The following is a 68,494-nucleotide window of genomic DNA, read 5'->3' as shown; positions in this document are numbered from 1 at the left end:
TTTTCTGTTTTGCTCTTCTTCAGTTCCTCCTTTTCCTCTGCAATGCCATGTGTTTCTCCAAGGCATGGGACTCTTACTGCAGAGTGTGAGTGGGGTGCAAATGTGCAGATGTGTGCACATGTCAGTGTGTAGCAGTCTCTACAGGAGACACAATTCCAGATGCACAAGCTCTAAGGCTCTAAGGTCAGCGCTGCAGATGTCCATCCTGGTTATCTATGCAAAACCCCTCTGGTACCAGCAGCCCAGGAGAGTGTGTTTGCATATATGTGGAAGAGAAGGCTGCTGGAGAGCCTGCAAATATCCAGCATTTCCTTGTACGCTCAGTAAACAGAGTGTTTAAAAGGATGACGGATCATTTTCAAACAGACAGACACACGGTGTGGACTCGATAAGAAAATACAAGAGAGGATGATACAGAGGGAGGGGGACAGTAGGAATTCAAAGATCGGGGTACGAAACGAGGAAGCAAAAGATCCATCGTCTAAGGGATGGTTGTATTTCCAGTGTCCCTCCGTGCTGATTCACAGGCTGCAGACTGACTGTCGTGACCCCGGAGCCTCGGGCGAAACGATGCGATGTGTCAGAGTAACCAGTCGACTGGCTGCACCAAGCTGTGCCACACAAAGAGGGAATATTACAGAGGATTTCAGACCCGTCGTTCCTCCACTGTTCGATCTGTGCACCAGAAACATGCCAGGGAGGACATACTGTCTGCACCTGCACATACTGTACACACACACACACACACACACACACACACACACATACACACACACACACACACACACACACACACACACACACACACACACACACACACACACACTGCACCACAAAATAAGAGCACTTTGTTCATTCTTGTCACACACAGCTTACATACATTCACTGCACACGAGCCCGACTCCATCACACATACATGATGAGAAGGCAGGCGTCAGTACACCCACACACTCACACAGACGAGCACACGCAGCGAGTGCACCCTCATCACACCCCCGCATCGCACAGCACTCCTCGGTTTCCTCTGGCACTGAGAGCTAAGATTAGAACAAGCGAACTAAAAATACATTACGGCGGCACGGGAGGGGGTGTAGTGGGGGGCTGGCTGAGGGGAGGGCGGTGGGAGGAGGAGAGCGAGAGAGAGAGAGAGAGAGAGAGTGCTGAGCAGGCAAGGATGGAGGGAGGAGAGAGACTTGATTAAAAGGAGAGGAGAGAGAGCAGGGAAAAGGGAGAGCGGAGGGGCGTTGGCTTGTCTGCATGATGAGGAATGAAACAGAGTCGTTACTCACTGCAGCAGTGGCTCTACGTTAGGCCATGAGAGGTGTTGTCTGTTCTGAAGGCGCTACAGCAGACAGGGACATACACTGTATACTGTCATCACTAAAGCTGCTGGGTTTAAAGTAGACGTCACAGGTTGGTCTGCATGTGGAGGTAAAGTCAGACAACATACCACTTTATAACAGCACACAGAACAATTGGAACAAAACAATGACACAGCAATAAACATGTGACCACTGAGGACCCCAGGTTTGGGATATCTGTGGGATGGGACTCACTCAGCCCTGCTTCTCCTCTGCTCTTTTACTCTAAGAGTCTAAACACAGAGCTTTTAACTTGCACATCTTCTTCTTTAAGCAGAGTTTTCTTTCTTAGTCATTTCTGGAAGTTTCAGCGACCCAGCATCAACACTGAAGACAAGCCTAAATTATTCACTGCATAAGCAGGAAAATAGCTGAGTGTGTGTGTGTGTGTGTGTGTGTGTGTGTGTGTTGAGAAGAAAGTGATGAGGAAAAGTCAGATGCAGCAGTCTGTATCAAATGTAGCATGACAGGCTTTCCTTTTACAGTCTGACAAAGATGGAGGCCAAACAATATTCAGTCACAATTGGAATTGAATGATGTGTCTGATGTTCCATCAGATGGTCCCTGTAGGTGGCAAAGTTTGGAGCAAAGCTCAGTCAGAACCAGACTCTGCTTGTTATGTCAGCCACCTAAGAAATGAGCCTTACATTACCTTAAAGTCCCAGTTGAAGCAGCTGCTGTGCTCCACAGTACAATGTGTACTGTGTGCTCACTTTATTAATCATATTTTCTTATGTCAATAGAAGCAACAGTGGAACCGATTGCAGCATCAGAAAATCAATCTTAGAATAATTACAGTATTAATAATTAAAGATAAAGCAAGACAAATGAATGTTGCCGACTACAACTAAAACGTTCCAACTATGAAAGAAAGGAGGCTCAAAGTATTTTCAAGACAATAAATATGATAACTGATGCTCACTCTTGGGTGGACTTCAGCCGTTGGTGGTGTGAGTGCAGCACATCAGACACTCACTCTTCTCTGGTTGTGTTTGTCTGCCACCCGCTGGTCCGATCAGGCCACTGCGCTCTGCTCACAGCACCTGTCCCCTGTGTGCCCTCTGCTCCTGTTACACACACCGGCTGTGATGCTCTTATCATTCTAGTGTTACTGTATTCAAACCTCGACCCCCCCTCTCTCTCAGGTGGACTGGGAAAGTAATGGCGGCTTGGTGAAGAAGCTGCCATCGATCCGTGAGGATGAGGAGGGAGACGAGGAGCAGAACTCGGTGTCCAGAACTCCTCGCTCCCCGCTGCGCCTCAGCAGGGGGCTCAGCTCGCCCCTGCGCTCCCCCCTCCTGCCACCCAGGCCGTTCCGCAATCCCTCCGAGCATTCCCGCCCCACCACCCTGCAGATACCGGTGGTCAGCTTCAGCAGCGCACCAGCTGAACTCAGCCCCAGGTAACACACACACACACACACACACACACACACACACACACACACTGCTGACTGTAATGATAATCAAAAATGTGAAGGAAACCAGTTCGACCACAGCCTCTCAGTCAGATGCTGCGGTGTAGGCTACCATGGTAACCGGTAGGATGTAAAGCACAGGGGGCCTGCTGCTGTTGAAGGTGTATAGATTTTCCTGCTGTAGGATGATGTGAGTGTGTCCATGTGAGATTAATGACACGCTGTCTACTGCACAGTGGTGTGTGAACAAAAGCTGCCCATAGAGGGCTTTTTATGTTTGAATGACAATACTGCTCAGCACAGATGCACACTTCACTTCACTTCACTTCACTTCACTTCACTTTACACCTCTTTTAGTTGTTTCTCCTGACTCTCATTCCTCCCCTGCACACTCTCTCTCCTTCCTCTCTGCATAGATTTGTGGACGGCATTGAAACAGAGAGCAACTCCACCTCATCACAGAAGTTTGAGTTCAGTCCCAGCCTGTCACCTGCAGCCTCACCTTCCCCATATCCAGGTAACACACACACACACACACACACACACACACACACACAGATAATAAGTTGTTCTGGAGGATTAATGTTCACACATTCGTTCTTGTTGTGTTCAGGGATCCGGGAGCATTCTGAGATCAAGCAGAGTGTGTCCAAACTGACCGAGGAGGTGAGAAGTTTGCACCTGAAGGCTCAGATTATTGTCTGTCTGTTAGTAAGCAGAATATGTCAGAAAGTACTAAACAGATTTCATCCACAGGCAGCAACATGTCAGAGTAAAGCACAAGTGTAAATAATAAGATTAACGATGGCTGAATTCTGTTTAGCTGCTTCAGTTTCACAATAAAGCCATTGCTAATGTTATTGGTAAGACCTGTGTGTGTCCCACAGTGTGAAGTTAAAGTGTCCCTGGTGAAAGTTAGCACTGGACTGAGAGAAAACAGGTTGATTTGTAATGTTTACAGCACCACCGTTCATCAAGCGTGTTTCATTCAGCTCATGAAGTAAATTTAGCTCATAAACTGTGAGGAAAGTAAGTAGAACTGTTTCTTGGTTCAGTAATTCACTGAAGTCCCATTACTGCCTGAAATACTGTTGCTCATACAAACGTATCCACTCTTCTGCAAATGTAGTGCTGCACATCAAATATGTATCTAGTAATATCCAGAGATATTTTATCATGACATTTCTTTCATATTAACCACATCGCTCTCCTATAATTGGCAGACACGTTTTTTCTGCAGAATGGGTACTTTACTTTTAATACTTATTAGTAGTCTTTTTTCTGACTTCTTCGTACTGGAAGTAGAATTTTTAATGCCAGACTTTTACTTGTAATGAAGTATTTTTACGGTGTTGCACCATTGATTGCTTTTACTGAGGTCAAAGACTGTAGTAGTTCCTTGACCACTGACAGAGTGTGATGGCTTTTCACCTACAGATGGCACCACAGCAGTATGAAACAATTCAAATATTAATAACTTGGTCGTGAAAAGTCAGACTCTCTTGAAAATTTAAGCATTTAAGTTTACATCCTTTACAAAGCCCCAGCACTCCTGCACAGGATTGAGGTCTTCAAAACCATGGACACCGTCAGCATGGCGGCATGGCAGTCTATCATTACTGTATGCTCTGCTCTAGATCCACTTCCAGATGCAAATTAAATTAAATTCTAATATTGAAATAGCAGATGTAGATGGACTGTGCTGCCTTAGCAGAGGTGCAGCTCTCTGAGTGTGTAGCATGTATTATATAGCTGTCTGTTAACAGTATTTATGCTGAGTGTGTGAACAATCATGCTTTACACACTTCATCTTTGTCAGTACCTCCTGCCTGTCCTAATGTCCTCCTGAGCAGGAACAGACTCGATAGAGCATTTGCATCGTTTGACCCTCATCTGGTTTTGGTGTGTGTGTGTGTGTGTGTGTGTGTGTGTGTGTGTGTGTTCCCTGTACAGATGAACAGTCTCTCTAAACATGTCCTCAAACTCAGCCAGGAGCTGCAGGAAATGACACATCTGCTTAAGCCGCTCCTCCTAACAGCCCCTCAGCCAATCCTGATGACCATGATGCCAAATTTAACCCCGCCTCCTAGCAGCGCCAGCCAGCTATCAACAAGCACCTGTCTCATGGTGCCGCCCCCCGTCACACCTTGTCCCCTCCAGAGACCTTACACCCACTCTCTGTTGGACAGTGGAGACACAGAGGGTGTGGATTTGCCAGGATGCCTTCTCCCAACTCCCCATTCACCCAAAAGGCCTAATTCATCTTCATCAGCATCGCCACAGCTCGCGTCCAAACCTCCAGGGGGCAACATCAAGGATCCCATCCACCCCAACCTTCCCTCACCCGAGGGGGGACTACCTGAGGGATCCCCCGGCCTCCGAAGCCTGCACGCCTCCTCCAGTAACGGGATATTTTTGCCCTCACTGCAGGACCGGCCTCCCCTGGCCTCTCACAGCCCTTCACCTTCTCTCTCTTTCTCCATGTCTCTCTCCTCCTCGCCATCCCTTTCCACCTGCCAAGGCCCCCACCTGTCCCGACCTGGCAGCTGTGGCTTTGTCCCCCCGCCGCCCTCCCAGGACACCCCTCCTCCCCCATCCGCACACTGCTCCGCTCCCCCGTCGCTCACATCTTCCCCTGGAGACCTTCGGCTGAGGCCATCCTCTTCTGGCCCTCCAGTGTCCCCCGCCGTCTCCCTGCACCCTTCCGCCCTTTCTCTGCCCTCGTCTCTGGACTTTGTTAGTGCAAGGAGAGGTCAGGGAGCTACCCAGACTGCACCTTGGTGTAACTCACAGCTCCGCCACAGAGAGGCCGCTCCCGTCACTTATCCCCAGGAGCTGGAGATGCAAGAGTGGGAGCGACAGGTGGAGGAGAGGAGGTCCTCCACAGAGCATATCAGCTTCATTGATGAAGAGGAGCCGGGGTTATGAGGGTTAGGGTTAGGGTTAGGGTTAGGGTTAGAGTAGAGTGGCAGAGAACAGCAGGGGGACAGGAACAGAGGTACAATGGAGGTCAGAGGAGGGAAAGTGACGGCTGGAGGACAGAATTAAAACCAACAAGAAACAGGCAGCTGGTCCATTTCACACAGGAGGCGATTTGTCAGGCAGGAAATGCTAGAAGGACAGACAGGTAAACAGAAACACAGCTGGGAGGCTGACACGTAATGCCAGCTGTCAGCAAATCAGGACGAAGGAGTATTTTCCTACACTGATGGTACAACAGCACAAACTGTCTTACAGGATCAACGCTTCAGTAGCATCAGTGGATCCCTGCAGCTACTTGGACACACAGGAAAAGAGCACATCTTTTTAACCGGCTCCATTGATCTCTGGAGCCTAATTCAGCTCTTTCCAGCTAACTGATCACACAATATGGCTTTTTAAAACTCTGTATGGATGTAACCTCCCCTTCAACGGGCAGGTACACACACACACACACATATCTCAGCAGATCGTCACCACACTGCGACTGGGAATGTAAACTCTCGATGCAGTCTCAGCCACACCAGGTCACCTCATTGTGAGGCCAGTCTGCTTCGTCAGTGGGATTTTTTTTTTTTCAGAGATGCCATTGTCGGCCTCTGGGCTGGTGGAGGTAAACACGCAGCTGACACCGAATCATCTCCTTAGAGTCGTACACAGCCATTGAATTGGTTTTAATTCCTGCCAGAACTGTCCACCTTTTCTTTCCCTGTAAAACAAGTCTAACGTACACAGTCCAGTCAGCAAGTGAGTGTGCAGAGGAGCAGAAAGCTTCTATCTGAGTGTGGACCTAAAGGTTTGGGTTGTGTGCCAAAGACAAAATCAAGATTTATGGAAACAGTGGGGGGGAACACTAATATCATAAAGACCACCCAGCTCTATTTGTCAATCACCACCATGACTGTTCATAACCAGCCTATCAGATTGTATAGCAAACTCCCACATCCTCCCGAGCTTTAGCCATCCAGCCATTCGTGCCTTCTCCAAATAAAGACCCAGACTTCTCTGAAATCCATCACCTGCTCATTAGAGGAAGCGTTTGGATCAAAATTTACACGGAAAGCCATCAGTGACACCTCCTGAGAGCACGTGCAGCTCTCTCTTAAATGTTACTTATTTATTTTTGTTGATGAAAGCATTGAGGACATATTGCGTGTCCAGGATATGGAACAGAACCAGGCTGGGGAGGACGGTTTAACATCTATCTACATAACTGGATACAGTCCAGACTGAGTCAGAGCTCCTCAGTTCTTATGTAGCACTCACACTTTAAGCATATCTCGAACACACACAGTTTTCATCATCTCCAGCCCTTTGCAAACCACTGAGCTTTATATGCTGGTACAAGACAACAGGCTCATCCCTGAAACTACAATACCCAGGCTGCATCACTATGGAGGTCTCAGGACTTCTGTATGTTTTTTGCTTCAGTGAGGTGCTTTGTGCACCACGTTACTTGTAATATAGACAGTCAGATTTCTGGTTTCTATTTTCTGTAACAGGAGCGGGGAAGGGACGTCTTGCACTCTTTCCACTCTGAAACAAAAAAGAGTCAGTGAGCAGGACTCCCATTGATGTCTGTGGAGTTCTGATCCTGTGGGTTGCTCTGGGGTGGGGGGGTCTTGGGTACACAATGGGGTTTTAAATCAAATGCATGTCACAGCTTTTTTTGCATGAGGAATGTGCCTGCTTTTGAGCTGTGGAGGGCGGGGGGGGGGGGCTTATGGGAGCAGAAAAGCTGCCTGCTCCGTTGGGTTTCAGATGTGTTTTACTAAAGACTGCTGTTACATAGAACTTTACTAGGATTACATACTGTACAACAATAAAGAAGTGTTGTTTTGTAAAGTCTCAGACTCCTGTGCTACTCTTGGCCCCAGTCTGTGCCTCTGATATATTAGAATTACAATTGAATCACAGGGGTAAGCATCCTTTCTCTGAAAGACCAGGACATGTTTGAAAACCCCTGCCAACGTTACTGCCGCAGTTTTTAGGGTGAAACATCAACATGGACAGTTTTAACTACGAGGACCATCCAAGGAGAAATAAGACGCAACACAGAAGAAGTCCTTCTTCAGGTCTGCATATATTTGCACTGGTAACATTCATTCTATCAGAGTTCAGTAAGGTTTGAAATGTGAGGGAACAACACTGTAGAAATATCCTGATGGGAGAAGAAATGATGAAACACAATAGTAGCTCTTGATTCTGCTGCTGTGGACGCTCTTGTGCCTTACCCTCCAGGGGCCGGTCTCAGTCGCCCTCGTCCTTCATCCCTTACATCTACTCTGTGCTCGCTCGCTTCTCAAAACACATCAGAGGAAAGAGAACAAGGAGCTTCCATTTATCTCTTTTGACAAACACACTCACAGAAGGGGCAACTGCAGAGGATGCAGAAACAGTAACAGGCATGAAGTCTTATTCAGTAAAGGTGTGAGGATACATGCATCCTCTCATCTCTGGTGTTGTGTGTGCTCATGCCTGTTCATTACTGGGTACTCTGGATCTACATTTCCCATTGGGATTATAAGGATATTGGACAGAGATGACAGGCTCCAGTGCACACAGAACCACAGCGGTGAAGAAAAAAGAACCAGGGGAGTTACATGTCTTTTCCTTATTTCCTTTTCCTACAGACCATGTTCACAGTCACATACATGCTTGGATCACAGTGCAGTGGATTCACCTGACTGTGCCAAGAAACACGCTTCAGAGAGAATGAATGAAAACAAACAGAGAGTCAGGGCAAAATAAGAATCCAAAAATATATATTTATGTTTATATTTATATATATTTATATATTTACGAGGTATGTATCCACAAAAAAAGAAAACACCCAAAATTTCAAAATAGGCAGTCTGTGTTTTTCCAAATGCGTCCTTGCTTGCGATGCCTTAAGCAAATATTCATATTAATAGTAATATTAATTAAAAATTAAAAAAATAAAACTGGGAAGCTTTGCTGTCCAACAGCCCTGCTCTTGTGTCAAATATGGTAGTCCGGTTCTCTGAGACCAGAATCTCCACCAGTGGGAGTCCAAAAGCACCAAGGTGGTGCTGGTGTCAGACTGCTGCACTCCAAAAAAGAAAAACAGATTGCAAACCTCAAATCACAAAGTCCCAAGAGAAAACCTTTCACTTCATTGGTGGGAAAAAAAAAAAATACAAACAAGAGAACGCCGCCTAACTGTCGATTTCCCAACGACCGCCGTCTCAGAGTCTCCAAGACTAGACTGTTGAGGCTGGGTTGAGGTGGTGGGTGGGAGGTGAGGGGAAGCCAGCCACAGGTACAAGAAAGGTGTCTTTGTGCAACAAAACAAGCCTCGAGATTAATGAAAACAAGAAACTAAAGAACCGATGGCAGGCGTCCTCCCGACGATTGTTAGGTAGGCTGGCAGTAGGGGAATCTCTCTCCTCTGTAGTCATGCTAGGTACTGCTGCATTGCCGTCTTCGCCCTGGGAGAGAGACAGAAATGCTCAGAAATGGAATAAGTGTCTGATGAGAGTGCCCTTTGTTTTCTGATTTTGTTGTGTTTGGCCCACCTGTCACTGAGGTTGGGGTCAGAGGCCTGGCTGAGTTTGTGCAGGATGTCCACAAATCCCATCTCCCTCAGCTTGTCCTGACGCTCTTGAGAACCTGATAACACATTATAGCAGAGAGAAGATATCCACTCATTCCCAGATCTGCAAACATCAGCTTTGGTCTAATGGGAATGAATATATTCAGGTGTTCAGAGGTCCAAAAAGGGAATGAAAGGCTTCGTCATTTAAGCATTTAGTAAACCTTAAACTAAGTGTTTTGTAGACAACATTTTGCGTCTAAAACATGCAGCTCAGTATCACCCACAGAATATCACCCAGGGAAAGACTCTTGTTTTGAAAGACCAAACTTCAGCTTTCCTCACATCCCTCTCCCCCCTGCCTTGACCCGGCCTCTCTTTATTCCTCCTTCCACTTTTGTGGTGTGCCCCTTACCGTCCTCCTCGTTCCAGATAAGGTTGGAGATGCAGAAGGTGGCAGCGATCTGCAGTTTTACATTCGAATGCCCCTGAGGGAAGAACAAAAGTCAGAAAAGTTACAAGTGAGGAAAAGCAGAGAACCAACACAGGGTGTCTTACTACGAAAAAACAAAACACAACCAACAGTGTCGTCTTCAGTTGGTACAACATACAGTCTGCTGCCAGTGTGGTCCCAGCAGTGCAGGGGGAGCAGCAGAGGGTCATTATGCGTGCTGCACCAACATTTGATGTGATCCACAGAGAACAAGGATGAGCTACAGTAGATGGTGTTATATACGGTACCATGTAGTATTTAATTTTCTGCAGCATGTCGTCATTGGTCGTGATGAGCTCCTTGGCTGTGTTGCCGTCAGCGATGTTGGCTAAGATGCACAGTGTCTGACAAATAAGAAAAGTGAGTTACATGAGTGCAGTTACCTGAACATTTTGTTCTTCTAAATCTAAGATGCCAAATGATCCTCTCTGAAGTGCTTCCAGCTCCACCACAACACCACTGAACATGCCTAATTGAACAAAGACTGACCCCAGGCGAACAGCCTGTAATCATATCTGCAGAATGTTAAAACTACTCTGCAGTGCAGGTTTTTTATGCAGCTGTGGGATGAACTCTGCATGAAAAGCCTTTGTAAGCATGATGCACAGGGGGTGCTCACCTGCTCTTTGACCTCTATACTGTGCTCTGCTTCCAGGATGAGGGTCACTGCCTGCATGATCTGCTTCCCATGAGAACTCATGATCTGGTCAATGTGCTGACGACATGAGAGTCAAGAGTGGACAGTAAGCAGGACAGAATCAGTATGCGTGCTGTATTTAGAATTTCTGGCAAATTTATGCAAATTCAGCAGATCAGTAAGATAAGTAAGAAAGCACGGAGTGGTCAAGGTGGTGGCAAGGTCACATGTCATAAAAGCCCCCATGGGAGACATCTCTCAGTTCATATGATAAATAAATAAACATATCAAAGTCTGAGTCTCACTATTAGTCACCAATACTCCTGGAACAGTCAACTCTGTTCATTCACGACTATAAATTCATGATTTCTCCAAAAGATTGTCCAAACACTATTGACACAAGACAACTCCCATGTAACAGTACGTTAAAAATGCTTTAAGTCTTTAATCATGCTTGTGTGTGTGTGTGTGTGTGTGTGTCTCACTGGGCGTGTTGACAGCAGATTGCGCAGCAGGCCGAGGGTCTTCATCAGCACGTTGGTGTCGGGGTCTGATAGCAGGCGGAACAACTGTTCTGTACCCAAACACCGAACAATCTCCACCTTTACCTTCTGATCAGCCTGGAACGCCATGTTCTGAGCACACAAACACATTTTGTACTGAAATGAGTTCAGAATTAAGAAGAATCAATGGATCTACGTTATCATTTTCTATCACACGGGTTTGTTAAATATTCAATCCTGATGGGTCAAATAAGGTATTGTACCGCCTGCTATTTCTGTATAACACACTGTTGCTATGGACACAGTTCTGATAGCAGAAGCAATAAAATCATTGTAACATGAATTACTTTAAAATATTGATTTCTTTGGTATGAAGCTGTGCAATAAGTAGCGAGCCGGTCATTATCACAAAACAATCGCTCCTTCGTGTCGAGGTCCTGCATCACCCTGTCCCCTCTTTCTGCAACCACTTATATAAAACTTTAAACACAACTGATCTCAGGTGTTTCACAGTGCAAAGAAAAAAACAAGAGGAAGAGAAAGAGTTTCTTTGGAATCAAACATTTACACTCCTGGAAAGCACACATTCAATACACTTGCCAGGTTTTTGATGGTTGCAAGAAGCCTACAGGTATAAAATCCTTTTCTTACCATCAGGGCCCAGATCCCATTGACCCTCAGTGCAGGGCTGTCACTCTGGGTCAGACTGCATAGTAATTCAATGACCCCTGACTCCAGGATGGGCTGCAGATCAACACAAACAAATGGTCTCAATATTACAATAATAAAATCTATCCTTTGTTATGTTACTGAGCAATGTTGTGCGTATGTGTACCTCTTTGCTGGGAGAGAACTCCAGCAGGAGATTGCATAGTGTAGAGGAAGCCATCACCAGGACTTCATCTGGGGCGTTCTGCAACAGCTACATCCAACAGCAACACCACGCGTTAGTCAGTATGTTTATCTATTGTCACATTCACACGCATGCACACGTCCAGCCTCAGAGCAGCTTCACTGCATGCAGCCAGGAAAACGTCCTTACTAGATTTGTTTCCTTCAAACCCCACTGACCTTCATGAGGGGTTTCCACACCGCGTGGTCATGGAAGCTGGTCCTCAGCTGCTGCACCGAGCGTGAAAGACTGTGAAGACACCTGGAAGGAACAGACACACATACACAAAATGTAACATGTTAACAGTTTGGTGTGACACACACATCATCCATTTTATCCCTGAAGCCTAAAGAGTAAACAGGCGAATGGATACCATAGGGCTAACTGTGTATAGAGAATAAGAATCAGCTTTATTGGCCAAGCATGTGAACACATACAAGGAATTTGACTCCAAGAAACAGGTACATTGTTAAAAAACATCCTGTTAACTAATGTCTTCTGATGTAGCTTAGACATTCAGAGGGAGGGGGGACAGCACAGCACAGTCTGAACACACAGTCTGTCATTTCTGACACTCTGTCACTCAATTAAAACAAAGTACTATGTGAAGTAGCGTGGGATCATGGGAGTTGTTCTCCTCACCACCACTGTGTGACGTGACGCAGGCAGAAGTCATGGTCATGGGTTTATGTATTAAAGTTTAATTCACGCTACATCTAGCTTCATTCTATTGAAATAGCCAAAAGCAATGCTAGCCGACATAGCGTTAACTTGTTCATTTGCTTTAGAAGAGACTTAATGTGGTGAATTCATTCGTGGGCTAGCCCAGCGCAGTCATCCATGGTCAAAAGAATCACACTAACAATAACTTTATGAGTGAGTTGAACATTGTTGTAACATTATAATGTCACTGTGCACGTTAGCTTGGTGGCTGCCGTGGGCCCCGTGTCGTAGAATCACATCGTACTACATCAGATTGATGTCAGATCAATACATCAGGTCTTTACTGGATCACTGTGTTGCACATTTAATAAAACAGGGCTGTTGTGGTGCAGAAAAAGCTGTATTACTGTATTGTATAATTTACTGACAGTGTGTGATTTACATTAGGGGCAAAAAGGATATGACATCACTGACAGGCGACCAAATGAAACGTACCTTCAATTTGAATAAAAATACAGATTCCTCTGGGTTTGACCATTGTCGGAAACATTTAGAATAAATGTAAATACACTACTCAACTAAAGTATAATTATATTTATTCTGAAGCTGGGGAGGCAGTTTCCTGGAGAAGATGCTAACATTACAGTTAGCAGGAGGCTAAAGCAGAAGTCTAACCTTCTCTCAGACCACTTGAACCTTCATACCTGACAGCTGCCAAACGGACTTTAATGCTGGATTCTGATAGACCGCTGACTATCCTGTCCATCATGTTCTCCGTCTCTGTGATCTGAAAATAAACGGGGCGGGTAGATTAGAATATACTGCAAACATGTATGTACGTGCATCATCATTTATGCAAATAAAACACAGCCATGAAACGGTCACCTTTTTGCGGATGTCTTCGTCGTTGGAGCCTAGTGAGGCGTAAAGTTTGAAAGCAGCTTGTCTCAGTTCGTGAGCATGCTTCAAGTCATGGTCCAGCTGCAAATGAGAGTGGGCAGAAAGGGAAGTGGTGCATAATGTCAACAGGTGACAGAACTTTAGAAAATGTTTTAATAAGAATCAAAGTTTAAGGCATGTTTTCACTTTCATCATGGCCATCACTTATTAGTTGCTGGGAAACAAGAGCCTTTATGATGCCTTTATTATGATAGCATCACCAGACTAACCAATGTGCTGTCTGGACATCTGAGGAAAATATCTACTCCAGTAAAAACGAGCCTTTAAACTGCCTTATAAAGAATATACAGTATAATTGTGATTATCAGTTTTGGCGTCACTGTTGATGGTCCAGACTGAAATATCTCACCAACTATTAGATGGATTGCAATGAAGGTTTGTGCAGACATTCATATTCCCCAAAGAACTACTGTATTTGGTGATCCCCTGACCTTTGTGGCTCTGACTGACATACGAGTCATTTCTATCAGCCTCACCTGCTCAGCACTAGCACTTAGCTCAAAGCACAGCCTCACAGTGCTGCTAGTATGGTAGACTCTTAGGACTCACAGGACTAACACAGACATTAAACAGCTTTCCTTTTAACCTGGCTAAAACAATGTCACATGACAAGGGCCTGCTCAGGCTCGCTGACCCACCCTCTTGATGTCAGTGATGGCAGACACAGAGCTGGGGTATTTGAAATAGTCGGCCAGCATGGCCACCAGGTGGTCAGTGGTGCTCGCGATCCTCTGCAGTTCCACGTCGGGCTCCATCAGGTAGGCCAGCGTCTCTGCACCCTCCACCCTCTCCTCGAGCAAATGCTCTTTACTGCACATGCGCACAAGGCACGGCAGGGTCTGGGTGGAAAACAAGAAGTCACATGCACATTAAACAGAGAAAAGCCAATTACATGACATAATAATGATAATGAACAGAGGAGCAGTTGCAGGGGCCTCAGAAAAGCCTGACCTTTAGAACTATGCAGTCGTCATCTGTCCTAATGGCACCTGCTCGACACATATACGTTAGACTGGGACAGAAGGACAAAAGGGTCACATTCAAAGAGACAATAGACAAGACATATAGTCATATTTTAAATAACTATGGTTTTCTGTGACTCACCATTTGGCCGCTGTTAGCTGCATGTCAATGGGTTGATCCCTTTGCATCATTCTGACAAATACCTGAGAGAGCAGCTCACCATCCACCAGAACTGACAACAAAACGTAGACAAACTGGGTTGAAAAGTGAAGCTCATGTGAAGAGAGAGAAGAGAAGAGAAGAGACTCACCATTCACTAGTGTCATGGAGACCTGAGTGTTCTCATAGGCCAGGACTGAGAAACACCTTAACGCCTGCATCCGAACCTGGAGACACACAGCGGTACAGAAAAACTTAGTAGTGTGTGTGATCCAGTCGGGTAAGTACGTAAACATTCACAGAGAGACAGCAATATACCTTATAGGAGGGTGAGATAAGTAGAGGGGCAATATTCTGGATGGCGCCATGGTTGAAAAGAACCGTCTGGTGCTCCGGGGTCTGGACACAACAAACATCCAATCAACAGTGAATCTACACCTTCAAGTGTGATGGACGCCACTGTGTTTGTGTGTCAACAAATACCAATAAATACCTTACAACAGTGGGAGAAGATCTGTGTGATGTACTCCTGGGTTCTCTGTGAGCGGCTCAGTAGAGACATGAGGTGGGGAATCACAGTGGGGTCCTTAAAAAAAACAAAACAAAACATATACAAATATATCTTAAAAATAGGAATAACACTTGCTATTACAGTCAACTCCACTAAGCTGACACTATCTGAAGCATCAATATCAGCGCTAAAGCAGCTTGTGAACACCTGCACTCTACATGAGCTTGTTTCAAAGGCAACAACAAACATTTGCACTTTATGCATTTAAATTGGTGGCTGTGGCTCAGAGGCAGGGTGAAGATCAGCAATCCAATCCCCGGCTCGTCCAGTCCGCGTGCCAAAGTGTCCTTGAACCCCAACGTGCTCCTGAAGCAGCTTCAGTGTGTGAAAGAACAGTCTCCTCCAACTTAGATTCCTCCTGAATGAATGATGTGTGAATGGGTGAATGAGGATGTGATGTAAAAGAGCTTTGAGCGGTCGAAATGACGAGAAAGACGCTCCACTGCTGCAGCGTCCATCATAGGTTCTCCATAGTTTTGTCAGATATAAATATGCAGGATAAATGTATATTTATCTGCAGTGTTGTGTTTAGGACATGCTACTATATTAATGAATGAATTTATTTCATGTTCACATGAATGCAATTATTACAGTTATGGGTATATTACTAAAATTATAGATGACTAATTTTACAATCATATTGGTGCTCATGTATACAGAAGACAGAACACACACAAGACAACCTACAGTATAGAGCAGCTGCACAGGGGTGACTGGACTGATGAAGACCGTTCTGAGGCATCGAAGACAAGCTTCAATGAAGATCAGGTCTGGACACAGGAGACCTGCAAGCACAAGCACAGGTGCTGTATAGGTCTGTGTGCAAGTCATTGAAGAAGTTGTCCTCTGCGGAAAGCATTTGCATGCATGAGTATGTGTGCGTGGATCAACCTTGAAGAAGGGCGGGGATGATGTGACAGTCCACCAGGGACTTGATGTTGTTCTCGGTGCCCATGGCGAGGCTGCCCAGCACCACGGCACACTCTGTCCGTAGCTCCAGACTGGACGAGCTCTGCTGCAGCAGGTATAGTAACCTGAAACCAATGAACACACACACTGAAGCCAGTTCACTGCGGTGGGGGATGCTAAGGAACCTGTGAGGGGCACGGTGGATGACGCTAGTAAGATAATCTCTTGTGCTCTAACATTTGGCCACCTATTGAACAAAAGCACATTATGTACTACCAGAGGCATTTCTGTATCTTGAGTGCACTTTAAATTGGGATGTAGTGGAAGGGGGAAGGTGTGCAGAGACTTACCTGGGCACAGCTCCCAGGACGATCAGATTGGCCTTCTGCTTGTTGTTTCCTATAACAGCATTCTTCATGTCACTGAGGCCAGACATACACACAAGATGAGGACCCTTCTTGGCAATGAGCCCATTCATTTGTATTGACTGCATTTTGTTTAACATGCAGTGTTTTCTTCTGCTCTGCAAGTGGCCCAGATGATATCAAATAGCAGGTAAGTGAGGCTTGTGGAAAAGTACAGCTGTAGCAGACAGTCAAGTCTGTCAGATGCTCAGCTAGTGGAGCGCTACAAGCCGTAACCAGAGCTAGTTTCTTTAGAAGTTAAAAATAACGATGAAACAGTCGCTGTAGCTGAGACAGAGAGTGAGAGTTAGAGTGAGAGCAGGAGAGAGTTATGAAGTCACACTGAAGAGTGAAATGCATTTTGAAATAGACTGTTGCATGAAAGCCTGTGCATGTAAACACAGAGGTCACGCTCACTCAGGAACACCACCAGCCAGCAGTTATGTTTTCTACAGAATAAAGGTTATTTATGATAAATAAAAGAAGTGCTTTTATTTGCAAATGTAATCATTAACCTGTGAATTCAGTGTTGACATAATGGAAGAGTGTGGACTTAATTCAACCAATGCATTTCAGCACAGAACCTTTATCAGGGTTTATAAAGAGAAGAGGTCCACGCTCTTTCATTAAACTGGCTGGGGGAACAGCGGCAATCCCCGCTCTGCAAAATGCTGTTAGCCACCTAACTAAGGATGGCTGGCGTTTACTGAAACAGAATGAATTCACACTCTGTAGGTCTTTTCTTTTGCACTAGGAAAGACAAGATGAATATATATATATATATATATATATGAAGCGCCGCTGGACTTACATGACTCCCTGCAGCACTTTCTGTGGGTCTGGGTCAAACAGTCTGTCAACATAATGGCGACTAGTGGCAGTAACTTCCTGCATGAGGACAAATATAACAGAGAGATTAGTAACAAAATTCACTGGTATTCATTTTCCATCCAGCTACTTGCTTGACAGACTGCATCTTTCTGAGGTCCTCTCTCTCTCTCTCCGACACACAAACATAAACACTAGCAAATAAAATTTTAGCATGACCATTTTACCATTGTATCTAACAACAAACTAAAGTCAACAAAAGCAGACCATGTGCCTGTATGACGAGGTTGGCTTCATGCTGAAAAACAGCAAGCTGTTAAAGAACTTGAATTATTTGAAAGAACAACAATTACTCACAATTTTAGATAATAGATTTTTTGGGTTATTTAACCAAAATAAAAGCTTTTCAATTGCTTGCAAACACCGACAGACACAGGCATGCACACGGGCACATACAGCAGCATCCATGGCAGGGCCCTTTCAGAGCTGTCCTGGCACCCCGGGGCTTCATGTCACACTAGAAAACTTTGTTTATATCATTGACGGCTTTAACTAGAACTTTCCACATGACCCCAGAGGATCAAACCCGAGCCAGCGGACAACACGCTGCTCAGCACATCCTCCTCCGCCTTTACGTGACATTTAACAGCTTCACTCTCCGTACAAATCACTCAGAATACAAATATAAACTGTGAGACATACTGAAGCTGTGTCCTTTCTGCATGTACCTGTCGTGGGGGGTCAACTTTAACCAAGACACACCTAATAGCCTCTGTCACCCCGTTTACTAGAATAGATTGCCCTGCCATAGTAATTGCTAGACTCTCTACTGCCAACAGAGCTGATTTCACCCAGTCGAAAACTCCTCCAGAGGAGGACTTAACGCTGTGTTAGCTTCGCTAGCTTGACCGTGTGCTTGTGTTTAGCCAACGGTTCTTGGAGCACATAACCTAGCTAGCTTAACAACGCTAACTTTGCTATTGTAATTAGCAAGCCGCAGTGGTCAGATAATATCGGGTGGTTGGAATAAAAAGCTCATCCCTACAACTAATTTTCCATTGTACATTATACTGTATTTTAAAGGCGTTTGCATATTTTCAAAGCGAACAGTGCTGACAGTAGTCTCGCTCTTAGCAGTTAGCTGCTAACTCACTCCGACTGACACTGACAGGCACACCGTTTGATTTGGTTTCATTAGCGCGCCGACGGGGCGAACGGGCGCATCAATCGCACGCGTCCCTCGATATGTTCGGAGCGTTCCCGCCCGTCCGGGTGAGGTCAGAGTACAAAACGCTCCCACCATCAGCTACGTAGGCGGACCGTTACAGCGCTACATGTTGCAAAGCCTTTAAGTTAGCTTGCAGGCTAACAGGAGACGTAAACCTTCACAGCCCGACGGCTCCTAGCTGCTTCATATGACTGGTCGACTAACGGCAGCCGCTCGCTGTCGGGGTGTGCGTGCTGGAGATGTGACGGTGCTACTTGAAACCGTGAGAGTGACACTTACAGACAGCACACTGATGCGGAGAGGGGCCTCCAACAAGCACGCCATCTCTCTTCCCCCGATCGAGCGCCCCAATCGGCGCAGCACTTTGCAGACACTCCGCCCCCCAGAGCAGCTGTGAGCGGCTTTAAAAAGTAACTGCGGCTAAATCACGCAGCTCCTCGCTAGCGTTGGGTTGAAAAATAGATAGTGATATCCCGTTTTGCGCTCGGCTGTGGGCATTAGCGGCAGCTCTAGGAGGGAAACTAACACAGCTAACTTGGCGAGCTGTCTGTCAGACGGTGGATTTGTCAATGAAGTAAATGTTGTTTATAACTGTGACGTAGTGATGTCTCCTTGAACCAGATTCGTCACACTTACTTCCTCACTCTCACATGAGTCACGGACACAAAATAAACACAGAAATGAAGACGATGTCACGGGTACCAATTCTAACTATATGTTTTCTGAGCAACGCACGAACACAAAATGCTGAATTATGTCCATGTTTGGTGGAATCTGCTGCTAAAAATCCAAAATGGTGTCCACAAGTCGGCGGCGTTCTGCGCATGCGCACTTAGTCCCGGACCCGAGGTGGGAAAATTCACCCTGTCTTTGCTAACCTGCAACGTAAACATGGTTTTCAGAGAAAGTTTGTGACTTGACGCAGCAGTGAAGGGGACATACACACTCCAGTTATCCGTTCATCACCGTAAGTACTCAGGTTGGTCTTCCTGTTGTGTTAGTTACTCAGAAATAAGGCTCGCTGTCCGGTCGTTAGGATACATTAGATTGTCTACGTACCTTGGCTAGCTGTCACACGTGCTGTTTAGTGGCTAATTATAGCAGCATTTCTAGTTTCCAAGTGTAAATATCCTATAGTGTAAATATTTATTTCATCACAGCCATATATTTATATATATATTTATTTTGCTATTGCTATTTTTTCTTTTACTATTGCTTCTTTTCACTCTCCCTGTTCTATTGTTGCTGCTGTAACATGAGAATTTCCCCCTATGGGGGATCAAATAAAGAAAAGTTTAAGTCTAAAGTCTAAGTCTAAGTCTAGACTTAGACTCTAGGTGTGTTGTAACCGGATATAATGACACAGAATAACAAAGGTAGCAACATTCATTGTGCCTGCAAGTTTCAAAGCTTTAAAACCTCCACAGACATCAGACTAACTGTGCTTCATGTTTAAAGTGTTAAAAGTAGTCCAATACAGTCCCTCCAGGTTGGCTTTCATTTCACTGCCACAGCCACAAGGTGTGTCCTCTCTGTCTGCACCTGTCCTCACCTGTAGCAGTAATTACAGTCCCTTTCTTCCTCAGGAGTTGATCAAAAGTCAGCTGGACTTGTTGAAGGGACTTGAAGACGTTAACGTCTTCAAGTCCCTTCAACAAGTCCAGTTGACTTTTGCTCAACTCCTAAGCAATAACTCTGACCTGGATGACTGACTTGCTCAAACTTAACATTGTGTTGTCCCACCTATTCACTTAAAACCATGATGGTGAAAGGAGTGGCATCGTCAGTGTTTTATTTGTGTCCCTACAGATCACCAAAAGGTTATTTGCAAAGGATCAGCGTCAGTGTGTGGACGCCGACGGCTCCTAATTAGGCACAAAACACAGGCCAGTTCTCACTCTGATTTTCTCTCTGGGGTTCCTCAGCTGACCGCTCTGTGCAGCATGAAGATCGCAGTCGAGGGCTGTTGCCACGGGGAGCTGGACAAGATCTACGAGACAATCGGCTATCTGGAGAAGAAGGAGGAGGTAAAAGTGGACCTGCTGCTTTGCTGCGGAGACTTCCAAGCTGTACGAAATGAAGGAGACATGAAGTGCATGGCGGTACCAGCCAAGTACAGACTGATGCAGACCTTCTACAAGTCAGTTCTTTGTTGTTGCTGCTGTTGTTATTTCAAGTGCAACAAGTGAATGAGAGCATCTAAACCTTTAATGTTACTGTCTTTGTTGTAGATACTATTCTGGGGAGAAGAAGGCTCCGGTCCTGACCATCTTCATCGGAGGAAACCACGAGGCCTCCAACCACCTGCAGGAGCTGCCGTATGGAGGCTGGGTAGCACCCAACATTTATTATCTGGGTAGGGACGTGCAGACGGTGGATGTGATTATTCAGTCTACGCCTCCATTGCTTCATTCCCAGACCTGACTTGACCATATTTCTCTAGGGTATGCTGGTGTTGTTCGCTACAAAGGGATCAGAATTGGTGGCTTATCTGGTATCTTCAAATCCCACGACTACAGAAAGGGTGATCTTTTTTTTCTTTGACTGTCTCAGTGGTTAAAGTGAAAGTGCACTACGCAGTTTATTTACAAGAAATGTGTGTTCATCAAGGTCACCATGAATTCCCGCCATACAATCCTGATACGCTGCGAAGTGTATACCACATCCGAAATATTGAGGTGTTCAAACTAAAACAGGTAAATACTGTCAGTTATACTTGTTCTCTTGCAAACAGCTCTGTCTGACTGTCTGTCTGACTGTCTGTCTGACTGTCTGTCTGACTGTCTGACTGTCTGTCTAAACAATGTATATTGATTCATATTCATGAATGTTTATTTCCACCTAGATTCAGATGCCCATGGACATTTTCATGAGCCATGACTGGCCGCGCGGTATCTATTACTATGGAAGTACGGGGGAGTTGTTGCGAAAGAAGAAGTTTCTGCGTCAGGAAGTTGAGTCCAACACACTGGGAAGTCCTGCTGCTGAGGAGCTCCTGGCTCACCTCCAGCCCAGCTACTGGTTCTCTGCACACCTTCATGTAAAGTTCGCTGCCGTTATGCAGCATCCGGTGAGAGTGTACTGCTGTTGATGTCCGTCAGCGCTGACACATTTCAGATACATTTGAATAATTCCAGTTACCGAGCTGATGCACCATTGCATTACACCAAGTGAGTGAATTCTCTTGTCTTTAGGCTAAAGGTAATGCTGCTCCACGTGTAACCAAATTCCTCTCCCTGGACAAATGTCTACCCTACAGGGAATTCTTGCAGGTGAGGGGAAAGTTTTGTTGTTGGATATTCAAAGGTCACTGTCACAGGAGGGCTGATTTTGTGTCTGTGTCTGTGTGTGTTGCAGATTGTGGATGTTCCAGAGAGACCAGGTTCATCTGAGGGTCTCGAGTATGATCCAGAGTGGCTGGCTATCCTGAAGGCCACCAACAGTCTGCAAAGGGTCACTCCTCACCCCTGGAACCCCCCAGAGAATAATGGCTTGCACGAACGGTACACAGATATTTAGACATAAAATAAGAGGCAGAGCAAACGCTGTCAGTGGAAAGGTGACCATCCAAGTAGAAGTGTTCATGTTTAAAAAGTCTGCTGACAACCAAAGTACATCACAGTCAGGCAGCATGTCATAATCCCAGCTGAACCTATTTGTTTTTAGAAATTAGGCAGGTTAAAGCTTGGCAAAATGAAACGGCTTGAACAAGAGCAGCGTGTTTTCCTCTGGGCCTCTGCTCTCACTGGGCCAAAGGCTTAAATACTTTAGCTTTGCAGTTTGTTTAAACATAAAGGCACAGCTGTTGGGCTTTGAGGTTTGGTTCATGAGGTCTTGTATAACATGGATTATCTGTAACCGTCAGGTGGGACTTCAGAGCTTCAGAAGCAGCTATGATGGAGATGGTAGAGGATCTCAGCGGTGAACTTGGCATTCCAGACAACTTTAGCCAGACTGTGCCACCCTATGACCCCAACAAGCCCCAGCCGCACGCCGCCCCCAGCTGTAACACCAACCCACAGACGACCGAGCTCTGTGCCACGCTAGGTCTCACAGACATATACGCCCAGGCAGGCCAGGGAGCTGGTGAGTCGGCCAGAGTTCAGGGCAGTACTGGAGGGGAGGAGGATGATGAAGATGGGCATAGTGAAGGAAGTGCGGACGAGCCCAGCGAGTACCCGACCGACACGTCAGGACTGTCGAGTTCATACAACCCTGATGAGATCACGATAGAGGACGAGTGGGAGGAGGAGGAGGAGGGGGGAAAGGAGGAGGTTCAAGGCAGGGCTGAGGTAGATAAGCTCTCTGCTGTTCCCGTAGGTGAAATCCACACCCCCAGCCGCATGGTTCTGCCCGAACCCAAATCTGATTTGTCACCCGGTCACCTGTCCCACCTAATGAACCTGCCACCTCCCTCCCACTCCACTCCAGCAGCAGCCCGCTGTCAGTCTGCAGCGGAGAGGGGAGGACACGGCGAGGGCGATGATGAGGACGCTGCCGCTGTACGGATCCTAAAACGTACCAGCGATGAGACTGGCTGTCCTGGCAGTGGAGGCACAACTCCCAGAATCAAACGCAGAAACCAGCTCATCTATGCCAAAGTGGAGGATGATGAGGGTGAGGATTAGAGGTCAGGGTGGGATAATAAGGCAAGAGGTGTGGACTCATTCGTCACAGACTACAAATCTCCATCGGTTTGTAATATGTGGTGTTGAGTTATGCATCGATCTGTCTGCCTTTTATGCAGATACTGACACGAGCTGTACAAAGCAGACGCTTTAGTAAAACACCCTAAAAACACGTACACGACATAGAAGCATTCAGGTTCTGGAGGAAGCTAGTTCTAGCCATGGAAATGTGGTCTCTTTTTGTTAAAATCTGATTTTAGGAAGCATTTTAGGAAGTAGAGTTTTGAGTTTTGTGTAAAGTTTTTTTTTTTTTTATACATGTACTTTTAAGAATGGTCACAAGCAAAGAGGCTGGAAAATTTAAAGATCCTTTTTTTCTTTAAAGAATCAAAGACATCATTGTACAGCCACTTGGCAAACTCCAAAGGAATGAATAAAATGTGGCTGTTAATGTCTTTTGTTTCACTTATCTGAGGCACAAGGCAAGTGCGACAAAAGCAATCGGCGTTCTGCACTCAGAGAGCCATTCACAGCTTTATTGAACACTTTACATATTCAAGGTGCAGATGAAAAATCTTGTTTTAATCACATTTGTCATCCTCATTGCACAGAACACTGAACCTAGTTGTGATCACTGAAGAATGAAGAGGTGAATGTTGTATATAATGTGTATAGAAGGAGCCGTTAGTGTCCTGGGGGAGGAACACGTCAGTTTAGCCTTTCTGCAGCACTAATGGCAAACAGCACTGTACTTCACTCTTTCTTTGATAATTACCATTTCCCCATAGTTTCAGCAAAATGCCTAATATGCATGATAGTGATTCTGAAAGTAAAACAAAACACAAGATTTTTCCTGGACACCAACGTTTGTTTAAACCAACAACATTTTTTAAATGATCCGGTCCAGGTTCACGTGTGTGCTCTGCTGAAATCAGACAATAATAGATAACATACAGTGTATTCAACAAGATCTCTTTACATCCATACAAAGCCAATACAGTATATAGCCTAATGACAGGGTGCTGATGCTATTGGTTTATAGTACAAGCCAATGTCAGGGAAGGGGATTTCTTGCTCTTTGCCTACGAAACACACAGTTGAAGAAAGCCCCAAACGTGACTCACAGAACAAGAAAACTGGGAATAGGCACTTTTTTTGTGTTTTCATCAATTCCTTCATTTTCTTCAGCCAAACCTTGTAGAGCAACCAGGCACACAACTCTGTTTTTAGATCATCATATTAAGTGAAATGAGTCAGTAAAACCATTTAAGATCGCTATGGTTTCGTGTTCGAGGGGCACGTTAAACACAAGAGGGGCAGATTTCTCTACAGGGCGTGGAACACATTCTTATATTTCTTATCGTCCTGCCAATCATTTCATCTGGACTACTCCAATTAGGCCCATCACTCACTGTGGTACCTGAACACAAGTGTTATTATGCCGTCTATTCAAAACAGGGACCTAGTAGGTCTTGTATTTGATGCAATACTATTTTTTTGGCGGAACATGTTCTCTGCTACAGACATGTAATTAGTTAGTGCTAACAGTGTCCTGCTCACTCAAAGCAATATTAAAGTCATGTGAGTCCATGTCAGGTCTGTAATGCTGCTGTATGTGTGTGCTATACAGCCCACAGTGATAAACAGTTTTCCTTAGGAGCACTCAAGCAAGCAACCCAAAATGTTCAAAGAACACTGCAATTCAGCAACCTTTCATAAAACAAGCAAGTCTGCATCGATAAGAAACACAATGTAAAACCATCACCTGGTGAAGACGATGTTTGTAGAAGTTTGCCTCATGTCATGTGAGTGGAAGCAGCGTCACTACCAGCAGGCAGGAGGCGTCAAAACACTGGACAATAAATACACACAAACTTAATGGTGGGGAAACTGTGCCATGGGCCTCATCTAGTGTGGGTCTGGGCAGTGCCAGAGACACAGGGGAAGGCCAGGCAGGACACGGGGGGGGGATTACAAACACTGGGATCATTCCAGTGGTACAATATGAGGCATTATTCACACCGGGATGCGACTGATTCAGGACTAGGAGGCAGCAAAGCAAGCAGGCAGCAGCAAGTAGAAGAAAGCAGTCACAAACTAACCATGTGGCTTCTTTAGTTTATGTCCTGACCGTTCTTTTCTCCGTCCCCTTCTCGGTCACTTGCCAGCGCGTGCTGCTCATTTTGTGCATGTTTACGCAATCAGGGCTGTGGCTGAAGTGATGCAAGGCAGAATGAAAACGAAAGAAAATTCACAATTAGTGCTAAATACTACAACAGGCTTGACACTGTCTTCCACGTTCTTTATCTTCCTCCTCTTGGTGTCAGTCTTCACTTGACGTCCCCATGTGATTTACAGATGCAGAACCTCAGCTGTTGGTCAAGAGACACAGGTGTCAGGCGTAGTGTCCTTCTCCTCCACCTCTGCTTGCTCTTCCTTTCCTCTTATTCTCTCCTTTGAATTTTGTCTCTGAATTTCTGTCTGCTTGGACAAGAGGATGAATGGAGGGTAAGGGGGCTGTAGGACACTGGGTCTCCCCACATCAGGCCCACCCCTGTAAGTTGGTTGAAGCAGACAGGATGGCTGAAGGGCTGTGGTGGTATGAAGGGTGGGGGTACTGGTGGGAGTCGGGGAGGTCTAGTTCCCACCGCAGCAGGCTCGGCTGGAGTGGGCGTCTGGGTCCTGAAGGTTGACTCCCCGGTGTCGCGCTGCATGTGTCGGGTTCTGGGTGTCTGTTTTTGGCATTTTCTTAGCTGCATTAAGACAAAGTGAAATATTTTAACACTGTCTACCACATACAGTATACCCACCGAGAAGCATTCTCACTATCTTGTTTTATTCAGGAGAGAACAACAGAGATGTTTTTGACATTTTTTTGAAATCCCTGAATTGTCAACTGCATTTAGACCCTCAGAAAATAAGTCCACATAGTGGATGAGCAATCATGGGATACATGTGCTTCATTTTTTTCTTCATCAATGTACGTTATTTCCTTTCAGGAAGAAATACTGGAAAATGTATTTCATATTTCAATAGCTAGGCATCCTTTCAAAGATTTTCATTAAAGTCTGTGACCAAGTGTTTGGCATAGGCTGCTTAGTAACAGGCACACTGGACCGGACAGTGGTTCCTAAGGCCTAAATCTCTCCTCCTGAAATAAAAGTGTCTCTTTATGCTCAGCGGCTTACCGATGGCCAGGAAGAGCTCATTGACGTTCATGGCTGTCTTGGCAGAGGTCTCCATAAAGAGCAAGCCGGTGTCTTCAGCATATGTCTGGGCTTCCTGTCTCACACAGCACACAAACAAGTACGACGTCAGTAGTAATCAGAAAGACTACAATCACTAAAAAAGCTGAATGAAAAGGAGTTGAAGTGTTTCTATCTACATGCAGCAGGCACTCAGTAGAGCACATTACACAAATCTCTGAGCTGTCAAGCGCAGCCTCCACAACAGCAGTTTGTTTTCTAGCCCAGATTTTCTCACTAAATTGTTCTTGAATGCAAGATTGTCGGGCGACAGCTGACTCAGCAGGACCTTTCCACCAGTATCTGAATGAAACCAAACATTATGCACGGCAAAATGTGTCCTAGATACGGATGCCTCAACTATTTGATCAGCAGACCCTTGTGCTGTTCTCAGGGCTGGTTAGTCACGGATTACATGTAATCATTATTACAAAACCAGTAACCAAGCCATTAACTCGCATACGGGGTTCCTCAGCCAGGTCTCTGGGGGAAAGAGAACAGTGTTAAATCAAGATGGAGGGTTCATACAGCAGCGGTGCCTCCATTCCTGACAACATCACACTGGCACAAAAGAAGAGCTCCTACGGGAGATTTGATCAACTGTTGAAAGTCGAATATGCAAAATGAATTTGACTTGCATTGAAAATATTTTCAGCTGTTTGAAGACTAAAAAGAATATTTGTGACTGCGTCCATTTTTTTTTTTTTAGTATAGTCAAATATGTTTGATTTTGAGGTAATCCAAAAATATTCAGATTAGATTACATCTTTTTGTAATCCATTGAATTCACTGATTACAAAAGTTGACATGTACTTTGTATTCAGAGTAAACTGACCCTGCCCTGTCTATTTCTAGCCTTTTTTAACTACTGTGCACAGAAGCATCGGCCTGATTCCCACAGTTAGCCATATGTGTACAGGTGCTGTTCATGGTCCACTACAATGTAATGAAAAGAACTGCAAGGAAGAAGAGTGTGTCTGTTACATTGCATTGGTGAAGCCCTTCAGCACCACAAACCACAGCAGCCATACACAGGACTGTGGCTGCTTGTGCCAGTGATATTTATCCATTCATAGCCACAGCAGTGACTACCATCCAGCTACAGGGACGAGGTACGTTCTGATTTCGTCTGGCTACGGCCCACAAACAGGAGCTGGTCAGGAGTGTGTTACCTCATACTCTACTAGTCTCCTCTCTGCCAGGTCAGCTTTGTTCCCAGCCAGGGCAATAACAATGTTAGGACTGGCCTGCCTCTGCAGCTCCTTCACCCAAGCCTTGGCTCTCTCAAACGTCTCCTGCACAAACACAGCACTGAGGTCAGATAAGCCACCGACACATGGAAATACCAGGCAAACGGACAGGTGATTAATGAATAGCGTGCGTGAATAGCACATCAACATAGGAGTATTTTCATCAGTGAAAAGGTAAAGCACAGAGCTAGGCAGTATACCTCTACAACATTAGTACATCAGATTGTTTTTATCATTTGATATGGTGATCCGTAGGTTCAGACCTTCAAGGGCATGCTACAGTTACTTTATCTGAAGGAAAGGAGCCATGAATCTGTGACAAACACTTCAGCCATAATTATTACCCAGAATAATATTTAGGACACAAATGTGTAACAGATGAGTAAATCTGCTCATACTGTACCGGCTTGGTGATGTCAAAGACCACGATAGCGGCCTGAGCACCACGGTAGTACATAGGAGCCAGGCTATGGTATCGCTCTTGTCCTGCGGTGTCCCAGATCTCAAACTTCACTGTGGTGTCGTCCAGGCACACCGACTGAGCCAGGAACGCAGCTGAACATGAGGGGAAAGTCATGGGTTACAAGGTGGGTACACACACACACACACACACACACACACACACACACACACACACACACAGTGCACACAGCTCCCAGTCTTCACCTCCGATGGTTGTCTCCTGGAACTCATCGAATTGTCCCTTGACAAAACGCAGCACCAGGCTGGACTTGCCCACAGCCATGTCACCCAGGAGCACCAGCTTGAACTGGCAGATCTTGGTCTGAGGCAGAGTGCCGTTGGAGCGGCCTCCACTCCCTCTGGAGCTCATACTGGCCAGCGTAGGAGATGGTGGGGGGGCCGGGCCTCCTCCCTGGACCAGGGGAACTTGCGCTGCCTTCTAACCAGAGTGTAGTTTAGTCTCACCGGCGGTGTCTTGACCTCCCTGCACTCCTTCTTGTGTCTGCATGAAGAAGTGAAAGGTTTGGCTTTGGTGCAGGATTACATCACGTCTTATCTCATATGCACTGTACGCCTTAGTGGTTAGATAGGTGGGGGTGGGTGATGGTCTGACATGTCTGAGGGATACCAAGACACAGGTTTGCATTGCTTTACGTTCACCAGGCCTGGTTGTCTACTTACTTCCCCCCACATTTACTTCTCTGTCTGTCTCAAGGCAGCAAAGGCCTCTTCCACTGCACCTTATTGTTCTACAGGGAAGGGTGGAGATTTCCTTGGCATGAAACCAACCACAAGTTTGCACTACGGCTGCATTTCTCTCCCAGCCTGAAGCCTCTCTGCTCTGTGTTCAGTGAATCCATGTTTCAGAGTAATGTCCGCTGCCAGCTGTGGTCCATGATCCCTGCAGGGAAACTTGAGCCTACCGGGGATGCAGCACTGTCTGCCCCCCCCCCCTCATAGACACACACACACACAACAAAGCTCAACATCCGTCACTGCTGCTAAGTGGTCATTGTAAAAAAGCCTGAGTGAACCCTGAGCTTCGCTCAGTGAGGTGTCCGGACGGAGGGCTCCCACAGTAGATGAGATCACATCTCCAGCCCTCATCCTGCGCTGTGTGCTAACGGGACATCGCTCAGGTCGGACGAGACGGAACTGAATCAAAGCTCTATATTTCGACGCCCAGCCGAACATACCCGTCCTACCCGAACAACACCCGGCTACTGAGAGGAGAACAGAAAGCATTTACCGTGTATACTGTGGTTTCAGCAGCGCGGGTACCGCAGGCTTAACTGTTGACAATCAGCTGGTTAAAGAAAATGTGAACGCTTCCTGTAAAGTGGCGCATGCGCACTGAGTGCCGCATTGTCACTCGCGTGAAGAAGAACCGCATTCCCCACCGGCCCCCTCACAGACCGAGACACCTCCACACACCTCCGCCAGCCAGCCAGCCTCACATAGACCCTGCACCGTTCACCAGCTAGCGTCGGGTTTTTTTAGCCGATTTGTATGAACAAGTGTGAGCAGTCACGGTAATACAGCCTCAGCCACACACAGCACCGCCGCAATTGAATATTACTGTAATGTATACAAGATGTGAAGGACGGTTGTGTGTAATCGAAATAAATACTAAGACAAAAGTTACCATCGTTTTATTTCGGCTGTTTTATTACAACAAGTATGAGTGATAAGTAATGGCTATGATTAAGGTCCAGCCTTGCACCTTACCTCCGCAGTGGGATATTACCCTTAATTTATAAATAATCTGAATGGGGTTTTGAACGGCGGCAGGACACCATGACGACAGCGGCCTCCGCGCCGCACGGGGGCGGGGGAAGGCAAAGCACAGAGAGGAAGGTACCCGGAAGTTTTTACCACATGGCGGATGTTTGAATTATATTTTGACCAGAGGACTTTCGCATCACCAATACTTTCCCATTAACACTCATTTAATACACTGTAGAGTGTGTGTTGGAGCAGCGACACCCTGGGGACATTATGCCAACGACGAACAGGAAGAAGCAGAAGCAGCGGAAGGACACTGCGGTGCGTCCCAATTATTCAGCATACCAAGTATATATCAGTTTACAAAATGCAAAGTGAGCAAACAGAAGAAAAATCTAAATCAAATCAATATTCGGTGAGACGACCCTTTGCCTTCAAACAGCATCAGTTCTTCTAGAGACCCTGGCACAAAGTCAGTAATTCTGTAGGATCATAGTCTGGTGTATGATTAACCCTTTATACCAAACAGGTGCTCATAACGCTGCTACCAAGGTGAGGTTGGTGAAGACAGTTTCATGTCACAGGTCATCATGTTCAGACTGAGCACAGCAACAAGACACCAGGTGGTTCTAGTGCATCAGCAAGGTCTCTGCCAGGCAAAGATTTCAGAGCAGACGGGGTCTCAAGATGTTCAAGCTCTTCAGAAGAAGCACAAAGAAACAGGCACCACTGAGGATGGTAGACGCAGCGGTCCGATTAGTGCAGCAGATCAAAGACACACTCTGCTTACTTCCCTTAGAAATCAGAAGATGTCCAGCAGTCCATCAGCTCAGAACCAGCAGGAACCAGTAGGACCCTGGTACACCATCTACTGTCCAGAGAAGTCTGGACACAAGTGGTCTTCATGGAAGAACTGTGGCCAAAAAGCCAAACCTCCGACAAGGAAACATGGCCAAGTGGCTCAACTATGCATGAAAACAGGAACTGGGGTGCAGAAGAGTGGCAGCAGGTGCTCTGGACTGATGAGGTAAAATTTAAAATATGTGGCTGCAGCAGAAGGCGGCTTGTTCACCGAAGGGCTGGAGAGCAGAGCAATAATGAGTGTCTGCAGGCAACAGTGGAGCTGGTGGAGGTTCCTTGTAGTGAAGAACAAGGAGTCCTGGAAGTGATGGTGTGGCCCCCACAGAGCCCTGATCTCAACATCATCCAGTCTGTCTGTCTTTACATGAAGAGACAGAAGGATCTGAGGCAGCCGACATCCTCAGAAGATCTGTGGTTAGTTCTCCAAGATGTTTGGAACAACCTGCCTGCTGAGTTCCTTCAGAAACTGTGTGCTAGTGTTCTGAATTCAAAGAGTGGTCACACCAAATGTTGATTTGATGTAGATTTTTCTTCTGTTCGCTCAGTTTGCAGTTTGTAAATTGATAAAAATAAACAATTGTATCATTTTGAAAGCATTCTTCCTTTATAGCATTTCCTCACACCTGCCTAACACCTTGGCACAGTACAGTCTGTTTTTAGAGGACTTCATTTTACAGCCTAATATTGCTGCTTTTATTGGACCAAATATAGTATAGACGATGGATGGGTTTCTTCCATCAGTGGCTAAAAATCAAACTGGTCAGGGGCATTAGCATTTATGATGGTTCTTTTTTTTGGTTACTTGTTCCAGGTACAGGGAACCAACGACAGCAGCGTGGTGAGCAAAGTGTCTGCTGCAGCGCAGGGCTACTTCCCCGATGTCTTCCTCCAACACTTTGTGTGCAAAGTGGCCAGGAGAGCCCCGCTAATCAACAGGTCTGCACATCTTCTTCTTCCCATACTCTGCTGTGCATGATGTGCATTATTGATCGCATAAAGTACATGTGCAGGAGTTGGCCTTGGTTGGCAGCGGTGGTTTAATATATGGACATCATTAATGCTCTGGCAGATACACAATACTGGGGATATAAGGTGGGATGGGATTACTCTGATGTGCAAGGAAAAAGTCAAAGTGTGTTAAACGACGATCAATAAAGCAGGACTGAAATGAGGTCAATAATTACACAGGAGCATGTCAAAATACTTACATGTACTGCAAAGTAATAATAAGGACGAGAGCAATGAAATCAGTGAAGTGAATTCCTGGCATTGGAGGCTAGACCTGGGCTGGAGCGAGAATTACAGTAAAATATCAGAATAGTGACGCATGTCTGTCACAGTTTCTTAGAGCTCAAAGTTACATCCTCAGCTTGTAGACAGTAGTATATGGAACACAGTGTGTAATAACAATAGTGATGTGTTGTACGAATGAAAGTCTATGTGTGTGTATATATATATAAGTGTATTTAAATGTTCTAGGGGCTACTATGTGCGCTGGAGAGCTGTGGACCGCTGTGTCAGGAGGTTCCTACACATTACTGAGAACTGCCCCAGGAGACAGGCAAGTTAACAGCACGTTGTCCAACACTACGTTGTGTAGAGAGTTAGTACTATGAAGGTTTGTTTATTGTGAATACCATGGTTTGTCTTCCTTTCTCACTCCCTCTGTCATCGTCATTCTCCTTTTTGTAGATTCTGTCACTGGGCGCAGGGTTCGACTCTTTGTATTTTCGCCTACATGCAGATGAAGCACTTGACAGGGCGGTTGTTTTTGAGGTTGATTTTCCTGATGTCACCCGGCGCAAGGCTGCCCTGATCGACTCTGATTTAACACTGAGGGGGATGTTAGACCCTCATTTACCTTCTGTCACAGGTTTGTCGTTTCTTCACACACAGCACACTTCACTGTGTTCACTGAGATTCAAAGACACTTTCTTTTCTACTCACGGGTCTATAAAAAGTCATAGTGTTAAACTTGTGCGTGCCTGTGTGTCTTCAGGCCCTGTATGTGTGTCCAGTGGTCAGTACCAGCTGCTCGGGGTGGATGTCAGAGAGGAGTCCCAGGTGGAGGAGGCTCTGGGTGCGGCTGGGCTGGACTGGACTGCCCCTACCCTGATCCTCTCTGAGGTGGCGCTCACCTACATGGAAACGCAGTGGTAAGAACAGCAAACAGGTCCAAATCACCCTTTTAGTTTCTAAATAATATACGCTCATCCTCCTCTAAAATAACTACATGATCACAATATCTAGCTAAATAATCAGGATTCTGATCTTGGCTGTAATTGTGTAGCGTTGATGCTATTGTGTCTGCAGTGCTGATGTGTTGTGTGTCTTCCAGGTCAGACGCTGTCATTGGTTGGGCAGCAAAACTGCTGCCACAGTCGCTCTTCGTTATGTATGAGCAGATACGCCCTCATGATCCCTTCGGTCGGATCATGCGAAATCATTTCCTGAAGCTAAACTCAACCCTGCACGCCCTTGAACAGTACCCAGACACTGGTGCACAGAGACACCGGTTCCTGGACAAGGCCAGTGTTCACAGTGTTCCTCTCGTTATTGTTTGTATTCTTTATTTCCACAGTCAGAAATATCTGATGTGTTATGAGTGTGCTGTGTGTCTGTGAAGTATGCACACATGTCTGCTGTACTGTTTCCATAAATGTGTGTGTGTGTTTGTGTTCAGGGCTGGGAGCAGTGTGTGTGTCTGGATATGAACGACTTCTACCTCGGCCTGCTCCCTGAGGAGGAGCGATGCAGAGTGGAGAGCCTGGAGCCGTTTGATGAACATGAGGTTAGATGTTCAGATGCATTCAGGGTTGTAATGGTCCCTCTGCTGTTCCCTTAATGAAACTATGCTTCCTAGTAACACTATTGACCAGAGCGCCTCTATATCTTCTGTCTTCTCTCAGGAGTGGCACCAGAAGTGTTCTCATTACTTCATCCTCTCTGCATCCCGAAGCTCTTTGATGGCACAGGCTTTACTCACACACGCTCAAGGTAGCTTCATCGCTTCATCTTCCTCCCATAGACAATCTGATGTGTACTCCTGATCAGTCTCCACTTTGATGAATGCAAGGATAAAAAAACTAAAAGCTCAAGTTGTCCTTACTTGGATATATTACCTGGATGTACAGTGGAAGTTTGTTACAACACAAATCAGGTGTAAGCACGTATACCAAACACTTCAAGTAACATCAGATGTACTCAGTGTGTCACACAGGATCACACCACCAGAGAGGAGGCAAGACCGTGTGTGTGTGTGTGTGTGTGTGTGTGTGTGTGTGTGTGTGTGTGTGTGTGTGTGTGTGTGTGTGTGTGTGTGTGTGTGTGTGTGTGTGTGTGTGTGTGTGTGTGTGTGTGTGTGTGTGTGTGTGTGTGTGTGTGTGTGTGTGTGTGTGTGTGTGTGTGTGTGTGTGTGTGTGTGTGTGTGTGTGTGTGTGATGCTCGGTCATAACCATCCATTATTATTAGGAGAGAACATCAACAAGGTGGACATCTAGTCATCACCTCCAGACAGCCAGAGCCTCTCGCATAAGAATGGCAAGTGTGAAAAGCAGTGAGGTCCTCTCAGTTCAGCTAGCTCTCTGTCATGTCTCTGCATTTCTCCCTCCGGTCAACATCACCAACAAAGTAATGTCATCTGTCAACACCCAGTCACATTAGTTGATTCCTTAGTTCCTTAGTCACATGCACACTGAGAGAGGCACCTCGCTCCCTCGAAAAACAACATCCAAACGCCAAAAACAGGCAAACCTAACAGAGCACTGTGAAATGATACAAGCAACAAGGCAAAAATAATCCATTAGTCACCGTCAATCATCAATGAACTCATTTTTCCATTTGAAAAGTTAGATAAAAACAACATTAACCCACTGTGAGAACATCGGTGGTGTCTGTATCTCGGTGGGACAGTCAAAGTCAATCTGCTGCAGATATCTTGTGCTTGTAGTTTTTTAAAGCTGAATACAGTCACTCAGAACACATTAAGCTCATAACAGATGTAACCTTAGAGTCCATGAATGTCCCTTGGTGTAGATCTGAAGGTGGTTTTGTCAGATGACAGATAATGACGGATGGGTTTGGATCTACTGCATGAGAGTGTTTCACATGTATGTATTTATCGCTGAGTTTGTGTTGTGTACTGTGTTTGGCAGCACTGTATGCAGATCCTTGTTACAGTGTATTGTTTTAATGAACATCACTGAACACTGGTACCGTTTTAGACAAAGTTTGATAAATCACATTAGGTTTTGTGACACTAGTTGTTTTTTCCTCAGTAGCTCCAGTGCCTTCCATTCGCCCGTCGTGGAGCTCCACGGCCCTGAGTGTGCAGACCGTACCAGTTTGTATGGAGGGGCTGGGGATGGCCACCACCCTGGTGAGCCCAGGGCAGGTCCTGCTAACAGGGGGCTCCAGCAGAGGAGGCAGGGGGGCAGTGATGAGGATCCTCCTCAGGGCCCAGGAAGGCTGGAGATCTGTCACAGTGGAACCATCAGCAGACTTTGGTGAGGGGGCACGCTGTTTCTGATCTTATTTTCTGTTACAGCTAATAACAGTTTGGTTCATCTGCAAAAAGCTTGTTTCATCTGGGATCAGAAAGTTTAGGGCATTTTCACACCTGTAGTCTTTCTGCACTGGTCCAAACCAGGGACCAGTTTGTTACATACATGCAAACTTGTGCAATTTAAAAGAGTAAAAGGAGAGATGATTGGTGTTGTACTGTTCTAGAGAAATAGATTAACATTCCACTTAACATTTTCACCATGGAGGGACGAGCATGTGGGTCGATCTCAGCCCTGTCATCGTTTACCTGCCTCGCTTTAGGTTTGAAAATGACAAATGGCTGCGGCTGTAAAATAATGTGTTGCTGCACTGGAGTCAGGCATGAGGCGCACATCAGTTCAGCAATGAGAGGAAGCTTAGCTGGCTATGGGAACTGGTTTAATCGATCGAGGTCAGTTCAACAAAGGAACCGTAGCAGAGTGTGTTTGTAGCCTTTTCAACAAGGTCTCAGTCTGGTTGTTTTGACCAGCACCTGAATGCGGCTGCACCAAGGTGGGAAAGGCTCCAGGGTTCAACCAAACTAAAGAAGCAGGCATGAAAGCAGCCTCGCATTCAGGATGCAGGATGCTTTTCCTCCGGTGTGAGCAGCAGCTTGTGGTGTTGTCTTCTCCCAGGTGTTCGACTCTACCACACCGTCAGCTCTCTTCCTGGAGGAAGCGCCATTGTATACGGAGGGCGCTCCTCTCCGCTCAACCCAGTCAGACCCCTTTCCAGAGTGATCCTGGCCCCCGCCGGGCCCCCTGGTCCTCTCCGCTCAGACAACCGAGACGCAGCGAAGCTTTGTGTCGAGCAGGTGGTCTGTACAGGTGATCCTCCACCACTGAGATGGAGGCACACTGCCACCGTGCTCCGTCACAGAGGTGATCTTCTTTTCTTTTTGTCTCTCTCTCATTCACTCTCATCCTTACTACTTCTACATTAAAGATTCTCATTTCTTCTTTAGGCAAAGACTTTCTGTTTGTGTTTGGGGGAAAGAATGAATCGGAGGTGGTTCTGGGTGGCGGATACTTTCTGTGTGTCGAGCAGCAGCACTGGACTGAGGTCTGTGTAGTCTCTGTATTCTCCTGTATTATCTTTAGAAACACTCGTACAGCCATTTTCAGATCGTTTGTTACCTTAACTTTGTTTTCTTGTGCTTTGAATTCCCTCCTAGGTTTGAACTAAATTCAGGAGTGCATGAGACCTGGTGTGTTTGTGTGTTATTTATAGGTGCCAGTAGAGGGAGCAGCACCGGAGGCCCGTCACTCCCACTCAGCGTGCTCGCATCAGGGAGGTGTGGTGGTGTTTGGAGGACTGGACAGAAGGGGGGTGCCACTGGGGGACACAGCAGTGTTAAGGCCAACTGACAGAGGCTTCACCTGGGAAAGAATAGAGGTGCAGCCCCCTCCTGTCCCCAGGTGTGTTGGAGCATAGACCACCTCATCACCTCATCAAACTCTAAGACCACTTGGTGACCTTTGAACTCCACTAAATGGGACCTGACACGGTTTGCTTCCTTTCAGGTACTCTCACTGTGCCCATGTGATTGGTGAAAAGCTGGTTGTGGTGGGTGGAGTTTGGCTGCTTTCTGACGGTGTACCAGGCATTGTCGTGATCAACCTCACCACACACAGCAGCGTGGAGTTCAGTCTGGACACGGTCAGTCAGCATTCATTGGACCGCACAGCCATCAAAAATAACCAGATAAATTCAGTGCCCCTCGCTGCGTTGACACGTCCACTCCAGGCTGCACGGCCTGGCTTTGTCATTTTGCTGATGTATTCAACAAGATACTGAATGATGAATGGGTGTGTGCTGTGCCGTCTGCAGGCCTCGGTGCCCTGGCCTCTGATGCTCCACTCGTTCTGCTCTGAGCTGACAGACCCGGAGGAACCACAGCTGCTGCTGATAGGTGGGGGAGGAAACTGTTTCTCCTTTGGGACTCACTTCAACCTTCAGCCTGTCACCGTGGACCTCAGACCTGTGCTGGGATGAAGTGGCTTTAGGTGTTTCTATAGAACTGTTAAGCAGCGTAATTCAAAGACTTAAAACTGAGGAGGTTAAGCAACACAAACTCCAGTTGACATCTCAGACAGGATGAAACGGGTAAATAAGATTTATCTGGGACAGTTTGACTGGCTAACTTCTGGCCTGTTGAGAGCTAAGTGTTATTGGGTCCCGAGGTGTGGATGTCCAAGTATGCACGAAAGGTTCGGAATTGGCCATTAAACAAATCATGTAAGAAGAATTCAAAGAGATGTCTTCAGTCTGCTTAATGGACAGGTTTTATTGGTGAGACCTCAGTTCAAAATCACAAAGCAGTGAGTGAAAAGTGTAGTCAAGTACAGACATGGTAGGTGACTTTTGGTTGGAGATGAACTCATTCAGTGAAGCGCCTGAAGGACTGGACTGTAGCACTGGCAGCACCCCAGTCACCAGGCTTACGGTACTCCCCCTTCTCCAGGAAGTACTGGCGTCCGCGGTAGTTGGGATGCTCGTAGAAAACCCACCAGCCGTCAAAGACCTTACAGGAGTTGACCTCCCTCCAGCGGAACTTCTCCAGGAGTGAAGGACAGTCCTCGGTGGCCTCTAAGGCTTGGCCCCCGAAGTCTGCCTTCTCATACAGCTGCATCTTGTACAGGGTCCCACTGGTCTGGGAGATGGCAGGGGTATGGGAGTAGATGACAGGGGGTTAAAATGGAAGATAGGTGAAGGGTGGCGGTGGTAGTTAGTGCAGGGGTTTGGGAAAGAAGAGGGAGGGGATGTGGGGTAGAAGAAAAGGGGAAGGGGGGATATGTAGGGAGATGAGACTGGCATCTAACAAGAACGGGAAGATATTGTAGCGCTCCATGTACGATCAGGCTCTCAGTGATATGAGCGTCGGGGGGGGGGACCAGCCTTTGTACAGCTGATACTCGGTGTATCCGACATATTCTACCACACCAGCCAGTTCACTAACTAGCTCAGCTCCATAAGTCATGACTTGCCTGCTGTTTGCTCCCTCGTCCATGCCTTTATAAACGGTACAAAACTGTACTCACACAGTTCGTGCTAACTGGATTGATTTTTGTATGAAAGTGCCTGCAGGCTGTGGGTCGGTTGGACCGAAGCCCGATCGTACGAATGGACTGACCCGGGTATTGGTCTCCACTGACAAAGCCCTGCAGTCACTGTAAGCATCAATACATGACATGTCCCATCAGTTGGCTTCACTCTCCCCTGAACTCACTGAGGCTTTTACTAGTTCACCTAACCTCAGACTCTGAGCCATGTTGAGTTCGTAGCCCACAAAGTCAGGCCCCCTGCTTCACAGCTGAAGAGAAGTCCTGCAGGACCTCACATCTGTACAGGTTAGTGTTTAATAATCGGGGGGTCTGTGTGCAGGGTTCTTTCTGTAAAAGAGGTCAGACTGGGTCAGATCACAGACGATGGCTGACTTACAAAGTGGATCATCTTGCAGGAGCTGAGGTGGTCGTTGATGCCCATCCAGCGCTGGTAGTCGGGGTACTCCCCCCTGGTCAGGACGTACTGGTAGCCCATGTAGTTGGGCCTCTCGTACACCACCCAGGCCCCGCTCTCCACCCGGATGGAGTTGCAGCGGCTCAGGTAGGTGTGGAAATCCGTGCAGTCGCTGTCACACTCATAGCGACGGCCCTGGAAGTTCTTGTCCTCGTAGAAGACAATCTGGGGGACAACACGTGGAGGCTCAGCTCTGCTCACATTTCACATGGTCAGTGTCACATTGTCTACAGGCTGGTTCAGCTCAGACAGGTCATATGTTTCCTCAGCAAACTGTTTTAAAGCCTTCAAAAGCATCGGCCCCCTGTTCTGCAAAAACAGGTCAGTCAGTCTGCAACACTGTTTGAACCTTGCCTCACCTGTAAAGCAAATGAAAAGGGGTTCTCACCCCTGCAGAGAGGGTCACGTATGCAGCCTTGTCCCTTCATACCTGCCACAGTGTTACCTGGATCTGTGTCACTGCCAGTCCCACTCTGTCTTAACTCACCCTGCCCATCTTGGGTATAACGTGTGCCTTGGTGATGTTCAAAGTGATTGTGGTGGCGGTGGCTCCTGAGGTCTCGATGGTGATCTGGCCCCCCACCAGTCCCTTTTATATCCCCGCTCTCCCACGTTTCTAAACAGCAACAGTGGAGGCAAACGGGGAACAATCGCTTTGTCATGAAAATGAGATCCAAAAATTGAGTCAGTGATTCTAGTGCTATTCAGTTTTTCCAGAAAAGCGAGGAAGGATTACGGCATAATGGCCGGGCATGGTAAGCGTCCACTGACCCCACTTCTCTACTGGCTGGCTCTGGCGCCCACCCCCCCGCTCCAGCTCTCGCACGGTGCCAGCTCCACCAGCTTGGCCTCACCTGTAAGGACCTGCCAACTCATGACTTATTTCTGCCTTATGGGTGAATCCAGACAGAGCAGTGCTCAGTGCCGGAAGGAAGAACTGTTCAGATCCTGTGCGGTGGCACCAGTAGCAAGACCACACTGTGAAAATACTATACAAGTAAAGGCCTCCATTCAAGATCACACAGTACAGAAATACTACAGGCAGAATATACTCAAGGCCCCTGTGAGTGGTTCGTTTCTATATGCTGGGTTGGAGGAGTATTCTGTATTGCGTGTATTTTATTATTCGCTAATAATACTGGAAAATTGATAAATGTATCAATTTCCAAGCAGCATTTTGCCATTGCATTAATTTTATATATCCTAAGATTTAAACTGCATCAGATTTGATAAGCTGATGGTACATTTTATATTTAAAGTGCAACAGCAAAGCAAATTGGAACTGGTAGCAAACAAATGTAACAGAAAAAAGTATTTCCGTCGAAATGTCGTGCAGTGGAGGTATGAAGAGGTATAACATGGGAATTAAAATAAAAGAAGCTAAAGCTTTTGCCCAGTTCCTACGTTTCACTGGATTTCTTTATTACTCACATGGACTACATTAAAGTTGGAGCAAACCCAAAACAAGAAGCAGGAGGTGACCTGGTTGTAGTCAAAACCTTCATTCATTTTTATTGTTTTAAAACAACCAAAAACTATATTGTGCTCTTCCCATCGTAGCTGCACGGACGTGCATGTGTTCAAATCAGGAGGTTTTCAGAGTCAGCGAAAGCAGAAAGGTCCCAGCATTTTAAAAAGAGACTGATATTCTCTTATGTGTAACAACATTTAAACAGTACTTATTTTTATCCCTCAACTTCTCTTAGATATTAAGTGAGCTACGTCCAAACTTGTGAAAACTCAACATTTAACATGCTGTAATGAGTGGAAATGTGGACACAGGCAGCTAATGGCCTGACACACCCATGGAGGTATTAAACGCTAGAAATGGCTCTGGAGGAAAAGTAGATCTATGAAAAATAATCTTATTGTAATTCTGAAATATACATATTCATACAAGTAAAATAATACAAAAATAAACCTACATTTAGGAAACACCTGGCAACAGAGCTGCAAACTGATCCAAGTGTTCAATTCTGCTGCATATGGCACGTCAGCAATTCACCCATTTCAGATGATGCAAGTAAAGGATAAGTGCACCATAAATGCTGCTGCACTGCCATGCAGTGCTCATGGCCACACAGCAGATCATCCTTCTGACAGCTGGTAGAAACACTGGCTGTGATACCAAGAAGGACAGCGTGGTGGACAGACCCAGCCCATGAGGAGCAGTGTGTTAGTGTAGCTACTGTTGACTTCCACTCTGCGTACATAAAATATCAAAGTTTGGATGGAGCCATGAGGTTCCTACAATAAACTCTACTCTCTCTATTTGCTCTATAATGGAGACGCTTCATTGCGACGCCCTCTGATCTGAGCTAGTGACTATACTGTAGGTGCACTAGCACATCCTACACACCCAAAGTGCAAAATGTAATTAGTGGCTACACTTTCCATCTTTAAATGCACATGTCTTGACCTTCCTTCCTTCCTTCCTGAAAATATGGTTCTTATAGAAGACCGCGTGTAGCTTGCATATATGGGCACAGCCCGAGAGCACTTGGTGCCGATCACTCCAGACTGCATGGAAAGGAGCCAAAGTGTCCACAACTGTCGTGGTTCTCCGGGAATTTGACCTTATTGAGCCACAGCAGCATCTACCACAAGTACTCTAGATCCTCTAATGGACTGTACTGAGTTTACACAAAAAGTTAATAAGGTTTTATACAAGCTCATAAGGTGGTGAGTGGGTTTCACTTCTCAATCTGTGTGTCATAATGCAGGTTGGGAGAACCTTTTTATTACATGACAGAGCTATTGATTCTTCAAGAGAACACGTCAGGGCCCGTCTTCACGAGCATGTCACACCCGCTTTGTTCAAATTTACATTTTCTGTCTCCATGCGGCAGGAACCCAGACCGAAGCTTTCCCTTTAAAAGCCACAGACGCTACACCCATGTTGTTGTTTTAAGTGTACAGCTCCACTCCAAAGAGCGCCGCTTGCAATGCTGTTTTACAACATGCCAATCCACTCCCTTGTTGGCTTCAGTGGGACCCTGTACAGGGACTTAGCTGCCTTTTCTTAAGAAGGAATTGTACTGAGACATTCGCTGCAGTAGAAGCTGGATCAGAAGCTCCAGAGCTTCAAAAGTCATAAATAACCACAAACATACTGAACAACAACACCTGCAGCAAACACACTTGTCTGTTTGTGAAGAACTCACAGGAGCTCCAAATGTCGGCAAGCCCATATGTAGACTGTCTGTGCAGACATTTGTACTACCTTCATGTACAGGCATCATTATCCTGCTGGCTAACCCACAGTTCAACAGGCCATAGGTGACTGTCCCACCACCCGTCCATTCCTAAAGTGTCTGCCATCAGTAACTGTGTCTGTTGCAGCCTCATCACAGTCCTTAGATGATGCCATCGTGGGTGGGATAAGGCTGTCAAGTTCCTGTCTGTGTCCCGTTTCCAGAAGCCACTCATGGAACTTGACCTCCACCAACTCCTGGAACTGCCGCTTCTGCTCCCTTGAGAAAATGAATGAGGAATCAGAAACAGAGGTAAAGTACAGAGCAGGGAAGAGGTAGGGTGTGGGAGACTATCAGATCATTCCACATGAATACAAGTGTCTGCCACTCACTGGTTCAGACGGGCCTCCATCACAGTCTTCTGCCAGTTCTGGATCCTCTTCTGCTTTTCATCAAGCGCTGCCTGATACGGAGCGGGCAGCCCCCCCGGCAGCTCACACGTGTCGCCCTCCATCTTGAAAGGCACAGCCAGTGTGTGAAACTCAGCTGGGGGCAGCAGGCGGTAGCAGGCAGGGTCAGGGTTGGATGCCGTGTTGAGCAAAGGGTTGACGAGGCCTTCGGTCCCCAAAAGCAAGGGTCGGTCCCAGGCATTGGGGACCACAGCCAGCCCCACGCTGGCCATATGGTCCTCCAGGGAGGGGTAGAAAGTGTGGAAAGGCCCCAGTGTAATGTCCGTGTTTCCAGGCAGGAGCAAGGGGCAGGTGGGCGTCAAGGCGTGGATGGTACAACACGAGGAGGCTCCGACAGCAATCCTGCCCGCCACACAAACCACCCGCACGTTCTGGCAGCTGTGGATGTGGACGCTGGTCTCGACGGGACCCAGGACCACCGTGCTGTCACGGCATTTGTCCACACTGACTGATCTGAAGGAGGATCGACAGGAACCATGACAGAGCTGCATCCCAGAAAGCCCACAGCACACATGTACTAATGGACACCCGCCTTACCTGAGAGGTGACAGAAGGTAAATAAAGGCATCTGAGCATCTGTGGATTTTGATGTTGGCTCCGGTCAGCTTGTCTGAGGTTTTTGCCAGAGTCTGTTTGAAGACTTGCGACATCAGCACCATCTTACTGCCAGGTGGAGCCGTGTGAGTGTTTCGGGCTATTTTGGCTCTCTTCATGGCCCCTTCAACTAGAATACACACAGGGAAAACAAAGAGCCATTCAATGAGCTGCAGACTGACTGACACAGAGAGAGGGGGGGGGCTGTTCACACCTGTCCAGTGACCACTTGTGATTGGATCTCACTTTCCCGCTCTGTATGCAAAGACAATCATATACTTTTGTACAAACACTTATAAACAAGTGTCATTCTTTTATTTACAATGTTCAAACAATAAAAAAAAATCTATTTAACAGCAATGTCTCCTCTTCTCAAACAACTGCTCTCTTTTAAAAGTCCATGTGTCTGTGCTTGACAATATCACAGCATCATGCTCATACCCCTAACGTTAACGAGTGATGGAGCACAGAGCCAAGTGTTGGTGAACAGGTTATGTAGAGACCCATGGAAAAGGGACAGTAAGGTGTTAGAATTCATTTGTCACTGGGGAACAGAGCTCAGCAGGCCCACATGTTGCTCCACCACAAACATTTAAATGCGAAGCAGGATTCTGACGACATTTTGTTTAGTTGTTATATTAAGTTAAAATCGCCTTAATCCTGACGTACCTGCAGCTTAGGCAGAGGCATGTTGATGCCGCAGGTCTGAACAGGGCCACAGACACACACTCCCATTCAAAACCACATTCCTGACTTTTAATTCTTTCTCCTCAGAGACAATGGTTAAAAAATACTTTAACGAAACCGTGATAAAAAAACTCCTTTAGAAGATTTAAAGGGTACCTTGTTGGGCCCAGGCTAGCTTCTTGCCAGAGCGCAGGCAGGCGGTGATCCCAAAGGGGTTGAGTGTGAGGCTGTGCTGGAGACAGGAGAGCAGCTTGCGCAGGGGGAAGGAGCGGCTGAGTGTGGAGTAGCCTGCTTGTGTCTGGAGTGAACCTTTGGTCAGCAGCCTGTGGACAGGATGAACGGCTCTGCCGTGGCCAGCCGAGCCCTCCAAGAGCAGGCCCAAGCTCCGCAGAGCCTCTAGGGAAATCTGTGGGGAGAGAGGGAAACGTGTTAGCAAACAGTCGGTTAATCCAAGAGTTATGGAGCAACATTATCGTTCACTGGGAGTGGATGAATGGACGTCCAATATTCCCCGTCTTTAAGATCTGTCTAACTTGGTCTGTCTGACACAGCAGGCAGCTGTTTTCAGTGAAAAAAAGCCACTGTACAAACACCAGAGTGCACCGACAGCAGTGAGAGTGAAGCAAAACAGTGAAGCTGCAGATTCAGGTGACCTCTTTACATCCTTTTCACATTGTCAAAATATCAATTATAGCCACTCAAAGTTTGCTGCTGTAAGTAGCAGAGGATTAAGCCGTCTGTCCACAGACCTGACAATCTCTGAGAGCCTGTCCGGATTGGGACAGTTGGCCTGGCTCCACCAGCAGCTCCAGAATCTCAGATAGATGGCTGTGTACAAATGACAGGTGGGCCTGATCATCCCAGTTCTGCTGAACCAGAAACAAAAAAAAGCACATCATGAAGAACTGAGTGATGACAATAACATCTGCGCTTTAAACTCAAACATGTCAATGCTTTGTTCTGGGCAACAGGTAGTAATCAGAATAACAGAATACTGCATGGACCTTGTTCTGTGAGCTGGTCTTTGCCTCTCGGTCTGATGGAGAGGGGGAGCGAGTCCGATGACTGGGCCACTCTTCACCGATCAGAGAGGTGCGCAGAGACACACGGTTCAGCTGCTGGATGTAGAGGAAGAGGAGGAACTGCAGCGTGTCCACAGACAACTGGGGTGAAACAGAGAAGAAGAAAAGATGATCTTCAGAGCAGGATAACGACAATGTCAACCTCTGCCCGGGGCTAAATACGACAGTACAGTGCGCAGCACATCCCCATGACAGAGGTGAGAGATAGTATTACAGCTGAAGGTAAACTGAGCCATTAACAGCAGCATTCCTCAGTTTCTTCCCTAGTTGTGCTCCACTCCTCTCATGGTTTTACCTTGTTCCTCTGTTGGTCCAGCTCGCTTTTGGAGGAGCACTGGGAAAGACACTCTGCCCACTCCAGCCTCTCCTCTGCAGTGTGGCCTATAAGAAGGTCAAAAGTCTCCATGTAGAGCCATGCAAGGTCTTCTGGGAGCTGTAGCTTTCCACAGGCGATATGCCTCCACATGGGCCAGCCCAAAGTGGGAAAGCAGCCATCTCGTGTTCGCACGTAGATCGCCATCTTGCGTAGATAGTGCAGGCTGAGCTTGGACGATGGAGCCACCTGCAATGGAATCACTCCAGTTACGTTACAAACTTTGCACCGACTTGATGATATCTGTGATTAAACTGGTGGGAGGAGTATATTCACCTGCAGGGCACCCAGTAAGAAGGGTTCCATTCGTGGCCATATACTCACGCTGTCTGCCTCCATGTCTAAAGAGAAACAAAAAAAGATGCACTGATGATGTGCACGCATTTCAAAATAAGACAGCAATCTATGCACACAGTACACTTTGTCTGCTGGAAGTCAAACTTCTGATTAACACAACATCACAGTGCAATTAATGCAATATATTCCTAAACACGACATTCTCAGATTAACTGGGGCATCTGAGGAGCAGCCCTCCTCCATGGTGCAAGAAATGGCCAGTTGACCAGTAAATAAACTGGTGATGTGCATTAACCTGGCCACAATAACACAATAACAGATAGTAGTCAGCAACAGCCTGTTCACCTGCTGCCATCTGGCAAGAGACGGTGACAGGAGCATCAGAGCAGAGCAGCTTCTCTCCTCAGGCCCACACTCCTTCACTCGTCCTCCACTCTACACCTTTGAAGAAGTGACTTCCTTGTGTAGTAAATGGGATAATAAAAGGAGAGGCTTCACTTGGACATGGTGGCCCCTATCTGCTCTCCTGCAGTGCTGCGGCGGATGACTTGGCATCATGATGTCCACTTTGCTAACTCTTGGCTGAATCTAATGCGGTCAGACAGCAAATTAATGAGCACAAAACTCACGTCTTGGTGTGAGGAAACGAGAAAGGCAGCGTGACAGCCGGAGGAACGGCTGAACTGTTGCTTTTACCCAAAGTTGACTCCACCAGACTAACTGAGGCTCGACTGCTAACTTAGCTACGGCTAGCTTAGCGCGGCTAGCTACTAGCTGTCTTACTCTCGGCCTTTGTCTTCGTCCGGGAGACGCGATGTTCCGCCTCGACGGGTCAAGGCGGTCATAGGTGAAGGGTTGAGGGCTGAGGCCGTGTGGTCGGAGCGGGTCTGGTGTGCACACGGAGGCAGAGCCGACCCTCGGACACGCGCCTCTTCTTCCTATTTGGCGCTCAGAGCTGCGCTGACGTCTGCCGCGCGCAGCCCGCGGGCGCGCGCTTCAGCCCGCACCGGGCCCCGGTGTCAGACGGTGAGAAAACCTGCTGTTTCCGCTGTTGTTGGACACATTTGCACAGTTTGAACAGCCCGGCGCACATCGCTACACGCTGAAGCAGCAGATGCTCCACCGGAGAGACACATGTTGCTTTAATGGAGGGCGGGGTTTCGCCTACATGGGCGGGCTCTGCGTGACAGCAGGAAGAAGGCTGGTGACCGGCAGCTGGATCCAACCCTCACAGCCGGCTGTCCTCTTTGGCTGCTACTCCGTCTGGAAATCACCGGCTCTATGGCGACCAAAGGGATGAGCCTCTGCCATGTGTGCTGCCTGCTTCTTTACGCTATCGCGGCGGTGCTGGCGGGGTAAGTGGGGCTTTGCTGTGCCGCTGGAAGCGGTGAAAGGAGCCTCGGCAGGTGGTACACATGTTCCACTGTGATTGGTCCAGAGCTGCCCTACATGTGTGCAGCAGGCTGACTGGCCGAGCTAACCCGCTAACCGCTGCCTCCTTGGGCTTCTTTTAGCTCTCACAGACCGCAATTTAGGACGAGCTAGCTTAGTTAGCCAGGAGCTAAAAGCCGGCTAGCTAGCTGGCTAGCTGGTTGGCTGTCTGACACACTTGGCCTGGACAATTTGCTCCTCAGTGGCGTCCATAACACCCCCCCCTCTCTCCTTCTCTCCCTCTCTCTCCCTCTCTCTCTCTCTCTCTCTCTCCCCCTCTCTCTCTCTCTCTCGCACAGGCGAGACTTCTACAAGATCTTGGGGGTGAGTAAGAGCGCATCAGTCAGGGACATCAAGAAGGCCTACAGAAAGCTGGCTCTCCAGTTACACCCCGACAGGAACCCGGACGACCCCAACGCACAAGACAAATTCGCGGACTTGGGAGCAGCTTACGAGGTGTGTGTTTAAAGGTGTTATCGTGTGCTTGACAGGTGTGATAGCCGAGGACACTTGTTGTCTGAACGCCTGGCTTCACTGTGGTGGACATATGTGATTGTGTGCGGAAGATACAAAAGACTCTTGAGCGCTGGCTACTCGGTTGTCGTTGGAAACCGAACGGCCGCTCTGATTGGTCGGTTAGACCGTGTGGCTGCATCTGATTGGCTGTGGCGCGGCACAGCTGGCGCTCAGGAAAACCAGACGTGGATGAGTGGGAGTGGATTCAGGTCAGATGAGCAGGTGTGTCCGCTTCAGATGTTCACACGGAAATAACTGGTTTGATGGACAAGGAGTGGACACACTTAGCACATAAACATCCGCTCAGCATGCTAATAACACCAAGTATTATTATTATTATTATTGGTAAATCTGAGCCTCCCATCACCAATACTTGTACAATATGTAGAAAAAGACAATCACACAAGGAAAAAGGTTAAGATGAGAATCTGAGAGTAGGTGATGATGATGATGATGATGATGATGATGACAATAGTAAGAGTCCTGTGTTGTAAAATGACAAACAGGGTAGAAGGTGCAATGTTTGCTATGCTGTATGTTTTGAAGTAATCTAAAAGTATTCAGATTAGATTACTGACAGTTTTTTTTTCTTTTTAATTACAAAAATTTCCATGTAATTTGTAACTGACTACACTTGAATGTAATCTGACCCACTGCAAATAAAACCTCCATCCTTTTAATATCAGTAATCAAGCTCTGTTCAGAGAGGTGTGGACGATGTTTGAGGCAGTGTTATGTGTTGCTGTATTGGATTACATCGGACTGAAAAGCTGTTAAATGTCACTGGCTCCACGTGATGTATGAAACACAAAGCAGACTTTGGCCGCTCTGTAACTGACTGGTTGTTTATTTGCAGGTGCTGTCCGATGAGGAGAAAAGGAAACAGTATGACGCGTATGGAGAAGATGGACTTAAAGAGGGTCACCACGGCTCCCACAACGATATCTTCTCCAGGTTGGTTTATGCACAGTGGCAACAGGACACTTCACTGTATGCAGCTAAATGGTTCATTTTGGTCAATAATTTTATTATTCATAGTTATTTGAGGTGAATAGAATTCTGTTTGTGGTGCTCGCAGCATTAAAAATGACATTTTAAAGTTAAACAGTCACGTGTCTTTAACAGAACAGTCCACATACAGCAGCTCACTGTCAACAGTCCACACTGGAGCTATATTTTTGCCAAAGACGGGTCACTTCAAAACCGTTGGAATTGTTTTCTATGGAGTACAGAGAATAATGGATCACACCCACTGGAATTCTGAAAGAAAGTGTTGCTCTTAAATTATTTATTATTTAAATTAAACATTTTAGCAAGACGAACCAGATTCCATTCAGAAATCCGAAACATTTAATCTCAAAACCTGGACTTCTTAACTAAAGCTGGATACCTCTAGTGACTGACAATATTTAAGGAGGTTTTTTATTAATTCAGGTGAACCAACGCTTTGGGGAAATTAGTCTATAAGATCCACATGTGTTTCTGGGATATTTGTCACAAACATGGAAGTTAGATGTACCAGCATTAGTAAGAGACTGTAGCAGATCTGTGACTTGTCTGCTGATCTGTGACCCAATATGATCAATTCAAACGGTGACTTCTGTGATCTGTTGCAGAAGTATTCCACCGTAGACAGACAGAACGCTGCTAAATCAAATCGCAGATGAAAGAGTGTTTTTCGCCCGTGTGTGAACTCCTGCAGTCTACTGATGTTACTGCCGCTCTCACTCCGCCCTCCTTCTGTAGCTTCTTTGGTGACTTTGGCTTCATGTTCGGAGGCAACAGACAGCAACAGGACCGGAACATCCCCAGAGGAAATGACATCATACTCGACCTGGAGGTCACGCTTGAAGAGGTGTACTCTGGGAACTTTGTGGAGGTGAGCAGAAACTCCTGTTCTCTAGATGAACAACCTGCACTCCTTTTAGTATCCATATTTGAAGTTTGTAAAAGGGAGTGGAACTGTGTGTGTGTAAAACTTTCACATCCTTTAAGTAGTCAAACTGCAAATATGCTGATTTATCATTTGATTATTTTAAAAAGAATTTCTTCTAAAGAACTTTTGTCGCACAGGTCATACGTAACAAGCCTATAGCCAAAGAAGCCCCCGGCAAGAGGAAGTGTAACTGCAGACAGGAAATGAGGACGACGCAGCTCGGACCCGGCCGCTTCCAGATGACTCAGGAGATGGTGTGTGACGAGTGTCCCAATGTAAAGTAAGTCATTGCTCGAGGCACAACTCCTTACAACCCAGACTGATTTTACAACTTCTGGAGAATTTACAGTCCCTGAGTTCAAAAGTCCCAGTCTAAAGCTGCGTCTGACTCATGTCCAGCCCAGTCGGACCTGGTACCCTTCTACTGCCTCTGATCTCACGTCGGTGTTAGGCGTCTAATGGCAGAGTGTTGGTGTTCTGTCTCTATCTTGGTTTGTTCAGCTTGAACATTATTCTCTGACTGTCCTCAGGGGCCTCTGTGCCTCAGTGTTCCCTCTATAAGTCAGAGCCCACCTGGAAATGTGCGCTCGTGTCCCTGCCTCAGATTACGCCCACATCCAGCCATAAATAGACAAGCACCTGATAAGTGTTGATGCAGAGAAATGAGCATCTGATCAACAGCTGGTCACAGAGGCTCAATGTTTGGGACACAGAGCCGGGGTGCTGGTGGGTGCTGCAGAGGGGAGAGAGCACGAGCTGTTCAGAGGCTGTGACGACGTGGAGGTGAGCTGACTGGAGAAGGCAGAGTGTGTGTCTCTAGTGTCAGTACAGTGGTGCTCACTGAAGCCGGTTTGGCTTCATTTCAACGTCTCCTGTCTCTAAGTTTCTCTAAATATTTGTACACTTTCTCATCAAGAAAGATTCTAAGTCATGCATAAAGAGAGGTTTCAAGCCTGGTTTGTTTTTGTTTTTTTGGTGCATACGCAATGGTTTTAACTTGGCCCCTGGTCTTCTTAGATAAAAAACAGAAAAGATTGAATTAAGTTTCAATCTTTCAAAAATTCTTTTTTAATTTATTTTCTTTTATTTTTCTTGGGTCTCTTTGGCACTCGAACCTTGTGTCACAGGTCCGAACACGGACACGTGAAACCCTCTAACCTATTTCAGTCTGTACAGAGCAGTGCAGGTCACAGCTCACAGTCAGCAGATGTTGTTTCTTAGTGTGTGAGGCTTATAACCCCAAATCTCTGCCCATCTGACCAACCTATCGCACTCAGAGCTCTGAGGCTTTTTGCTCTGACCTTTGGTAGAAGACTGCATTCAGTTTAGCTGGTGTACCTAATAAACTGGCCACTAAGTGTATATTAGAAGTAAACTTAGGAGACGTAGTACACACTTGAGCTCCCAACACATGTTTTCTGTTTGTGTTCCTGCCTGCAGGCTGGTGAATGAAGAGAGAACCTTGGAGGTGGAAATTGAGCAGGGGGTGAGAGATGAAATGGAGTACCCTTTCATTGGAGAAGGTAAATCTATGTAAAGTAAAGTAAAAATCCTTTTTGCTTGTTCTTCAAATGTTACCTCTTGTTAACACGTGGTAACATGTGACCACAGGGGAACCTCACATCGACGGTGAGCCTGGAGATCTACGTTTCCGCATCAAAGTGTTGAAGTAGGAATCGGCTGTGTTATTTAGCACCATATGTATACTGTCAAAATATCAGATGAGTGACATGCAGTTGCCTCATGTGGGGATGCTTTTCCTTTTAGACACCCAGTGTTTGAACGCAGAGGAGACGACCTGTACACAAACGTCACCATCTCCCTGGTGGAGGCGCTGGTCGGCTTTGAGATGGACATCGCACATTTGGACGGACACAAGGTTCTGTACATGGAGCTGCCCTAGTATGGGACGTTTGGTTGAGAAGCCAGACTGTTTAGTTTCATACTACTGTAAAAGAGGAGTATGTTGTAACACTGAAACGCTGCATCCATCTTTGCCTAACAGGTCCATATAGTCAGAGACAAGATCACCAAGCCCGGCGCTCGAATGTGGAAGAAAGGAGAGGGCCTGCCAAACTTTGACAACATCAACATCCGGGGTTCCCTCATCATCACCTTCGATGTGGAGTTCCCTCAGACACAGCTGGATGAGCAGCAGAAAGACGGTGAGGATGAAGGAGGTGTCGAGGGAGGGGCTGGGACGCAGGTCCTGACAGGGAGCTTCTTTACTTCTCGACTTACCTTAAAGGGAAGCTCCAACAGTCTGAAAGACGGCAGCCTTTACCAGGCAGATACTATTGGTTGTACTGCAGCACTCGGAGCCCCCGCTCACCAGTAACTATGTGTTACATTTTTATTTTTAAAGTGAAGTCTGAGACTGCTCTCTGTTATTCGCTTCGATAACATGCCGTAGCGATGGGCTTAGTGCTGTGAAAGGTGTCAGCGTCAGTGCTTTAAAGGGTTATTAACTTGATTATTGATAAATATCAGTTCTCAGTTAGTTTCCTGGAGGGAGATTCTCAAAAAAACAAGGTTTTAGCTTCTCCAGTGTGAACCTCTGCTGCTTATCAGAAACACAATCATTTGGGGTTTTTGAAATGTTCGGGCGAACTCTATGAACATACCGTGAGCCGTTGTCGGTTTTTACTAAATAAATAATTGATAAATTTAAGAAAATCATCAGATACATTAATAATGATCATGCTCATCTGTTCCAGGCCGAACTATAGTGTGTGTGTACCAAATTATGTCATGGTAAGAGGGAAGCACATGTTCATCCCATTGAGTCAAACTATTTTGATCAAATTAAACTCATCAGTCATTCACACAAAAAGCTACAAGTCATAATGTGATCATCTCTCCCAAAACACTGAGACGGTACATGTGAAAACATACACTGTGTCTGTGTCTGTGTGTGTGTGTCTGTGTGTGTGTGTCTGTCTGTGTGTGTGTGTGTGTCTGTCTGTGTGTGTGTGTGTGTGTGTCTGTCTGTGTGTCTGTCTGTGTGTGTCTGTCTGTGTGTGTGTGTGTGTGTCTGTCTGTGTGTGTGTGTGTGTGTGTGTGTGTGTGTGTGTGTCTGTCTGTGTGTGTGTGTGTGTGTGTCTGTCTGTGTGTCTGTCTGTGTGTCTGTCTGTCTCTCTGTCTGTCTCTCTGTCTGTCTGTCTGTCTGTCTGTCTGTCTGTCTCTCTGTCTGTCTCTCTGTCTGTCTCTCTGTCTGTCTGTCTGTCTGTCTGTCTGTCTCTCTGTCTGTCTGTCTGTCTGTCTGTCCTGCTGACAGTTGTCTTCCTGTTGTTGCAGGCATCCGGGGCCTCCTGAAGCAGAGCTCGGTACAGAAGGTTTACAACGGCCTACAAGGATACTGACAGACTAACAGACACAGCCTGGACTGAGTTATCTGCCCCCCCCAAACACACACACACACACACACACACACATCAACAGGAGGGCGCTCCGTCACTCCAGCCAGGGTGTATTTATTATTTTCAGATTTTTCTCAGGATGGCTTGAATCCAATTAGTTTTAATGTTCTCCAGTTTGACAGCTGTGGCACAGATGCAGATGTTTTATTTGAAGTGTATAGATGGAAAGGATGTCGTGCCCTTGTACTCTTTGTCCCTACATCACATTGGAATTAGGCCTTTTTGTTTGTTTTAAAAATCACAGTGACTTTTTTTTATCCCAGTGGAGTGCTGACATGCACCTTTCTGGGGACGGTCTGACGCTCACTCTCCCCCCACATCTGCTGAAGGAGGAGCTGCTGACAAACTGGCCGGCTGAACAACAAAATGCCCTCCCATCCTTCAGCCCGTGTCGGCCAGTCGCTCCGTCTGCTCACGTGTTTGATCAGTTCTATGAATGTAACGGCTTCACCTGCTGAGGGATGAAAGTTTCTTCTGTTTGTTTTTGCTCTGGTCACATTCCTGGTCAATGACACGCTGTAAATAGGGAGAAACAAAGCTCGTCTGTTTGTGGCGTTCTAGCTTTCCTAATTTATGTTTGTGTCTGTTTCCATTTCACACGTTGCAACAGGAGAACTGTCACCATTGTACACCCCCCCCTGGGTCACTGTGACAAGAGTTGACCTCTTACAATAAACAGTGAGGTTTTGTTATTCCGGAGGGAGGGGGACGGTTTGCACGTCCTCCAGCGCCACTGCGGGAAACCTTTGTTTCACACACCTCTGAGACTCTCCCCGTCTGGGCTGAATACCTCTGACTTAAAGGGACTTCAGACCAGGAGTATCAGCCTCCCTGTTGGCCATCGCTGTTCCTGACTGGCAACAGTTTGGTTCCTAACTCAACGCTGCCTCCCAGTCTGAGAGTGTCACGGCCTTAAATGTGAATATTTGGCCATTTTTACTGGGTGTTCTATGGGATAGGGGATGTACTTTTGACTGATGAAATAAAGATTTCTACAAAGATGATGAGAGTTCATCCCCAGACTCACCAGCAGATGATGCCAGAGTGTCGCTAAAGGCCAGCAGAGAGTAGCCCAGAGTGTCTGCACAGAGGTTCACATGTGATGGAGTCATGGTGAAAGAGCTGCCTCACATGGACAACAAAACCCAGACAGAGGGCTACATGCTACATGTGCATCAGGTATTCCTGTGTTCCATTAGAAAGGTGTGTCTGACCTGCGTTATGGTCAACTGTAAATGAAACAAAACATTTAAAGCTCCACTGTTTGACAGGTTTATGAGGGACATCGCCTAATAAGTATATCTATATAAGTCAAGATGAAACCCCCCTGTGTCAGTGGACGTTAATGTACCTTTATCTTTATCTTTATTTAGACTGTTGGACTGTTTAAAGACTGTTATTGGGGAGAAGCTGTAGTTGAGGCCCCCTGGGGGCAGTACAGTCGGCCGTAAACACATATCACCACACAGTGCCTCTCTACACATCCTCACCTGATGGATGTGAGAGCACTGTTCTTTTAGCTCTGTTTTGGGCTCCATCAGCTACTGAGGGAAATATCTAGTTGTTGAAATGTTAAACGCTCCATCATGTGCTGGCTTTGTGTGCTGGGCACGTGGCCCTGTGTAAACTAAACCGGCACACATGTGGGCCATAAAAGCAGAACAATAAGGTGAAAGATGCTTAAACTCTACATCGGGGGGGGGACTGCAGACTGGTGTGCTAATTCTCTGTGGGTTTGACACTTTTCACGACTCCTTTCACGTTCCACATAGGCAGGAAAAAAGCTCCAATAAACCAGGCCGACACACTCGGCAACTAGTCGCTGAGCACACTGCAGCATTTAGCAGCATTCACATACGGAAGAATGCACCTTTAACATTAGGAGTCACTGAGGGTGCTGCGCTGACCTTAGTTTGAAGATACTGGGGGGCAGCAGGGCGGTCAGCTCACCCTTCTTAGTAATAGATTGATTTCTTCTATTTTTTAATGAATATTTTTATGGAAAAAAAAAACCCAGTGTCTCCAAATCAATGCCAGAAGTTAGAATTGCACAGGTCACATAGACTCACCTTTAGTGCTCAGTGATAGGAGAAGGTGTGTCCTCTTGGTCCAGCACAGTGATGTATTTCAGTTTTGATGTGGGATCACTGGGTCACGTTACATGTAAGCTAGTGGGGAAAATAGGGATGAATTTTGAAAAAGAAAATCTTTTTGATTATTTATTTATATCAAATCCGATATAAAGAGGCGCGTCCTGTTTGTCCAGTGTAGTTATGATTTATATACTAATGATTTAAATATTCTAATGATTTAAACACTCAAAGTTCTGATACTCCTGGTCAGTATTTCAGTTCAGTCACAGTTTTATTTGAGTTGACATACTGGAGTATTTGCTTTTAGAAAATACTTTGGTATTCAAAAGTACATTTTTTAAAGTTTGGCATGATGTGCAGCAGTGATGTAGTGATGTGGTGGCGACACACTGGAAGCGGGGATGAGGAGGAGGAGGAGGAGGAGGAGGAGGAGCTGTGGACGGTTTTTCTCCTGTGACAAACACAGCACACAATCACATTAAAGAAAAGAAAAGAAAATTCCTGCAAAATAACGAGAATAACAGCCACTTGGATTCAAAAGTACAATGTTTGTCTTTCAAAGAAAGTCAGAAGCTCCTAGAAGAATGAATACTTGACGTACAGACACTTGACAAATGTACTCGTGCACCACGTCACTGTGGATTTGCAGCCCTGGGTCACGCTACATTGAAGCTACTGGAAGACAAAGATTTACAGAGGTGTGCTCTCTGTGTCGAGGTCTGGGTCACATTGCACTGAAGCTATTGGAAATAAATCAAGAATTTTTCTTTCTATATAAAAAGCACTCAAACCCAGTATTAAGAGGTGTCCTATTGTTCCAGGGTCATAAATGGTGTAGATCTGGGTCACATTACATGGAAGCTGTGGAAAAACTGTGAACTAAAAAGAAATGTGCTGCATCAAATCCATTCAGGACCATTTTTACTCTGATGCTGTCGAGCCAGCCGATTAAAGAGTAGTTTATTGAGGGTCCCTCAGACTGTGGGGGGGTGAGCTGACTGTCCTCCTGCTGCCAACAGAGGGGGAGAGTTAGGACGAAGTGTGGACGTCTGCCCACTATCCAACTTCAAACTAACTTCAGTGCAGTAATGAGGGTCAAATGTTAATGTGTGTGTGTGTGGTCCATGTGAGAGGGGGGCGACCCCTAACGTGCCGTGACCCTGTGACCCCCTGTGGTTATCACTTCCCTGTTTTACTGTAACGGCTGTCATCTTAACACAAGTGGTTAAGTGGCCAAGACATAAGGCGTGCCACTCCACACACACACACACACACACACACACACACACACACACCTAGTGGCTGGGGGGACTGTGGGACAGGCATGTGTGGGGCAGGGGGTGTCCACAGAAACATACTCCAGGTGGTTAGTTCATGTCACAGACTGGGTGTGCAGTAATCTCCCACGTGCAGGTGTTGTGCATACTTATGAATGACTAAGTGTGTGTGTAGCGTGTGCATGTGTGTGTGTGTGTGTGTGTGTGTGTGGCCAGTCTGTGTTTGTAATGAACTCCCACAGAGATAGCAGGGCTGTGGTAAAGGGAGTTTCCTCCCCGGCCCACCGCACATCCCAGAGTCATTTTCAGACTGACGAGGCTCCAGAGAGGAGAAAAGAAGGTTTGTGATGCAACTCAGATAAAACATCCCAGTGTGTCACCTCACAGTTCAACGCTGCTGTAATTACATCCTAATAGCACCAGTGGGGCTCAGACCTCTGAGGGCCACCAGCACACACACAGTCTGTCTCCTCAGTCTGTTGGCTTAAAGTCACCACTGATGTCTGACTGCTCCTGTTCTAATGCCTTATTTATGACACAACCACAGAGTGTGTTCCAGGAGAGAGAGAGAGAGAGCCCACATCTCCAGTTTTGGATTCAGCACCTGAACAAAGCAGGCGTCCGTGTTGTTTGTTCAGCTCATCCAAGTCAGACAAAGTGCCTGTCTGTGACCCTCTCTATGAGACATGGCTCTGAGGAAAGAGTTATGTTGGGGATTTACCAGTCATCCACAAATAATATCTCTTAACCACTTGTAATTACAAATTGTAGAGCACATGAGGGCAGCATTGCCTCTTCAGTCACAACCCTCCCTAAATCACTTTTTATTAACCACAACTCTCATCAGAGGCCTTCGTAGTTTGAGTGAGTGTGTGTGTGTGTGTGTGTGTGTGTGTGTGTGTGTGTGTGTGTGTGTGTCTGCGCACGCACATGAGAACGCCTGCACTTGCCAGTTGTTGATGCAGATAAGCACAGGGATCACACTTGACCCTGAGTGTAATGACTTATAAGCGTAGCTGCAGGGTTAAGAGAGGCACAGGCTAAAGGAGGGCTAATTGAGCAATCTGTGTGTGTGTGTGTGTGTGTGTGTGTGTGTGTGTGTGTGTGTGTGTGTGGTGGCGCCAGTGGGTGTTTTGACCTGCTCTGACTCAGCAGCGTGCTCAGTTAATGGTGCCTGACTTGTCAGATGCAGCACAGGAGCATTATTCTGAGCAGAACAGAGAGACGTTACAGTGGCCTTCCAACAGCATTTTGTTATTTTACCGTAGTATCTCAAACACATAATTACATTTCTAGAAATCTGCAGGGAGACTGACAAGCAGATCTCAGTGTTAATGCCTCTGTTATGACCTGATGTGAAGCTCTGCTGTGTTTTCTGTTAAAGTTTGTAAAGAGTGTGTAGGAATGATGTACCTAAAGATCTTCGCTCCTGTTCTCACTAACTGTTCTTAAAAAGGCGAAATGATGAAAACGGCTGATGGTTTAATTACTTTTTCCTGGTTTAATTGAACATATTCCATTTCTATGACAGCCAAAATAAATTAAAAATAAAGAAAACAACAGCTTTGTCTTTCCTCACACACCAGCTTGTGTTCAAGGTGATGTCTGCTGAGTAACACTTTAATTAAAGGATGGTTCCAGCACATTTATGTTCCACAAACAGCCCAACATATAGAGAAAGAGCTTAAACAGGAAGTTAGAAATGTCACCTTGTTAAAAGAGTGTGTTAAAGGATAGGTGTGTGTGAGGTGAGCAGGACATCTGACCGTCTTCAATGTGTGTGTAGTTATTGATGGCGTGAAGCGCCGACACATGCCAAGGCCAAGGAGGACAGCAGGAGAGGGGGGGGGGGGGGCAGGAGGGAAAAAAAGGAGTCTGCCCAAAATAAGAAATGTTGACGGACAAAGCCTACAATTTGTGGGATCTGAGCATAAAGCAAACAAAGGGCAGCTTTTGTAAGGAATAATGCATGTCAGCCGTATCCTTATCCCGCCACAGCTTTGAACACTGTTGGGGACGTCCATTGCTCCACTGTGTATGTCGTGTTGCTATATTAAAGCCAGTCACCTCAAAGGGAAAAGCCTCAACTATTCAACAACTGAATGGTGGGGCTCTCATTATGGCCAGTGTGGGCAGGAAAAAGTGGCTTTGGGGGTTTTCAATGCAGCGACTTAAAGCCCTCCTGTTAGCTAGGACGAGCTGCTGTTTATCCCCCGTGCCTTTCTGGGGGCTAAACATAGTCAACTGTCATTATGGATCTCACTCTCCCTCCTTTCTCTGTCTCTCCTTCTCCGTCCTCTCCCTCGCTAACATTTATTTATTTCTCTCCCAGTCTTGTCGTCTAATGACCCGTGTTGTGTTGTTGTTTGAGAGGGCTGATGGCTCTCCGCTCTCCCACATCCTGAGGAAGAAAAGGGGCGGCTGGGATACCGGAGGGCGAGCGCGGGACAAACAGTGCTGCAGACCACCTATATGGATGAAAGCCACAAGTCTACGGACGGCATTCCGTAGGCAACATAAAGCCGGCGATGTGGCGCTGAACATGGCATCCAGCAGTCTGTATGTGTACATGGCCAGCAGTCATCCTTCATAAAAGAACCACCCTCACTGTTGTCCCTTACAAAAGCATTTTTATTCAGCCCATCAGCGTCAGGGGCTTGGACGGTTGGCAGAGCGGCTTCCCAGCAGCTCCGGGGCCACGTGAATGGGGGCATATTAGAAAAACTGTGTGCACAGTATATGAAATGATGTAAATATGTATTAGCGTGTGTGGAAGGTCAGGAGGGTGCGTGGTGGAGTGCGGGGGAGACCGAGGGAGAGGTGAAAGCGGTCTTTGTGTTTGGAGCAGAGCCCTCTGGTGGACCCTCCCCTCGGCGCGGGGCAGCACAGGCCCCGTGGTGGCAGATCACAGTTAATAACTGTGCGGTGGGCTGTCAGAGGCACTTAGTCTGACGCTGGGCAGGCCAGGCCGGCCTGGGCCCGCATACATATACAGCCTGAACCTGGACCAGAAGGAGAAGAGACACAGGGAGGGACACAGGGAGAGAGAGACAGGGAGAGAGAGAGAGACAGAGGGAGAGAGAGGGAGAGAGGGAGAGGGAGAGAGAGAGAGAGAGAGAGGGAGGGACAGAGAGAGAGACAGAGGGAGGGACAGAGGGAGAGAGAGACAGAGAGAGACAGAGAGAGAGAGACAGAGACAGAGGGAGAGACAGAGGGAGGGACAGACAGAGAGAGAGAGAGAGAGAGAGAGACAGAGACAGAGAGAGAGACAGAGGGAGGGACAGACAGACAGAGAGAGAGAGAGAGAGAGACAGAGACAGAGAGAGAGACAGAGGGAGGGACAGACAGACAGAGAGAGAGGGACAGAGAGACAGACAGACAGACAGACAGAGGGAGGGAGGTGGAGACCTGCAGACTCTGGAGAGAGGATGGGTTCATGAATGAGACAAAGCCAACAGGACTGGTTGTGGATGTGTCTGACAGGCATGAGGAGGGTTAATACCTGGGCCGAGGCCACACTCAGCTCAGGTGTCTTCTGTTCCAACCGTACTGCAGCGTTAAGGATCGGCCCATATTTTCATACGCACACATGGTCGTCGTAACAGTTTGTGGTCGCCGTAAATGTTCCCGCTGTCCACGCTGGACACCCAGAGTTTCCCCTCTGTGCATGAGAGGTGTGGGGGCGACAGAACCCACGGTCCTGCTTTGTGCAAATATTCTCTGAATCAAGTTACAGCGTCTTTAGGACAAAATTCTCTAGTGCTGCCATTCCTCCTGTGCAGCTCAGCAGGAAACCACAGTCCACGAAGAAACAAAGGTACTAAGATGGTGCTAAATACAGGGCAGGTCTGAAGATCATCTACTTGACTTGTCTAATGTCACTGCTGAAGCCTCATCTGAGCTTCAGCTGAAGTGTGGATTTAACGGGTTCTACAAGAATTAGAACAACCACAGCAACCAGGATCTGTTTCCATGTTTCCATGTTTCCATGTTTCCATGTTTCCATGTTTTCATACGGGCATGTGTGCATTGTTTTGAGACTGGAAAAATGTGGAACCATCCTTTAATTAATAAACTAGAAACACTCCAATGGCCCATCACTGGCTGGTCAGTGCAAGAGAACACAACCTTTAAAGTAAGAGGGAAGACAGCACCACCTCCAGCCGTCAGCACCGCTCCTTATCTGAGCCTGGAAGAACCTCCACAGTCTGATCCCCGCTCATAAAGCTCCTGCTCCCTAAACCTAACCTGGGAACCGTCACGAGGATCGACCAACATCAGCCCGGCTCTTCTTGAGTGGTGTTTTATTCAGCGCCAAACAATACTTGTGGACAAACTGCCCCGTCTGTCTGTGAACTCCAAAGTCCAGCTCATCCCCGCTGACTAGATTAGATAACCCGGTTTTAAAGGCAGGGATACTGTTTGCTCAGTGACTCCTCTCTGCCCTAATAGCATCTGATCTAATGGGAGATTGCAAGCTGCCACACAGCGTCATGGCAATGGCCAAACAACACAGGGAAACAAAGCAGGGCTGAGCTTTAGTACCTGTCATTACCAGATAAATATCAGCGTCTTTGCTTAAAGCAGCATGCTGCCGTGATTACTGCCGTGATAGTGTCTGCAAAAATTAAAACATGAAGCCTTTATGGAGACTGGATTAAAGGGAGTTGCTATAATATTATCTTTTGTGTACATGAGTAGAGGAATAATCACAATCAGAGTTCCTTTAATGATCCTCAGGGGGAAATTGCTTTTTGTTTCACACAGCTCCAGAAGAATAACAATAAAGTAATGATACAAATAAAACCACCACTACTACTAATAATAATCTAAATAAACTAACCTAACTAACAGTCAACAGAGAGGTGCTTCTGTAATTCAGCCTGCCATTATTCATACAGATAGGCCGGCCTAAATAATGGAAATGCCTGTCAGTGTGGTGGCTGTGTATTTTTTAGACTCCAGCTTTGGTCACACCACAGCTCTGTTGTTTGTCCTTTGTCTTTGGCTTTTTTTTTTAAAACCAGATGTGTCATGAGATGCTCTGTATCACTACACTGACACATCAGCAGCAGTATTAGTTTGACATTTTAGGAAACAGACTTATTGATGAGAAGAAGAATGAGAGGTGGTTGTGTTATACTTGTGCTAGATATTTCCTCCAGTTAGCCAAATGCTGGTGGAACATACATAAGACATGAGAGTGGTATCTTCTCCTCTCAGTATTCACTGTCCTGGCTCTGGTTGATATCTAAATGTTTTCACGGCATCGTTGTCACACTAGCGTCGTCCGTCTTTGGAGCTTTCTTACTAACTAAGACCTAAACAAGGTTGTTGAAAGCAGCAGAGAGCTGTAAGAAGCCAAAGCGCTCCTTAGAGCTTAGGGAGCTGCCAGGTGATGATTCTCTGTGGGGTGATCATCACAAGGAAAGCTTTTCACCTACAAGGAGCAATGTGATCCATTGTTGATCCAATGAAATATTGATTACAGCCGCTTTGAATTAAAAGACTTTGGACCGGCAGCGTGGATGTGAACAGTAATTCAAAGCTTACCTGTTCCCTCCAGTGTGCGTAGGATTTCAGTGTGTGGGAGCGGGGGGGTGAGCAGTCCTGTTGCTGGCGTCTCTGGCGCTCTGTTTAAATCATCACTTCCTGTTCTCAATCCCCACGTCTGCCTATCCATCATTTCATAAGAATGCATGTGCATGTGTGTGTGTGTGTGTGTGTGTGTTGATATGCTCGGGGTCCTATTGCACCTACTCCAGCCTCCCATGGGTGATGGCGGTGGGCTGCTCCCTGAAGACACCCCTCAAATTATGGCCTAATCAGTTAGCCCCAAGAGCAGACCCTCCACAGCCCCCGGACAGGCAGACAGACCCCCAGACCTTCGGCAACCTCATCTCGCCCTCCTCCTCTCCCAGCCGCAGAGCACCCAGCCCGGCCTTGTCCCCGCAAAGACCTCTCTCCCACTCTCTCTCCCACTCTGAAATTAACCAGGTCCAGCTTCGCTTTAAGAAAAGTGTCGGCTACTCATGTCCCTCACTTATCCGCTGCTCTTGTCTGGTTTAGCCGGCACACACACTCTTCCCACTCTGACACTCCTGTACACACACACACACACACACACACACACACACACACACACAGCCATACTATAAGCAGTAGTAGTCGTAGATGTAGTTTCACGCTGTTTACAGTCAGACAGTCTTTGGCTGAAGCAGCATGTCTGATTCCAGAGACACTGTGAGCTCTGCTGCCAACCTAAAGCCCCACTGTTGGTGCTTGTCACCCTTTATTCCTGATTCGAATGGTTTTATGCTCTTTTAGGAGTTGAGTAAGCTCCGTGAACTTAAGGTCCCTGAAACCAATTCCAAACCCATTGTATAATTTCACAAAAGCGTGTCTGTTGGTGGGAAAGTGGAGCATTTTTGTAATCCTGACACTAAAACCTCACCTGATTGGATTTCATTTGTATCCACTGACTTGTATTAGATGTCCATTATAACTACCATCATTTCTAGAACGCTGGTTTCTGTTTTAATAGCACATTTACTGTTGCTGCAAAGTGTTTTGCATGAATCATTTTGCAAGTACCAGTTCCAAGAAAGTATTGCAGTCATACTCAATAATCTCTCGGTAATAAAAAAAAAATAGCACTGTGAGAAATAAAACAATGTCATGATATCACTTTGGCAGCACAGTTTATGTCAACAAGTATCTGGATTTTCCCTGGATCATTAATCTACACACACACACACACACACACACACACACACACATACTTGGATCCACTGCACTAATGTGATGCTTTGTCAACTAAATCATTGCAACTCTACCCGGTTAATCAATGACACATGGCAGGTTCTGGCAATGTCAGACCTTCACTGACTCCATCCCACCATCACCCCTCATCTGCGTTGTCATTCCCATTCCTCTATTACCACCCCCTCACACACACACACACACACACACACACACACACACACACCATGTGCCAAACCAGACCACTCACCATATACACTAATGCTTCTGTTCCCTCTGAACAGCTCCATCCATCATGCTCACCTCGCTTAGGATTCCCATTTGTTTTCATTTCACAGCTTTCATAAAACACACAGGCAACTATCTGCATATGCATTTGTGTACAAGAGTATGCTGACCTCCGTGCACATATACACACTTATAAAGTCACACATGCACACATCTACTGTCCACACCTTTCCTCACCATTTATGTGAGGTAATAAGGGAGTAACTCTGTCAGAAACAGCAGAGAAACAGACAGAGAAAAGAATGAAATGCTGGGGTTTATTAGTGAAACAAGACATTAACCTGTAGGATGTCAGACTGAGACGGAGGGAAGGAGGGAACGGCAGGAGCTGAGGTGGAGGGAGCCGTGTCTACTATGTGTGTCGTGATTATTTGAAGAGCAGTTAGAAAGCCGTGAGTTCCTGGACATGTTGATTTTAAACCTCCCTGGACGATAAGTAATGACTGATTAAGTAGGATAGTGTCCTCTTCCCTTCACTCACTCTGTCCAGCGCTCTGGCCTCCACCCCCAATATGTTCTGTATTAGTGGGCCTTTGTTGAGTGTTTGAAGGATGAAAATTAAAGAGGTGGGTGGGCATCCGACCACCATACTCAGAGGAGACCTGTGACGCACACAGAACTATCCTCTGACTCCATTAGCATACCTCTACTGGCACAGCTTCAGTCAGCACAGCTGCCTCCACGGCGCTCTTATGTGGCTGCTATTACATTTGTATGGAGGCGACACCACTAAAGTGTCTTGGGGCTAAAGCATGGCAATTAAATACTACAAATCCTGTGAAATCTGTGGCTGGGCTTTAAGGACGTCCTCATAGAAGACCTGCTTATCACTCAGAAGGTTCACAGAAACAAAGCCGTGCACCAAAGTCTGGCCTTAATACTCTTATATATATATATATAATTAAAGCGCATGCTCAGCTAGGCTTCAGTTTTGTTTTGTTTGCTAACCACTTTATGGGAATTTGTAATTAAGTGTAATTCAATGGGTGAAACGAATGTTTCTGCATTTGATGACTTAAATATATCAAAATGTGAGTTGGACTTCTGTATGTGAAAATCATGTGATGCTCTTCTGTGTCATTATCTTATTAAATGTTTTTTCATGTTTACATCCTGAATCTCTGCTCTTTGTGCTTTCTCTGTTATTATTATTATTATAAATATACAGCATTATAAGTGTTATAAGTGAATTACTTTATGACAACAAACACAAACGGAGCAAATCCAACATGTTTGTAACAAATGATTGACCACAGCGTTAGAGAGGAACAATGTCAGTGGCACTCACAAACAAAAGGAAAAAAACAGGTTTATTGATGATGATGAAAGAGGGAAACATCATTCTGCTCATTAACCCTTTCATCCCTCTGGAAGTCTCTGCCACAGGACATAAAACACTCTCATCTCCTTCAAACCCTGCCTTAAAACTCACCTCACCAGACAGGCTTGTTCCCTTTAGTCTTGGACTGGAACGACCTCACTGCTGTTTTATTGTGCTTTGTATGACTTTGATTGTCTATGTTGATTATTTTTGTCTTATGTAAGGCGCCTATAAATAAAATGTCTTATTATTATTATTATTATTATTATTATTATTATTATTATTATTATTATTATCTCTTCCACTGGCGGCTCCATCATTACAAAGTGCAGTCAGACATGCAAACCCACAGAAAACTGAGGTTCAATTCTAGTAAAGATCCCCAATTTTAATATATATATATATATATATTTTTTTTTTTTATTATTTAATATTTAGTTTTTCAGGTGAATGTTTATAAAAAGATGCATGATGCATCTTTGTTTCTTCCTGGTGTAAGTGTGTAAAAGCAAAGTTTGAATAATGTTTTGTCCATGTTGAACGTCACACACCTTCAATAAAATGCACAAGTTCATGTTTTAATTTGAGGAATTCAAGAAGTAAAATGACAAGTTAGAGAATTTTCTTAAGCCTTAAAGAGAAACTGAAGAGCAAAAGAAACGGTTCAGTGCCGCTCCACGGTAACAGGCGTACGTAGATCCATGCCTGGTTGTTCCCCTGAACATTAGGGGATAAAGGGAGCACTGCTTGGGGCCATTTGGGCTCCTGTCCTCCCTGCAGTGGGATAACATTTCACCAGTTTACATTAGTTCACTCAGGGCCCATCAACACATGTGGAAATGACCCTCAGACGCCTCTCACAGGCCCTGTGACTGAGCGCTGTCTGAGTGTGTGTGTGAGTGTGAGTGTGTGTGTGTCAGAGGAAGTGCACAGACCAGCTGATGCAGTGTGTGCTATGTTAACCCGTCCAAGGGCAGCATAGCAATAACAAACACAAGATCACAGCAGCGGGGTCACCTCTGACCCTGCACCCTCTACCCGGCCGGCCAGATCACTATCGCTCTGACAGCCACTCAGAGTCAGCCGGCACACTAAAGACGCTCTAAATACTCCACAGGCCAGCATGGGTGTCCCTCAATGCATGTCTTCAATCATTGACCCGGGGAAATCAAAGGGGTTTACTTTAGGAGACAAAAGCTTCCTCATTGGTGTCTGACAGTAAATGATTGACATCTGCTTCGAACGCATCGACTCCGCCCACCCAGGGGGGCCTGCAAAGTGAAGCCATCCACCATCCCACACCCTTGTTTACCCACAAGGCCGTTTGCTCGTCTGTGTCCTAGTGGTGACGAGTTGGAGACGAGATGTTTGGGACATTTTTGACGCCAATGGCACAAGTCCAGAAACCTTTGGGGACCAGCATGCTTCATGGTAGGAACTGTGTGTGTGTGTGTGTGTGTGTGTGTGTGTGTGTGTGTGTGTGCGCGCGTGTGTGTGCGTGTGTGTGTGTGTGTGTGCGTGCATATGTGTGTGTGTGTGTGTGTGTGTGTGTGCATGTGTGTGTGTGTGTGTGTGTGTGTGCGTGCATATGTGTGTGTGTGTGTGTGTGTGCATGTGTGTGTGTGTGTGTGTGTGTGTGTGTGTGTGTGTGTGTGTGTGTGTGCGTGCATATGTGTGTGTGTGTGTGTGTGTGCATGTGTGTGTGTGTGTGTGCGTGTGTGTGTGTGTGTGTGTGCGTGTGTGTGTGTGTGTGTGTGTGTGTGCGTGCGTGCGTGTGTGTGTGTGTGTGTGTGTGTGTGTGTGTGTGTGTGTGTGTGTGTGTGTGCACTGGTCCTCACACTCAGTCATGTCAGAATTATATCTTGTTTTTTCTCTCTTTAGCTGACAACAGCACCTGCAGCCCTCCTTCATGAGAATACCAAACCATTTTGTGCCCCCGTCCCTTCCCCACCTCCTACCCCCCCCCCCCCCCCCCTGCAGACTCTTTCAAAGTGTATCAGTTTCCGTTTCCTCCAAACATCAGCCTGTTCTTGACAGGAGGCTCTCGGGTGTAAGAGGTTATTAGCGCAGACAGCTTGACATGGGGAGTTCATGTGTTTGCCAGGGTGACTGTGTCAGCCTGGGAGCAAGGTGACCACTGCTAGTGGAACGGAGTAGGATTTGGAGTGACTTTATGTGTGTGTGTGTGTGTGTGTGTGTGTGTGTGTGTAGTGATCTTTGAGCCAGCGAGCATTTTATTTTACTGGAGAGCTGTGTGTGCACTGGTCTACAGAGCAGCATCCATCAGGGGAACATTTCAGGGTAAGAAGGGCTGAGAGTCCTCTGTCTCTACTTCACTGAGGCTGAATATCAGGGGCCAAGCTGGGAGGTGGGGGAGCTTCACCTTTTGATGACTGGAGAGACTCAGATGTCCTACATGTGAACACAGTGAACAGAGCACAGGTAGCCGTCTGTTTGGGAGACAGTCCCTCTGGCAGGTCAAGTAAACCCTGGCCCCCAAACACTGCACACACTTTCCAAACCTCATTACGTCGACCTCCGCTGTTTTGTTGCTCATGGGCCCCAATCACACACACACACACACACACACACACACACACACACACACACTCAACAATTCTTTTCAAATGAGAATTGAATTTCTTTTTTTCTTCCTCACAGTGTTTATGTTATCATTTGTAGATCTTACCAGGAGTGGACCATGAGGCACAGGAGGGGAACTCATACACAGTCTAATGAAGTATTTACAGATAATTCCAACTGTCAAATACCACTGCCCGATGACATAGTGCAGAGTGCTGACGCTCACAACTGCCTCTCTGCCTCCAGCTCGCTCTCTCCTCGTTAAGCAGGCGGATTTGATTTCAGGTAAGAACTTATTGGGAGGAAAAGAGGCTGTGGGGGCTTCCAGCGGGGGCCACGGCTTTTAGCAGGAGAAAAAACAATCCTGTGTGTCGCCTATCAGAGCTCAAAGGGCCCAGATAGGCGGAAGGACATTACAGCTGCGGGCTCCAGCAGAAGAGTCAACGTGTGCAGTTTGTTTTCGATTCACTCCTTTACATTTGTGCATCCAAAGGGGAAGACGTGAATCTAATATCAGCATCTGAGTTCACTGAAGCTCTGCTAACCAACTCTTATTCAACAGCAATGGTAGAAAAAAAGAAGATGAAGTATGAAGCACTTTGTAATAATGTAGAGTTGAAGCTGCAGCCTGGCTTTCTAAATGGTTGACAAATAATTTACTGATCACTTCGATCAGTCCGAACTAAGCAGTGAATAATCCTTTAACTGTTGCTAATAAACCACTGGCTGGTAGCTGAGCCCTGCTGAATAATCTATTAACCATTTTAAAAGGCCGTTAGCTCCCACTGTCAGAGCCCAGAATATTAACAGGGTGGTGTCATCAAAAAAGATAATACAATACGTTTCAAGTCAAAGTCTGACGGAACAAATATGTGATGATTTCAACGAGAAGTCTGTTAGAATATTGATTTTCTGTCAATCTAACAAAAAATATGGAATTACAGCCCACGGATACTTATTAACAAAATCACATCACATGTGACGGAATAATAATAATGTAATAATAATAATAATAATGATAATAATTTAGTAATAATAATAATAATAATGATAATAATTTAGTAATAATAATAACAATAATTTAATAATAATAATGACAATGCAATGATAATAATTATAATAATAATTATAATAATTGCTGTTATTATTCATATTGTTTGGCCCAAGCTCAAACTACTAAATGAGCCTCGGTGTGTGAGAAGAGTGGCCCAGTGAAAAATGGTGTGAAGGAGCCATAATGGACCCGCGAGCCGTGACCTCTGCATGGAAGCAATTTGGGAAAAGGCTTGAAAGGGCGCTAAAAGACAAATTAATCCTTCACGGAAACGAGATACATCCTCTGAAAACAAGCCATCGGGTCCTGGTCCGACAGAGGGACATTAGAGGCGCAGTGAGAGCAGCATCAGTGTGGCCCAG

At 46.3% G+C, this 68,494-nt stretch overlaps 8 protein-coding genes across 8 annotated transcripts in view; 4 read left to right on the top strand and 4 right to left on the bottom strand.

Moving 5' to 3' along the window:
* kcnh3 (potassium voltage-gated channel, subfamily H (eag-related), member 3) overlaps positions 1-5,706 on the top strand; it is a 110,575-nt gene extending 104,869 nt beyond the window's left edge. The window contains exons 12-15 of the mRNA XM_070838252.1: positions 2,507-2,763; positions 3,195-3,295; positions 3,392-3,444; positions 4,732-5,706. Coding sequence (XP_070694353.1) covers positions 2,507-2,763; positions 3,195-3,295; positions 3,392-3,444; positions 4,732-5,706 — 1,386 coding nt within the window. The remainder of the gene's footprint in view (positions 1-2,506; positions 2,764-3,194; positions 3,296-3,391; positions 3,445-4,731) is intronic.
* Positions 5,707-8,505: 2,799 nt separating this feature from the next.
* armc8 (armadillo repeat containing 8) lies at positions 8,506-19,060 on the bottom strand. Its single transcript, XM_070838243.1, has 22 exons — positions 18,803-19,060; positions 17,279-17,355; positions 16,414-16,485; positions 16,046-16,188; positions 15,842-15,939; positions 15,077-15,169; positions 14,902-14,982; positions 14,735-14,810; positions 14,566-14,656; positions 14,413-14,473; positions 14,100-14,300; positions 13,387-13,482; positions 13,206-13,288; positions 12,018-12,099; positions 11,782-11,868; positions 11,598-11,690; positions 10,929-11,078; positions 10,426-10,521; positions 10,055-10,150; positions 9,729-9,801; positions 9,297-9,390; positions 8,506-9,209 (listed from the first exon to the last, which is right to left on the bottom strand). The coding sequence occupies exons 1-22, from the start codon at positions 18,845-18,847 to the stop codon at positions 9,176-9,178; spliced, it is 2,022 nt and encodes a 673-aa protein (XP_070694344.1). The 5' UTR covers positions 18,848-19,060; the 3' UTR covers positions 8,506-9,175.
* Positions 19,061-19,374: 314 nt separating this feature from the next.
* On the top strand, positions 19,375-23,688 carry dbr1 (debranching RNA lariats 1). The gene is made up of 9 exons (XM_070837813.1): positions 19,375-19,490; positions 20,449-20,663; positions 20,755-20,879; positions 20,967-21,047; positions 21,134-21,219; positions 21,369-21,593; positions 21,718-21,795; positions 21,881-22,026; positions 22,389-23,688. Exons 2-9 carry the CDS (start codon positions 20,467-20,469, stop codon positions 23,149-23,151), a joined length of 1,701 nt encoding a protein of 566 aa, XP_070693914.1. The 5' UTR covers positions 19,375-19,490; positions 20,449-20,466; the 3' UTR covers positions 23,152-23,688.
* Positions 23,674-29,415, bottom strand: rab5b (RAB5B, member RAS oncogene family). Its single transcript, XM_070837814.1, has 6 exons — positions 29,358-29,415; positions 28,313-28,610; positions 28,050-28,201; positions 27,569-27,691; positions 26,340-26,433; positions 23,674-25,904 (listed from the first exon to the last, which is right to left on the bottom strand). The coding sequence occupies exons 2-6, from the start codon at positions 28,476-28,478 to the stop codon at positions 25,789-25,791; spliced, it is 651 nt and encodes a 216-aa protein (XP_070693915.1). The 5' UTR covers positions 28,479-28,610; positions 29,358-29,415; the 3' UTR covers positions 23,674-25,788.
* A 690-nt stretch (positions 29,416-30,105) lies between these two features.
* On the top strand, positions 30,106-37,490 carry lcmt2 (leucine carboxyl methyltransferase 2). Its single transcript, XM_070837853.1, has 14 exons — positions 30,106-30,154; positions 31,506-31,630; positions 32,174-32,255; positions 32,387-32,567; positions 32,694-32,850; positions 33,033-33,222; positions 33,378-33,485; positions 33,604-33,691; positions 34,972-35,199; positions 35,872-36,117; positions 36,201-36,298; positions 36,467-36,654; positions 36,760-36,895; positions 37,067-37,490. Exons 1-14 carry the CDS (start codon positions 30,107-30,109, stop codon positions 37,229-37,231), a joined length of 2,040 nt encoding a protein of 679 aa, XP_070693954.1. The 5' UTR covers position 30,106; the 3' UTR covers positions 37,232-37,490.
* Positions 37,491-37,593: 103 nt separating this feature from the next.
* On the bottom strand, positions 37,594-39,631 carry crygs2 (crystallin, gamma S2). The gene is made up of 3 exons (XM_070838297.1): positions 39,540-39,631; positions 38,660-38,948; positions 37,594-37,889 (listed from the first exon to the last, which is right to left on the bottom strand). The coding sequence occupies exons 1-3, from the start codon at positions 39,629-39,631 to the stop codon at positions 37,617-37,619; spliced, it is 654 nt and encodes a 217-aa protein (XP_070694398.1). The 3' UTR covers positions 37,594-37,616.
* Positions 39,632-41,447: 1,816 nt separating this feature from the next.
* tbccd1 (TBCC domain containing 1) lies at positions 41,448-45,494 on the bottom strand. Its single transcript, XM_070837854.1, has 8 exons — positions 45,432-45,494; positions 45,078-45,344; positions 44,705-44,863; positions 44,450-44,566; positions 43,857-44,106; positions 42,957-43,143; positions 42,342-42,872; positions 41,448-42,228 (listed from the first exon to the last, which is right to left on the bottom strand). The coding sequence occupies exons 1-8, from the start codon at positions 45,492-45,494 to the stop codon at positions 42,021-42,023; spliced, it is 1,782 nt and encodes a 593-aa protein (XP_070693955.1). The 3' UTR covers positions 41,448-42,020.
* A 1,154-nt stretch (positions 45,495-46,648) lies between these two features.
* On the top strand, positions 46,649-53,758 carry dnajb11 (DnaJ heat shock protein family (Hsp40) member B11). Its single transcript, XM_070838008.1, has 10 exons — positions 46,649-46,807; positions 47,183-47,339; positions 48,256-48,353; positions 49,146-49,278; positions 49,473-49,615; positions 50,776-50,858; positions 50,947-51,004; positions 51,103-51,214; positions 51,341-51,500; positions 52,633-53,758. The coding sequence occupies exons 1-10, from the start codon at positions 46,734-46,736 to the stop codon at positions 52,695-52,697; spliced, it is 1,083 nt and encodes a 360-aa protein (XP_070694109.1). The 5' UTR covers positions 46,649-46,733; the 3' UTR covers positions 52,698-53,758.
* The last annotated feature ends 14,736 nt before the right edge of the window (positions 53,759-68,494 follow it).

Source organism: Pempheris klunzingeri, chromosome 10 (assembly GCF_042242105.1).
Source record: "Pempheris klunzingeri isolate RE-2024b chromosome 10, fPemKlu1.hap1, whole genome shotgun sequence".
Lineage (NCBI taxonomy): Eukaryota > Metazoa > Chordata > Actinopteri > Acropomatiformes > Pempheridae > Pempheris > Pempheris klunzingeri.
The sequence above is the reverse complement of the archived record's forward strand: the minus strand, read 5'-3'. Positions and strand labels throughout refer to the sequence as shown.

Coding starts and splice junctions, on each gene's coding strand:
- dnajb11 (XM_070838008.1), top strand. CDS start 46,734: ATGGCGACCAAAGGGATGAGCCTCTGCCATGTGTGCTGCCTGCTTCTT. Junction 46,808..47,182: donor ATCGCGGCGGTGCTGGCGGG/GTAAGTGGGGCT, acceptor TCTCTCGCACAG/GCGAGACTTCTACAAGATCT. Junction 50,859..50,946: donor GTACCCTTTCATTGGAGAAG/GTAAATCTATGT, acceptor ATGTGACCACAG/GGGAACCTCACATCGACGGT.
- lcmt2 (XM_070837853.1), top strand. CDS start 30,107: ATGCCAACGACGAACAGGAAGAAGCAGAAGCAGCGGAAGGACACTGCG. Junction 32,851..33,032: donor ACCTACATGGAAACGCAGTG/GTAAGAACAGCA, acceptor TGTGTCTTCCAG/GTCAGACGCTGTCATTGGTT. Junction 35,200..35,871: donor GGAACCATCAGCAGACTTTG/GTGAGGGGGCAC, acceptor GTCTTCTCCCAG/GTGTTCGACTCTACCACACC.
- crygs2 (XM_070838297.1), bottom strand. CDS start 39,631: ATGAGTTGGCAGGTCCTTACAGGTGAGGCCAAGCTGGTGGAGCTGGCA. Junction 38,949..39,539: donor GTGGGCGCCAGAGCCAGCCA/GTAGAGAAGTGG, acceptor AAATGTGAGCAG/AGCTGAGCCTCCACGTGTTG. Junction 37,890..38,659: donor TTGTAAGTCAGCCATCGTCT/GTGATCTGACCC, acceptor GCCATCTCCCAG/ACCAGTGGGACCCTGTACAA.
- tbccd1 (XM_070837854.1), bottom strand. CDS start 45,494: ATGGAGGCAGACAGCGTGAGTATATGGCCACGAATGGAACCCTTCTTA. Junction 44,864..45,077: donor TGGACCAACAGAGGAACAAG/GTAAAACCATGA, acceptor GTTTCACCCCAG/TTGTCTGTGGACACGCTGCA. Junction 43,144..43,856: donor GCTAGCCTGGGCCCAACAAG/GTACCCTTTAAA, acceptor TGTGTATTCTAG/TTGAAGGGGCCATGAAGAGA.
- rab5b (XM_070837814.1), bottom strand. CDS start 28,478: ATGAGCTCCAGAGGGAGTGGAGGCCGCTCCAACGGCACTCTGCCTCAG. Junction 27,692..28,049: donor TCTTTGACATCACCAAGCCG/GTACAGTATGAG, acceptor GTGTTTGTGCAG/GAGACGTTTGAGAGAGCCAA. Junction 26,434..27,568: donor GGAGACTAGTAGAGTATGAG/GTAACACACTCC, acceptor TGTGTGAGACAG/GAAGCCCAGACATATGCTGA.
- armc8 (XM_070838243.1), bottom strand. CDS start 18,847: ATGGCGTGCTTGTTGGAGGCCCCTCTCCGCATCAGTGTGCTGTCT. Junction 12,100..13,205: donor GTCCGTTTGGCAGCTGTCAG/GTATGAAGGTTC, acceptor TGTTCCTTCCAG/GTGTCTTCACAGTCTTTCAC. Junction 9,391..9,728: donor TATCTGGAACGAGGAGGACG/GTAAGGGGCACA, acceptor ATGTGTTATCAG/GTTCTCAAGAGCGTCAGGAC.
- dbr1 (XM_070837813.1), top strand. CDS start 20,467: ATGAAGATCGCAGTCGAGGGCTGTTGCCACGGGGAGCTGGACAAGATC. Junction 20,664..20,754: donor CTGATGCAGACCTTCTACAA/GTCAGTTCTTTG, acceptor TCTTTGTTGTAG/ATACTATTCTGGGGAGAAGA. Junction 21,220..21,368: donor AGGTGTTCAAACTAAAACAG/GTAAATACTGTC, acceptor ATTTCCACCTAG/ATTCAGATGCCCATGGACAT.